This window comes from Drosophila yakuba, unplaced genomic scaffold, assembly GCF_016746365.2.
Source record: "Drosophila yakuba strain Tai18E2 unplaced genomic scaffold, Prin_Dyak_Tai18E2_2.1 Segkk2_quiver_pilon_scaf, whole genome shotgun sequence".
Classification (NCBI taxonomy): Eukaryota; Metazoa; Arthropoda; class Insecta; order Diptera; family Drosophilidae; genus Drosophila; species Drosophila yakuba.
In genome coordinates this window covers 1,776,470-1,848,558 of record NW_025048801.1, presented here as the reverse complement: position 1 = coordinate 1,848,558, position 72,089 = coordinate 1,776,470, and the positions used below count along the sequence as shown (strand labels likewise).

General features: G+C 41.8%; 2 protein-coding genes, 1 long non-coding RNA gene and 2 pseudogenes across 8 annotated transcripts; 1 reads left to right on the top strand and 4 right to left on the bottom strand.

Annotated features, from left to right (window-relative positions):
* Window positions 1-14,150: 14,150 nt before the first annotated feature.
* Window positions 14,151-15,875, bottom strand: LOC6539088 (annotated as a pseudogene).
* Window positions 15,876-28,316: 12,441 nt separating this feature from the next.
* Window positions 28,317-29,849, bottom strand: LOC26536267 (annotated as a pseudogene).
* A 2,442-nt stretch (window positions 29,850-32,291) lies between these two features.
* Window positions 32,292-34,864, bottom strand: LOC26536105. 3 transcript variants are annotated; one of them, XR_001453746.2, is made up of 3 exons: window positions 32,935-33,459; window positions 32,596-32,865; window positions 32,292-32,467 (listed from the first exon to the last, which is right to left on the bottom strand). It is a non-coding gene; the product is annotated as an uncharacterized LOC26536105 (long non-coding RNA). The 3 variants fall into 3 exon arrangements; XR_001453747.3 differs by having other exon boundaries at window positions 32,618-32,865; window positions 32,935-33,452; XR_001453745.3 differs by lacking the exon at window positions 32,292-32,467 and having other exon boundaries at window positions 32,518-32,865; window positions 32,935-34,864.
* Window positions 34,865-34,940: 76 nt separating this feature from the next.
* LOC6539087 (sarcolemmal membrane-associated protein) lies at window positions 34,941-40,676 on the top strand. Of its 4 annotated transcripts, none has more exons than XM_015189837.3 (4): window positions 34,941-35,062; window positions 35,834-37,149; window positions 38,970-39,566; window positions 39,626-40,676. In XM_015189837.3, exons 2-4 carry the CDS (start codon window positions 35,854-35,856, stop codon window positions 40,460-40,462), a joined length of 2,730 nt encoding a protein of 909 aa, XP_015045323.1. In that variant the 5' UTR covers window positions 34,941-35,062; window positions 35,834-35,853; the 3' UTR covers window positions 40,463-40,676. The 4 variants fall into 4 exon arrangements, with proteins under 4 accessions (XP_015045323.1, XP_002085974.2, XP_039233230.1 ...); XM_002085938.4 differs by having other exon boundaries at window positions 35,002-35,087; XM_039377296.1 differs by lacking the exon at window positions 34,941-35,062 and adding an exon at window positions 35,064-35,137.
* Window positions 40,677-60,933: 20,257 nt separating this feature from the next.
* LOC122319637 lies at window positions 60,934-62,347 on the bottom strand. Its single transcript, XM_043207238.1, has one exon. The coding sequence runs from the start codon at window positions 62,080-62,082 to the stop codon at window positions 61,186-61,188; it is 897 nt and encodes a 298-aa protein (XP_043063173.1). The 5' UTR covers window positions 62,083-62,347; the 3' UTR covers window positions 60,934-61,185.
* Between the last annotated feature and the right edge of the window lie 9,742 nt (window positions 62,348-72,089).

The following is a 72,089-nucleotide window of genomic DNA, read 5'->3' as shown; positions in this document are numbered from 1 at the left end:
TTTGGCAAATCGATAGAAATTTAGAAGACCAATCCAAAAATAAAAAAATATCAAATTATTTTATAAAAGTGTGGGCGTGGCAGTTTTGAGCGGTTTGTGGGCGTTAGTGTGGGCGTGGCAACATGAATCGACAAACTTGCGCTGCTTCTATGTCTCTGTAGTCTGTATGCTTAATCTCAACTTTTTAGCTTTTGTACTTCCTAAGACCTCGACGTTCATACGGACGGACGAACAGACGGACGGACAGACGGACATGGCCAGATCGACTCGGTTAATGATCCTGATCTAGAATATATATACTTTATATGGTCGGGAACGCTTCCTTCTACCTGTTACATACTTTTCAAAAAATCTAGTATACCCTTTTACTCTACGAGTAACGGGTATAATTATAGACTAAATATTGGGACTCGAGATGAACCATAATCAAGCTCTCGTAAATTTTAATCGGTACTGGAACGATCCTATAAAGTACTGAAGCATGCCTACCAAACAAAGGTATTTTTGCATTGATAAATAATTTCCTATCAACAAAAATTCCTCTAGCTGTTAGTAAGGTATTGATTCCGGACTGTATTTTTTCACAGTCATCTATTATATTACGTAATTGCTTGGCAATTATGAAGAAATTGGTTGATTCCTTGTAAACATAATATGCAGTAGAAAAGCAGTCATATTTTCAATTCTTTTATTCATGCCTCTAAAGTTGGTATTAATTTCATCTGTCGTGCTTTTCAGAATATTAGCTGTAGAATCGACAATTGACGTTTGATTTTTGCTGAACTCGGTAGGACTCTGCCGATTGCTTACAAGATTCCTCATATTTTCTTCCATTTGTAATCTATCATCCTCATCCATTATCCCAAACAAAATGTGGTAAAGAGATCCCATAAAACCAAACGGTGCTCTTCTAGTTCTCGTTTTACCTTCTCGTTTTACCAAGATCTTGTTATTTTCCTCCAAGTTTGCGATCTGTCTTTCAGTGTTATGTGAAATTAAGAGACGCTGATCTTCAAAACTATACAGTTTTTCGCAAACTACTTTCACTTTTGGAATTAACAGCTTCCCTTTTTTTAACATTTCGAAATGAACGTCCATATTATGGTATATTACTAAGTTCCAAGAGGAGGCCACAATCTCAACGTGGCCCATTGGATCTAAGAAAATTGCCAAGTTTTTATTTATATTCTCTATTGAATATTTCGGATTGTCAGTATTAGGCAATGCATTAGAAAATTGACAACACAGTATAAATAACAGCATTGCTAGGACAAACCCAATTTCGGACGTTCCTGAAGTCGCTCTACTTTGCATTTCTGGCTCAGGGTTAGCCTCATTTTTGTCCACAGACTTTATACTAAAGGACAAATTTTTGTAATTGGCCTTGTAATAGATTTTTCTTGCATTTTATCTTTTCTTATTTTGGTGGTCTTAAAATCAAAAAATGGCCGGGTGTTAAAACCTCTTGTTGGTCCATTTCATTAACTACAGTATATAATGGTCCTGAGTTGAAGCATGCTGTTTAGCTTTTTCAATAGCTGTTGCGAATAATAAATAGCCGAAGAAAGTTTTGTCTTTTTTCCGATACTGTATATTTTGTTAATTATGCTGCCAGCTAGGGCCGACCAAGAGCTTTCACGAATTCACAAGTTGAGTCTTTGCCGAAAAACCAAGAAGTGACAATTGGCGGGACAGACAGCCGAATGCTGCCCCCAAGCTTAATGTAGGTAGATAACAAAGAGAAGAAGGAATGAGCGCCGTTCAGATAAATTGGTGCGAGAACAGCGGTTTGCACTATGGGCATCGCAACTGCTACTAGGCTTACAATATTAAGAGTATAAGATTAGTCTACTGCACAGTTTTGGCGGCTGCATGACCCAACATCCTCGCCCCGTTGGAAGCTTGTTCACTGCCCGCCTTATTACTCAAGACGCGGTCCTCAATTCTGCAACTCGAGCGACGTCGTCTCTGCCAGGAATCAACTGCATGACTTTTGCCAAAGGCCATCTCATGGGGGGCAGATTCTCGCCCTTAACAAGAACGACGTTGTCCACGTCTACGTCACGCTTTGGGGTGCGCCACTTGGAGCGCTTACATCTGGCTCGTCAAACGACAAAGGCGGACCACTATTAAGAAAATGCGCCGGAGTGAGGACGCCCAGATCGGCAGAGTTCTCTGAAATGGGAACCACAGCACGATAGAAATGATGCTTGGCCGTTTTCACAGCCGCTTCCTAAAGTCCACCGAAATGGGGCGACCGTGGAGGGATGAACCGCCAGTCAATCGTCTCCGAAAGGCAAAAATTCTGAACGGAGCCTTGATGTTCGCTGCTGAGAAATAACCTTCCAGAAGTTAATTCTTGGCGCCGACAAAATTCTGAAGGCGACCGCCTACTCTAAGAAGTCCAAATTGGTCCCGGAACGGCGAATGCGAGGATATGGGACTAGACGAGGAAACTCTTCCCAGCGCTTTTAGGGACTGCATGTCCTCCCATAACTGCGCGCGCTTCACCAAACGCAGCATCATCTGAGTACCCTCTTGAATGTGTGCGACCCAGGATGAGGAATTCCATTACAAAATTTGTAAATGTCTCCAAACACTCGTTGCAGTGAGGGGTAAGAATTTGCAAATTTGAAGATAGCAATTACATCCACGTACGGTGACTTTACGATAAACACACTTCGACGAAGTTCAATCACCGGTTTGTCAGGACAAACAGCTGTTGGCCAATCTCTTTCAGGCTCCGTAAGATAGGCGGGTCCATGCGCCCAGAGTGACGACTCGCTAAGCTCAGACGGGAGGGATCCTCTGGATAAGATGTCAGCCGGATTTAACGCTGTTGGAACATAACGCCAGGCCGTGGCATCTGTCAGCTCATCTTGGATCCAGGAAAGTGCCACCGTCGAGTCGCACCTACAATAGTAGCGTCCTTTAAATACTTTCAAGCCAACTATTTCCCTCATGATTCCCAAGCGAAACCTAAAGTTTTGGTGAAATCGCTACCATCTTCAAGCTTAACGAACGACTCCTTGTCCTCGGCGGGCACACCCTCCAGCACAAGCGGAATGTTAGAGCACCATTTCCTTAGGTTGAGCTTGCCCTTCGCAAGAATGCCAGCCGTCTGCTGCATTATGTTGATAGCTTCGTTTACGGCGCCGGAGCCGGAGATAAGATTATACACGTAAAAATCGATTGATAACTGCTGCATAGCCCTTACGGACAAAAAGGGGGCTGGTTTGGTGCAGTAAGTAACTGTGTCGAGTTTGTATAATTGGAGGTCATCGATCGGGGAGTCCCTCCACACAATGCACTGCAAATAGCTATCTACTTGCGTGACCCTTACACATCGGTACATTTTACATACATTTTACATTCTCCTGTAACGGCAACTGGGTGTGAGCGAAATCGAATTAGGATGTGAAATAGCTTGGGCTGGATGACCGGGCCAGCTATTAACACACCGTTAAGAGAGTAACCAGTGGAAGTGGCAGCCGATCCGTCAAAGACAACGCGAAGCTTGGTGGTAAAACTATCCTCCTTCATGACGCAGTGATGTGGCAAAAAGTATCGGCACGAGCTGACCTCGGAAGCAGGCACAGGCGACATATGTCCCAGATGACGATATTCCTTCATAAACGCCGCATATTTAACCCTCAAGCTAGGGTGCTTTGTAAGCTTCCTTTCCAGCGACAAGAATCTCGGCATAGCATGAGGATAGGAATTTCCTAAAAAATCCAAATGGAGTTTTAGCGGCAACCGTACCGAGTAATCGCCAGCTGGCAATCGGGTGTAATCCCGGTTCAAAGTTCGATGTGGCCCGTTATTTGCCTTTGAGCCTGCTGACTCTCCAAACTCTCTTCTCAGTAAGTCCGGAGTCTCCACCCTCTATCTCTCCATTTCCCGAGTCTCCAAACTCTCTTCCTCTAGAGTCTCCAAACTCTCTTTCTCCAGCCCAGAGTCTCCAAACTCTCTTTCTCCGGGCTTCGCACTGCCGTTACTACGCTTTGCCTTGTTGCGTAACTGGCAACGGCAGGCCCTCCTCATGCGATCACCATCCGCATTTGTGCGGAGTTTCAACTCCTCACATCTCCCCCTTTCTTCGGGAAAATGTAGAATCCTGCCTTGCAGTTACCGCGGAACACTCCTGAGATCTCGTTGACGCTTCCAGCTCCATCTCGAGTTCCAGCGCGCCGATCTCCTTCCAGTACGTTCCTCGTTCCATTTTTTTCAAATTTGCCGCCCATTCGAACTTCCGTGACGCTATTTCGTCCACCACTCTTCTTCCCGCCTTCCGCGTTTTCGTCTTCTCGCCATCTGGTCACACTACTAGCCGTCGATCGATTGTTTCCGATAACTTTTGTTGGCGCAGCGTTGCTGGATACGTAATCTGCACCCGTTGACTCTCGCCCTGGCCTGACGCTAGAACGGTTTCCGAGCCTAGTCCGTTCTCAGGTGCTGTCACTCTCAACTTCCCATCGTTTGTGCCTTGCTCTTCCCTGGTGGTGGTTGTCGCGGCAATACTCTGGTTCGCTCGCGGTCCGCAGCCGTTGACTCTCGCCTTGGCCTGACGCTGTAATGGTTGTCGGACTCCCAGTCTGGATCCGTTGACTCTCGCCTCGGCCTGACGCTAGAACGGCCGCCGAACCCAGTCCGTTCTTAGGTGTTGTCGTTCTCCTGCATGCCTTCCTTGCTTCCTTCCGATGGATCCGACTCCACGTTCTTGTCACCATTCTCCTCCTGATCCTGCTGTTTTAGGTCGCTGACATGTACCGTGCGTTCCTTTTTAATCTTCCGGTGGCGAATCTTACATATCACTGGCGATATGAAATCCACAATAAGGTACGGTCCATCAAACCTCGGAGCTAGTTTGGCCGCAAACCCTTCAGCCGCTTTAGACAAATGGTGCTCCTTGGCCCACACCACTTCACCAACCCTTGGCTTCCACTGCCTTCTCCGCAGGTTGTAATGCCTTGCTTGGTCCTGGGACACCCTCTCTAGGTTCCTCCGCACAATCTCGAAGACCTCTCTCATCTTCTCAGCGTTTCCTTCCGGTGACTTTGGTTGCCTTCCCGTACCTAGCGTTTCTCTATCATAAAGTGCGTTCGGTAGTCTTGGTTCGCGGCTTTGTGTCAAAAATGCCGGTGAGTAGCCCGTGGAATCTCACACACTGGAATTCACAGCCAGCATGATTTCGGGCCATCTTTTATCCCAATTCCTCTGGTTCTGTCCGGCAAACTGCGCTATCATTGTCTTCACAGTGCGGTTGGCTCTCTCCGTCGGACTCTCCTGTGGGGTAAACGGTGCCGTAAATTGCTGCTTTATTCCCATGTCGTTGAGGAACTTCTTAAAAGCCCGGCTAGTGAACTGCACGCCGTTGTCCGTAATCACCACCTTCGGTACTCCAAATCGTGAGACTATGCGTTCCCTGAACGCTTTCTGCAACGTTTCCGCCGTGGCTGTTTGCAAAGGCACCAACTCCGTCCACTTCGAAAACCTGTCGATCAGTACCAACAACATACTGTTTCCGTGTTTCGACCTCGGTAGTGGTCCGACGAAATCGGCGCACACTGTCGCCCAGGGTTTCTCCGGGATCTGTGTTAACATCTTTCCCGCCGCCTGCTGCTGATTCGGTTTGAACCTGGCGCAGTCCTCGCACTTCCGAACGTAGGCCCGTGCGTCTCTCTGCATTCCTGGCCAGTAGTACCGGACTGCAAGCCGTGCAATCGTATTCCGACTGCCTACATGACCAGCTGCTGGGGAGTCGTGGTTTTTGCGCAAGACTGTTTCTCTCAGCTGCCGCGGAACACATAGCTTCCAGGTCCCTACATCTTCGTTCCCTGCTCTATGCGGAATCTGCCTGTAAGGGGTGCTTCCCTCCCACACGTAGTCTGGAAACTTTTGAGGCTGTGCTTTTAGTTCTTCTTGCATTTCCTTGATCCAGCTGCACTCTGATTCGGCCCCCTTGTCCTGCGTTCTTCTCAGCACATCGGGTTCTGCTGAGACCGACTCTGGCACTGGCTGCCTCGACAACGCGTCCGCTACCACGTTCAATTGGCCTTTCCTGTATGCTACCTCGAAGTCGTACTGCTGCAGCTCCAACGCCCATCTACCAATTCTTCCCGAAGTGCTTTCTATGCTGTTCAGCCACTTCAGCGCCATGTGATCCGTCATTACCTTAAAGTGGTAGCCCGCAAGGTACGGCTTTAGCTTCAGAATGGCCCACACAATTGCCAAGCACTCCTTTTCTGTTGTCGAGTAGTTCTTCTCGGCTCCGTTTAGGGTCCGGCTGGAGTATGAAATGACTCTTTCGCCCTCTACTGTGTCCTGTGTGAGGATTGCGCCAATCCCGTAGTCACTGCCGTCCGTTTGCAAGATGAACGTTTTCCCGAAGTCGGGGCACGCCAAGACTGGGTCGGTAACCAATCTGGCTTTTACCTCTTTGAATGCTTGCTGGTGGTCCAATGACCATGTCCACTTGTACCCTTGCGGAGGAGGTCGTTGAGTGGCCTTACAATGCACGCGAAGTCAGGCACGAAACGTCGGTACCACGATGCGACTCCAAGGTATTGCCTCAGTTCTCGGACCGATGACGGTGGTTCTAGCTGGGCTATGGCTGCTACCTTTTCTGGGTCCGTGCCTATCCCTTGACTTGTGACGCGGTGCCCTAGGTACAGAAGTTCTTGTTTGAAGAACTGGCCTTTCTCCGGGTTATCTTCAGGTTCGCTTTCTTCAAGCGGCGGAATACCTCCCTGAGGTTTCTCTTGTGTTCCTCTAGGGTTCGGCCAATCACGATGATGTCGTCTTGATACGCAAATGCATGTGGCGACATTTCTGGTCCAATCACCTGATCCAGGGCCCATTGAATAGTGGCCGACGCGGAGTGTAACCCATCACTTTCCATTGGAAAAGCCCTTTCCCTGGGACCGTGAAGGCCGTGAATCCCCGGATTGACTCTTCCAGCGGTATTTGCCAATACCCATCCTTTAGGTCCAGACTGCTTGTGAAGCGCGCCTCCCTTAGTTGGTCGAGGATGTAGTTAATCCGTGACATCGGGTAGACATCCTTTATGGATTTCGCGTTTATCTGCCTGAAGTCCACGCATAGTCTCCATTTTCCCGTTTTCTTCTTTACCATGACTATGGGTGAGCTGTACGGGCTCCTTGAATGCTCTATCATCCCCCTCTCCAGCAGTTCGTCCACCTTCGCGTTGATCTCCCCTTGAATCTTTGGATTCTTGGGGTAGTATCTCTGCTTAATTGGTTTATCATCCATCATGGTTATCGTGTGCTCGGCTATACTCAATGTTCCGGTCATGGCGTGAAACTCCGCGAGCTCTGTTTTCAGGAATTCGTTCATGTCGTCCTCTTCGCCGTCCTTTTGGACTACTGCGACCGACAACTTTTCCTCGAGCCACCCGTTGCGTCTGCCTCTGGCCGGTATTCGGATTTCATGCCCGGTGCACTTGATCTCGGCCCCGACTTGCGTGAGAAAATTTCAACCCCAGCATCAAAGCATCCACTATACCTGGTAATATAAGCAGGCTCATGACGAGTCGCCTGTTGCCGAACTCCACTTCTATTTCGAGCTTTGCGTTGATTTCGCCGCACCTTCCATCTGGCAACCTAACCTGCCGTCTTATCCTTATAATCGCTCCACGAGCAGCCAGCTTGTCCGCCAGCTCTTCACTTATGAAGCTTGCTGTTGCCGCGGTGTCGATCGTGGCCTTGTACGTTTCCCCACCGATCGTTACCGCTGCGGACAACTGCTGCTCCTCCTCGATTAATTTTCCAGTTAGTTTGGAGAGGTGGCACCCGGCGACCCCTGCTCGCCTCTCTGCGGCTGCGATTGCTGCCCATATCCCGCTTTCTGGCAGCATTTCGTACTTCGGACTCCTATTTTTCCGCACATCCTATTTTTACCACATCGTGTCCACCGCACCTGCGACACGCTTCTTGTGGATTGGCCACATGGGTTGGGTGTTGACCCGAGTTGCCCGCAAGTGTCGTTCCAGAGTGTCTCTGGGTGGTGACTGGCGGCCTCCATAAGGTTGTGTTGTGCCCCCCGACTGACCCGGTTATATCGTGCCCACTGCTCCTAGGACTGCGTGCCTAGCTCTCCAAAGTCCTCAGACCTTCTACACGTGACTTGTGTAGGAGCAGGGGCTTTGTTGCGGCTGTACTTGTGCTCTTCCGCAAAGGCTTCCCGTTCCCTGTGCAGTTCCTCGTACTCATCTGCCAGGATCATGAGGGCCTCTAGGTCGTCCATGTGGTAGGATCTCAACGCTATTCGGAGGTCTGGCGTGCAGTTCTCCTTTATGAGCTCCAGCGTTTCCTTCTTCCCATACCCAAGGGGTCTTATCAGGGTCTGCATCTCGACGATATTGTCCTTGAATGCCTCCCTAAAGCCTTGCTTCCTTTGCCTTACCTTGTCCCCGAGCTTCGTGAAGTATCCCCTGGGCAGGAAGTACGTCTGGAAGTCCTCCAGGGCTTGTTGGCTATGTACCATTTCAAAGCCTTTCCCTGCATTAATTCCGGCATGGCTCGGGGAATCATGTTCAGGTCCAAACCGTACGTGTTTGCAGACCACTCCACCTGCTCTCGAATTGGCTTTTCTTCTCCGTCAAAACGAAACGACCATTCTCTGACTTGCTTCGCCACCTTTGCGTAGTCCGGCTGGCTGGGCCTGGGTCTTTCTATACTTGGCCTTCTTTCCCTGCTCGTCTCCCTCCGCTGACCTTCCCCCTGCATCTCCTCCATGCTCAGACTTGCGATGAGGTCTTCGCCCTCGGGGTTTGTCACGTTCACGCTTGGACCTGGTCTATCTGAATATGCCGCCCTCAATTCTGTCCAGACTGCTGTGAGCTGTGGGTCGTTTTCCGTCTCCGCGTAGTACTCCGCTAGGGCCTTTCACATGTCTTCTGTCCTTCCTGACAGCGATATGCGCAACCTCTGTGCGACGTATGCGAAGTCTTCCTTCTTAAGACGGTAGATCCAACTTCTACCCATACTGCTTAATTTGTGTTTACTGCCGGGATAATCACGTTATTTGGGCGCCAGATGTAACGAACTGATTTTGGTTTGTCTGCTCGCTACGGAATACGTGCGGCTAGCTCAGTAAAGTTTGTGCGTTCGTCCCACCAAATTTATAGAATAACGTGATCACCCGGTTACCAGTAATAACACTCGCAGTTTCGTTCTTGGATTTTTATTTGTGCTTGGACTTACAAAAAATCTGATTATCCGGCCTTGGTACTGGATGGATTGTTCACCGGCCTCGATCCGCTGTCTCGCCGCTCCTGTCGTCCTGAGTGTGGCGGACCTTCGTTGTTGGGCGCTCGTCGCTTGGGCTTGTTGTCTCACGCAGACTCACGGCAGCTAACGGCTGTGTTCCCCAAGGCAAACGCCTGTGGAACAGCAACACGTCAACCCCACGTGCGATCCGAACAGGCGCCGGTATCACGCCTGTTCGGATCGCACGGACACACCTAGGCGATCGCCTGGTTCAAGTTCGCGGTCTCCTACAGAGTTCTCCGGGTCTACACCACAATCCCTGCCACTTATCCTGTGCCCTCCTTGGTTTGGGTTCACCTGTTGGGCGCTTCTGGGCTACTCGTGCTTCGTCGTACTGGACCTCAGCTACCTGCGTCTCAATTCGGAGACCTTCTCGTCCCGAACGTCTTGACGTAGCGATCTTGCTCCTTGTTGACTACCACGGCTGTAGATCCTCTGCTGACTTCGTTCTCACGTTGTTAATTCGTACACTTGTTCTCCTCGACTGACTGTCTCGCTTCCAGCGTTCGGCCTGTTTATATAGCCCTCCTCTAACGGTTCACCCATCTGGTCTCCAGTCTCCGGATCCAAAGTCCACGATTTTTTGTCCCGTTATTTGCCTTTGAGCCTGCTGACTCTCAAAACTCTCTTCTCAGTAAGTCCGGAGTCTCCATCCTCTCTCTTTCCATTTCCCGAGTCTCCAAACTCTCTTCCTCTAGAGTAGATAGATAGTTTCCAGCGCCGAATCCCTCAAACATGACCGCAGATGCTGAAATTTCTCAATTTTGGAGAGGTCCGGATGGCTGTCGAATATGCTCGTGAACACGGAGTAAAAATCCGCCCAGTTTGTGTAATCTCAGCTAAACGTTGGCAGCTGCACAGGCGGCAACGCCATCGGCCGCGGCCGCGGCTGCGTCTGATGACCACTACACGGGTTGGGCACAATACCTGCCGCAAGCGTTGAGTGCGGCGCGAAATGCACATTGCGTTTGGCTATTTCCGCGCTCACACTAGCCTTGAATTCTACTTTGCAGCTCATCAATTTGCTCCAGCCTCACTGTAAGAGTTGATTCGTCGGATCCGCTTAGCGTCTCATTAGACAGCGACGTTTGTAGCCTCTGCAACCTGCTGAACAGCGCATTGGCTTTGCGCCTTAAAAAGGTCACCCTGTTTTGGTCACTTTCAGCGGGCATAGGAACAAATCGCTTTTAATTCGGTTCAGCGGGAAGATGAGCACAAAATAAATGCCGAAAATGCAAGCGGAGTCAATGCACGTAACGGGGCGGGCTGCACTTCATATATGTAGCAATGTATGTATGTATACTCGTATAATGCTAGCTCGCTTAAACACAGCCAATATCACCGAAATCACCGCTCACTTGTCCAACCGATTGCTTTTTAATAAATTTATCAAAAAACGGGACATGTGAATTTATTAATTAATGCAAATTAACACTATCAAGTCGGGGTCACCAAATGCTTAGCTATTGAGCTTTTTCAATAGCTGTTGCGAGAAATAAATAGCCGAAGAATGTTTTGTCTTTTTTCCGATACAGTTTATTTTGTTAATTGCTGGAAGCTAGGGTCGACCAAGAGCTATAACGAGTCTTTGCCGAAAAACGAAGAAGTGACAATTGGCGGGACAGACAGCCGAATGCAGCGCCCAAGCTTATTGTAGCTATATAACAAAAAAAAGATGGAATGAACGCCGCACAGATAAATTGGTGCGAGAACAGCGGTTTGCACTATGGGCATCGCAACTGCTACTACTGACTACTTTGGCTTACAATATTAAGATTTTTCCTTAAGATTTTCCTCGTCTGGCAATAAATCTTCTGAGTGCTGCTAAAAATGCGTCAGAAGTTAGATCGCTAACCATTTATAAGTGTTTGGCTTTGGCGGCCATGCAAACAATTACGGTAACGTATACTTTAAATGTTTTTTTTTTCCACGATTCTTTAAACATTTAAAAAAATAGGGACCTGCGTAATCTATTCCCGTATTAATAAATGGTAATGCCACTGTAACTCTATATTTTCGCAAACTACCAATTATTTGCTGAGTTGTATTTTCTTTATACCTTGCACACTTTACGCATTCTCTTAAATACTTTCTTCGGATATAATTTCGTATAAGGTTTATCCCTCCATGCAGCTGGCAAAAATCCTCCATCTAAAATCTCCGCGAGGGCGGCGGCTGGGCAATGAGCACTGCATTATCCCGAACAAAGAAGAGGAGGAAATCCTCCTCCGCTCGCCGAAACCAGGCACCAGCTCCCTGCGCAGGGACGGGCCGAAGCGTTCAAGCGAGGGGATGAAGGCAAAGGCGCAATATAAAGCTGCCCTTTGCTTCCTGAGTCGACTCAAGGAAAAAGCCACCCTATCCCTACAGGAGAAGGAAAAGCTAACCTGGGCCGAGCGAAGTGTCGCAAAGGGTAGGCTGCACTTCGCGAACCTCCCCAACATGGCATCAACGGGTGGATTCGCCAACAAGGTGGAGGAGTCGCTTGCCATCAAGAGTCAACGCTCAACCGAGAGCGCCAATAAGGACGCACCGGGGAGCAAGCGGCGACGCGGGCCGAAGGAGACAGGCCCTCCCCCCTAGAATGCGAAGAAGCGCAAAAGAGGCTGAAAGGCAGTGAGGCGACCAAACGACACTTGATTGTGGCACTCATCGACAGAAGCGATGAAGCCGGCAAGATGACCGAGCCGTGGTGGAAGTTGGTGCATGCACGACTCTTTGAGTCTGTTTGCACGGATGGAGGAAGCTCCTGAGCTATGATATCCTATATCGAAGGTACGGGAAGATGGCGTGGGGCATGGGGAGCGTATACCTGCACCTCAAAAAACGCCATCCCGGGGATAAGGATGCTCACACCCTGAAGGCAGGCGAGGTGGAGAAGGACCTAGGTCTGGAAAGCATCGCGGAAGCCGCCAAGGGACTATCGCTAGGCGAGACGGATGATGAAGACGGAGACCTGACGTTGACAGTCAACCCGTCGAATGGAGATGACCTCAGTACCCATGCCACTGAGGGTGCTGCAGCTCAATCTTCATAAAAGCAAGGTCGCGTCGGCGGAACTCCTCATCGCCCTGGAGCAAGGGTCCGCCGACATAGCTTTGGTTGCCTCGGGCAATGCCGTCGCCGGACTAAAGTCCTCCAACAGAGCCGCCGTACTTGTGCGGAAGGGCTCATTACAGCACGGATGACCTGACTGTTGTGATGCTGGAGAGCGAGAGGAATCGCCTTTTGGTAGCTTCCTGCTACATGGCACATGACAGAACGGCCCCACCGGAGGAACTCAGGAGCATGGTGGAAGCCAGCCCAAACGACCAACAACTGATCATGGGTGCAGACGCCAACGCGCATCACTGCGTATGAAGTAGCCCCAACATCAACGACAGAGGTGAGTCACTCCTAAAATATTTACTATCAACCAACCTATGCATAGCTAACGCGGGGGAAGAGCACACCTTTGTAGGCCCCACCTCCTCGAACGTGCAAGACCGTAAGCGGACAATGTACTATGGTTTCAGAATGGAGAGTCCTTGAGAGACCATCCTTTTCAGAGCATAAGTACATACAATTCCTATACGAATTTAACAACTCTTCCAAACCATCCTCTTTTAGAAACCCCCGGGGAAAGTTGAAGAAGATAATCTCGACACGACTCGCGACTGGTCCGGACCTAGTAAAATCCGCTGAAGACATAGAAAAGTCCTTTTCAGGAAATTTTTAGATGCGCAACGCGCAGCATGCCCGCCATCTAGAGCCAGGAAGAGGACCAGGCCACCGTGGTGGAATGGTAATCTTTCGCTTCTACGCAATAACCTCCGAGAATTTTACCTAATCGCCAAAGACGCGAATAATGATATAATCAACGGGGAATACAAGATCATACTCAGGGATTACAAGAAGGAAATACGCAGGGCAAAAATAAGCTCGTGGAGAAACTTCTGCTCCAAAATCGAGACGGCCACAGAAACGGCTAGACTCAGGAAGCTGCTATCGAAGCAGCCAACCATACAGAGTCAGCTCAAACGCGAGGACGGACAGTGGACTGAGGGCAGCGAAGAGGCCCTAGCAGCACTATTACATGCTTACTTCCCAGGATGTACCGAGTTATCCGATACCAACAAGCACCAGGACCTCGTAACTGGAGAAGAGCATCTCCCAACAGATTTAATATCCTCTAGACTCCTATAGACTCCTTTGCGGGAATAAAAGCTCCGGGACTAGATGGAATATTTCCAGCCATGGCTACACGCTATATTCTCAGCGTGCCTAGGCACGGGCTATATCCCTATCCAATGGAGGACCTCTAGGATTGTCTTCCTGCCAAAAGCAGGGAAGTGCAGCCATATGAGCCCCAAGAATTACAGGCCGATTAGTCTCACCTCTTTCTTACTCAAGACGCTAGAAAAGCTGCTGAACGTATACATCAGAAATGATGCAGGACGACTACTGTCATCCAACCAGCATGCTTACAAGAAAGGTAAATCAGTGGAGACGGCTCTACACTCATTAGTAGCCACCATTGAGAAAGCCCTGCATAACGAAAAAAATGTTTTTATTTACTTGATAGTTTCGCTAAGCACTTCTCTTTAATAGCTATAATTAAAATACAAAAATGTGTAGACAACAAAAAAATATGTTTACATAAAGTGAATATCGGGGCAATTCAATGTAACTTATTTCTCGGCTAAATTTCGTACAAAAATTGTATTCTCTGAGTAATTTAGCTCAACATATTTGGATTGATTGCAAAATAGGCTTTGCAATCATAATTCTTACGCTTACAAACTAAACATGCTAAAATTTTAAATAGTGTAGGCAAATCAATGGCTACGGAACAAAGTAAAAGTGGGAAAGGCATGATAATATGAATTCAGTTTTGGTTTCTTGCTTTTAGAGTAATACTATTATAGAACAGAGAAAAGGGGGTGGGGGTTTTGCGAGGAGTGCAGCTAGTTTGGGGCCAGATAATACCTAAGTCCTTTTATAGCCTCATACTAATTGTATTAAAATCAATAGGAAACTATTAAAGTGCACTTAGTAATGTTTCAGTTTGAATGCTGCTAGAATCGTTCAGAGCAGTTATAAAAGTGCTTCTGAATGGCTATCAACTAGCTTACTTTCTATATTATATAATCGCAGGTGTACTAAAACGGCAAATTGAAAAACATACACACTAAGCAACAGACAAAATGTACAAAATGTGGGCGCAGTTTTACATCTAACAATAGTTAGATTTTATCTAGGAAGCGGAGCCTCTCTCCTATGTTGTAAAGTATCTATTCTCCAACTTGTTCCGTACTACTGTAGGCTTTTACAATATCCTTGATGGCTGCCTGGGTGCCGAAGACGAGGGCACCAATGCCGCACAACGTGATCAATACGTTTTTCCACAGGATCCAGTTGTATTTACCAAAACCTTCCTCCCAATGGACAATCAGCTCAATGGCCACCGGGAAGATCAATCCTAGAATGGAGAAGCAGAAGGCACCGATAAGACCCATAAATGGGCCAATGGTAGGAACAGCCACGGCCAGAACAACGGCAGCGGTAACCAGCACCGTGCACAGCACATAATTGACCAATGTTGGGCGCTTCTTGCACTTGTCCTTAATGCCATCCCACAGGATCTCCAGGCACACAAAGAACTGCAGTCCAAATGTGCAGTATACGGCCAGCGAAATGAGCACCTTCACAGCCTGGGCTGCGTAGTCCTTGATAGGCAAATTCAGGGCGATACTCTCCCCGGTGGCGTTAGCGTAACGCAAATATCCAAGGAATCCCAGCAGCATATAAATAAGGGTCACGCCGGACATGCCCTTGCTGAGCACACCGCAGATTCCGAGGATGCTCCGTGGCGTCTTCATGTTGTCTTCCAGTGGCATAACCACACCGATGGCCTCCATCGCAAAGATGGTGATCGAGAAGAACTGCGGCAATGTGCTCAAAACGACGGACTCGCGTTCTTCCACTGATGGCAGATCCTGGACCAGATAGTAGAACGTAATGCCCAATCCCAGGCCCATGAAAACATTGGCCACCATCGAGACGGGCGCCAGCTACTTAAGATTTGGCACCCAGGCAATCAGGATCAAGGGCACCAGCAATACGCATATAAGCATTCGCAACGACACCGGTGATCCCGTCCAGTAGCCAATCAACTGCTGAAAGTTCGATGCGACAATTTCCGTCTACACCGAGCAGGTGCCAAAGTACGTCAGGAACAGACCAAACAGGATGGAGAACTTGGCCACCGGCGCGAAGCCACGGCACCATTTGGGTCCTTTTAGGAACGCAGATTCGGCAATTTCGGCAAAGGTCATCTTGGTACGGCGAGTTCTGTAGTACAGCTTGTGTCCGCATTTTACCAACACGTAACGCGAAGGGATCGAAGTCATTTCCAGACAAGGCCTGCTCGGTATCCGACTTGCAGGGTTGGATTTTGTAGATGACTTTTTCCTCGCCGGTCAGGAATTGCTCCATTTCCTGGGGCGCATGCTTCGACCCGCTATCCACAATGTTAACCATTATGAAAGCCGCTTCTTTTTTCCCTTAGTGTACAATTTTTTTTTTTTTTTTTTCTCGGAGTGTTTGTGGATATATCCGGAGCATTCAACAACGTTACCGCCTAGAAGCGCCCAATACGCCCCCCGCTATCAGTTTGTGGATAAAAAATCTTCTAAGCTGTAGACGGGTACAATCCGATTGGGGCACCGCCTTCATGGTGAAAGGAGCACACAGGGGCACGCCGCAAGGCGGGGTCCTGTCGCCTCTCTTGTGGAATCTGGTGGTTGATGACCTGATGAAGAGATTCGAAGGGAAGACCCCAAAGATAACAGCCTATGCTGACGACATAAGCATAATTATCACGGGAGTCTGTCCATCGACATTCAGCTCGATTATGGAATCAACGCTCAGGGAGATATGTGAGTGGGCGAAGAGGGTAGGACTCACCACAGAAGCATCAAAAACTACTCTTAGTCAACCCTAAGTTTTTCGTTTCTTTTTACCTATTTCTCCAAATTCATATAACACGCTATAGCTTGTTTTTTCGAATCTCCTAAGGTGAACTCCTTGAATGGAATTGACACAATGTATCGCCCATCTGAGTCTTTATTTGTAGTTTTAATGAATTTATTTTCACATATTTCGGACTCGATATCATTTTTGTTTTCCTCTTTAACTACCCAAAAGCGATCTTAATCTTTTATTTCGATCGTTGTTGCTACAAAAATCCTTTGGATTTTTTACATTCAGAAACAATCCACCCGAAATTAGTTTTCTGCCCAAGGAGCCCATCTATTCATTTAACTCCATTTTGCAAAATGTGAGTGTATAAGTAGGCTCTTTCGGTTTTTTGTGTGGCTCTCATATAATTGTAGAGCCTCTTTATTAAATTTTTTTAATATTACTTGTGCAAAGATTATATCCACCTCATCGGAAATTTGTGCCTATAGTTTGATCATGTGAATTGACTCATTTATAGAGCCTAAACACATTCTTAATTGCCTAGCTGAGTTGACATTCACATTGTCAAGCTCAAGGAGGCGATTCAGTTGCTCTGAAAAAATTTGTCTTTTATTTTCATACAGCTTGGGTAATAACACCAAGCGGTAACATAATTCTCCCCAGAGCCCAGTAACAGATGAGAAACCACGTTTCTGGCTTCTCTCTTCACTGAGATCTTGGGATAATTAAATTTTAAGGTTGGACTTAAATCCTCCCTTAAATGAATAAGTTCAGTAAACAACTCAAAAAATAGGTCCCAATCTTTGGAATCTCCATAGAATGTGGGAACCTGCATTTTCGGTAGAGTTGGCAAGTCATAAATTTTTTGATTTCCAACATCTACCTTTAATGGCACACTACACTTCCTTGAAATTTAATATTCACATCATTCTTCATAGTTGAAATATCGAATTCGATTTCTTCGAATCTCGAATCATAATTCCTATCCGTGACATCAATCTGGTAAAATCTGGTAAAAATCAATTTTCTTCATCCTAATTTCAAATGTTTTGAACTTATCCTCCTGAATCGCGTTAAGCGTTTCCTCTAAATAACCCTCTAATTGTTCGTGCCTTTTCAAAACTAGAAACTTCTGTTTTGGTTCAAATTGGTTTAGGAAGGCAAAACTGAGGCTTGGAAAATTTAGTAATTATCTACTGGCTTCGGTAATTTCAATTTGCCGTTTTATTCATTCGTTTCAGCGGACAACATTTTTATTTTGTTTTTGTAATTTAAACATCTGGTTTACGATTTTTTTTTTGGATACAGCTAAATGTGGTTCTTATATGTATAAATTTTCTTTATGTATATATATGTATGTATGAATGTGTATATTTTTATACCCGTTACTCGTAGAGTAAAAGGGTATACTAGATTCGTTGAAAAGTATGTAACAGGCAGAAGGAAGCGTTTCCGACCATATAAAGTATATATATTCTTGATCAGGATCAGTAGCCGAGTCGATCTGGCCATGTCCGTCTGTCCGTCCGTCTGTCCGTCTGTCCGTCCGTATGAACGTCGAGATCTCAGGAACTACAAAAGCTAGAAAGTTGAGATGAAGTATACAGACTCCAGGGACATAGACGCAGCGCAAGTTTGTCGATTCAGGTTGCCACGCCCACTCTAACGCCCACAAACCGCCCAAAACTGCCACGCCCACATTTTTGAAAAATGTTTTAATATTTTTTCATTTTTGTATTGGTCTTGTAAATTTCTATAGATTTGCAAAAACACTTTTTGCCACGCCCACTCTAACGCCCACAAACCGCCCAAAGCTGCCACGCCCACACTTTTGAAAAATGTTTTGATATTTTTTCATTTTTGTATTAGTCTTATAAATTTCTATCTATTTGCCAAAAAACTTTTGGCCACGCCCTTTCTAACGCCCACAAACCGCCAAAAACTGTCCTTCGCACTTACACTAGCTGAGTAACGGGTATCAGATAGTCGGGGAACTCGACTATAGCGTTCTCTCTTGTTCTATATTTATATATATGTATATGTGTGTGTGTATATAAACCAAAAAAAAATCTTGAGTTGACTTAGCTGCCGTCGTTTTCACTGCTGCTGTCGTTGCTGCTGCTGCTGTTGTAGTTGCTGCTGCCGTTGCTTCTGTTGTTGCTGCTGCGTTTTGTGGTGCGTTTCTTCCTTCTCTAACTGAAAATGATTTTTTTTTGCACTTGCACTGGAGGTGTTTTGATTTTAGGACGTTTGATTTTTTTATATGGTCACTTAGATGTAGTTCTTCGATGTTTATGGCCTCGAATACGCCCAATATAAACAATTTGTTTATTGTTTTTAATGTCGATTTCTCGACCACAATTTTGTAGTTGGACAATTTTGTTTTTAAACAATAAGGACTCTTTTTCTATCCTTTTGCTTTTTTATTTATACTCTGTTCCTTACCTTTGGTAGGGGCAAACAAGAGTAAATTATTTTGCTTCCTTTAGCTGCAATTGTAGTTTTGCGTTGCTTTAAGGTGTTGGCCTTTTTTCTGAGTCCCTTACCTCTGGTAAGGGGAAACTGCAGAATTGACTGAAGGCTCGATTGACCAAAATGAGTGTGCTTGGTTTTGTAAAACGGTGGTCAAAAGAATTTGATGATCCCTACATGACCAAAACCTTATTCATATCTCTATATGGATTACCTGTGTGGAGTCCACAATACGAAATTTACTTGGACCGCATTGAATTGGTTCAAAAGAACTTCTTACTTTTTGCCTTACGGCGCCGTAATTGGGATGCAAACCTTAGATTATCTCCTTATTACAGTAGACTAATGTTAGCTAACGTACCCTCCCCAGCTAACCGTAGAACGCTGCTTGGAACAGTCTTTATTTTCAATCTTATTTGTGGTGAAGTTAATAGTCCCGACTTGGTTAGTCGGCTGAACTTCACTGTTCCAAGCAGATTCACTAGAAATTACGCACCCTTAATTTTAAATCTATATAGATCTTGTAGTGGCCAGTGTACCAGAAAATAAGCAGAGAAAAAAATTAAACCAAAATTATTATCATCGGTACAAATCTAGACGAGACCACTTTTCGGCCTACTAGGGTTAATTGAAAGCTCACAACAACTCTCAAAGACAGAAGCTGTAAGTTCTAGTTGTCCCTTTCGCACCTTAGTCGTCGCTATCATAGCCTGGAAAGGTCCCGTTAAAGCTCGCTAGGCTCGCGCCTTTGACAAAAGGTACAGCGAACACGCGATCATTCTGATTTTCTACTCCGAGACGACAGACGTAACTTGTAAAAAGAACAGACAATAAAAAAAAAAAAAACCCAAGTGCAGTCTTAAAATTATCAAGTGGCCAACTAAGTGTATTAAAAGTTATAAAAACTTATACGAACACGGCTAAGAATAAGACAGTGAAACCAAGTTTCGAGTGCGTACAGAAGTGCGTAAAGAGCACGGAAATCGCAGCTCTTTGATTGCTGATTTTTACGGAGTGCATAGTGTAGTTTCCAGGCAGAATAAAGGTATTGTCGGCTAGCACTATAGCACGCCCACGTACCTCCAAGACTCGCGGTGTACATGCACATACACACGTGCAGGCATAAGTACAGGCGCTACGGCTACACACATATGCATACCTATGTGCATTTAGGCATAGGCGCTGCCGACAGGAACCGCAAGCTGCGAAAAGTTCTTATCTGTGGATCGCACGTAAACGGCGCGAAGGCCTGATCTGCGAATGAGGGACGAAAGAGAGACAAGGAAGATGAAGCCAGAACATGTGAAGTAAGCAGATAAAGAAGACAGAGAAGTAGAGAAGAGAAAATCGCCGTGAGTACGAATATGTCGCTGATATAGGGTGCCCCATGCACTGACCAAGGAACCAGAGAGAGAGAAAAGAATAAAGTGAAATAAAACGAAGTGAAGTTGCTGCTGCCTACGGGCGGAGCCGTATAAATTAATAAGAATTTGAATTAATCTATTATTTGATAAATATTAGTTTAAACTTAATACTAGACATGCGTTAGAAATATTAATTAACATATATACATATTAAAATTAGGTTAAGAAGAAGTTATTAGAAGTAGGAACTGAAATTGAAAATGAAAGTGAAATAGAAAATGAAACTGAAATTGAAATAGAACATGAAATTGAAATAGAAATTGAAACAAAGAATGGATGATAAAATTGAACAGTAATTGAAGCTGAAGACTGAAAGAAATTGAAGAAGAATAATTGAACAACGATGGAGATTGAAACCGATTGAAGAAAACTATTGAAATGAAGTTTAATTTTGATTGATGATGATTAATTACAATTGATTAAAAATATGATTCTTACTCTAGCAATTAAATAATAAGTTACTCTTTTCTACATACATACACCTACCCATATATACATTCAAACCTACCCATACTTGATTAACCCTTAATTTACAACCATGTAGCAGTTCATTGGGCCCAACGATCTTCTTGGCGACAACAATGTGGTAATAAACAAATAAATAAATTTAGGTGATTAAAAACTAAAATAGTATGGTAACTTGGTAAAATTTCTAGAGTAAAGGTCGGAATTTTTAGGAAGAATAAAATGATACATATTTAAAACACTCTTTTGAACAAAAGGCAAACCTAAAACAATAAACTAAGAAATATAAATAAATCATGTAAATACTAAGAGACAAATACAATCAATAGATTTAGAACTATGCTTAGTGAACGAATTAACGTTAATATAAATATCTGTGGTTATGTTTGAGCTATATAGGATTTGATAAAAATGATTTTGTAAATAAATAATAATTTGTCCTACTACATAATGCCAATGAAATATCAAGATTAATGCGATGAATTAATTTAATCTAGGGGAAATGTACACCAGGTTCCACACATTTCCAAAGGTAGGGAGGGTATAGAGGAACGAGTGATCACTAACATCTCGATCACTCCCAACACAACGCGGTCACCTAGCTCTCTGCTATTGCTTAGTCTGTTTCATGGGGAATTCGCTAAATTCACTTTATTTTTTGTTGTTGTTGTTTCTTTGCTATTTGAATTAGAGTAGTTTCTGTCAAGTGCACTTATTTTTTTTGTACGGATGGAGGGCACAGGAGATTATAGGGATAGGAAAACCCCGACCCCAATACCGGCGAGCTGAGCGCAGAGCGCAGCATAGTGCACGAACCCCGATTCCCTCTCCAGCCGAGGCTTTATACTATATCCCAAGCCAGTTTACCAAAATCCATTACAAAAATGGCGCCCAACGTGGGGCCACACACACACACACACACACACACACACACACACACACCGAAGCTCCACGTATTAGCTCTGTTAATAACTCTCTTCAAGAGTACAGTTTTTGTGGTTACGAGATTAGAATCGGTAGGCAGCTTGTGGAATAGGAGTTTTTGCTTAAAATAAACATGGTGAGAACTACCCGAAAAGACTATACGAAGTTATTAGATTTTTCGGTTAGTTTAAGTATCTGAGGGATGGAATGAACAATCGCAATTCGACAATTTGGATTGATTGACCTCTCCAGATCGGGACAACTAACAAGTTTTCATATGATTTATTGTATTATACCTGGAACATACGGTCTAAGAGATAATCCTTGAGATTCGACTAGTATAACGCAATAAACCACCGTAATCTATATAATTTTGAGTAGCGATAGGAATGAGTTGGTGTATCTTGATATGGAAGATTGTCTAATTATTTGAAAATTAGAAATATGATATTTGGAAATATAAGCACCCCACAGGTTCGTAAGTGTTCAGGAAAAGTTTAGACAGCTAGTGGTAACCTTTGTCCTGTAAAAGAAATTTTAACATGCACCTTGACATTTCGAAACATTACCGAAAACATAGAATTTTTCATTATACCCGACTTAACACAAGAAGTTTATCTGGGAATAGATTTCTTTAGAAAATTTAAACTTGGGGATAAGCTTGAGGAAAGCACCTGGAGCTAGATTGTGGTCCTACAGATGAAGATATGGAATCACCAAAGTTACACAACCTTTCCAGTAGCGAACAACAAAAGCTAAAAGCCGTAATTGACATTTTTCCCTCTTATGAAAGAGAAGGCTTGGGGCGAACGAACCTCATTTCTCATTCGATTGACGTCGGCGACGCTAAGGCTGTTAAGCAAAGGCACTGGCCGATCTCACCTGCTCGGGAGAAAGTTATGTTCACCGAAATTGATAATATGTTAGCTCTTGATATAATAGAACCTTCTAGCAGTCCTTGGAGCAGTAATTGCGTTATTGTGCAAAAGGGAAGCAAGGTTAGGTTATGTTTAGACTCCCGCGAAGTCAATAAACATACCAGGAAGGACGCGTACCCATTACCTCAAATTGACGGGATACTGAGTCGCTTACCTCCTGCACGCTTTATAACCGGTCTCGACATGAAACATGCTTTTTGGCAAATAATGTTAGATGAGAAGTCGCGTCAGTATACAGCATTGACTGTTCCTAACCGTCCTCTTTACCAATTCAAGGTCATGCCCTTTGGTCTTACTAATGCACCGGTTAATGGATCATGTCATACCAGCCCATCTTCGAAACCGAGTTTTTGAATATCTTGATGACTTATTAGTCCTATCAGATGACTTTGATTCGCACTTGGTTCTTTTGCAAGAAGTAGCACTCTGTTTACGAAAGGCCAACATAACGAATAATGTAGAAAAATCTAAGTTCTGCATGAGAGAAATAAAATACCTTGGATTTTTAATTTCTGACGGACAGATCAAGACCGATCCATCAAAAATTCAGGCTATCAATGAGTTTCCGCTCCCAACAACAGTGAAACAAATCCGTCGGTTCTTAGGTTTATCCGGATGGTATCGTAGATTTGTAGATAATTATGCAACAGTATGTTATCCCCTGACAGAAATGATTAAGAAGAATAAAACCGCATTAGTCTGGGATATCGCTGCTAAGAATGCCTTTGAGGAATTGAAACATAGATTAACAACCGCTCCCATCCTGGTAACACCAAATTTCTCGAAGCCATTCGTTTTGTTGTGTGATGCTAGTTCATTTGGTTTGGGTTGCGTCCTCGCCCAAAGAAATGAGGAAGGATTTGAAATGCCAATCGGATACATGTCATGCAAGTTATCCAAAGCACAAAGGAACTATTCCGTAACCGAACTGGAATGTTTGGCTGTTATTAAGGGAATAAAGAAGTTCCGTGCGTACATCGAGGGTCAAGACTTCTTGGTAGTTACGGACCATGCAGCACTTTAGTGGCTCATGCGTCAAAAAGATTTGTCAGGAAGACTTGCCCGATGGGCTATTCAATTGCAAGGTATTGATTTTCGCATAGAACACCGCAAGGGTTCTCAAAATGTCATTGCTGACACCCTTTCAAGACAGAACGAGTCAGTAGAGGAATTCGAAGAATTAGGTCCGATTATCGATTTGGAATCGGAAGAGTTTCGCTCGTTTGAGTATTTAGACCTGATTGATCGCATTCGTGCAAACCAAGAAAAACTCCCTGATCTTAAAGTGACTGACGGATATGTCTACAAAAGAACTGAAGCTGTTACTAACGAAACGGAGTCAGACGATAGTTTGTGGAAACTTTGGGTACCTTCAAAGTTAACCCAAAGTGTTCTTCAGGTTCTTCTCATGATCCTCCAAGCGCATCACATTGTGGCACAGGAAAAATGATTGAAAAGCTTAAAAGATATCTGTTTTGGCCTAAAATGCTTATACAAATTCGAGAGTATGTAAAAGCCTGTTCGGCCTGTAAGCAAACTAAGAGTCCGAACATAGTTCTTCGTCCTCCGATGGGAAAACCTAGGCAAACAGAGAGACCATTCCAACGACTGTATATGGATTTGTTAGGTCCATACCCTCGTTCGAAATCAGGTAATATAGGATTGTTGGTCATAGTGGATCAATTTACTAAGTTCCATTTCCTCTCTCCCTTAAAGAAATTTACATCTGCCAAGATATGTGAATACTTGGAAAATTCAATTTTGTTTACATTCGGAGTACCAGTCGATATTAACTGACAATGGATCTCAATTTCGGCCAGGATTCCTTGAATCGTTTCTAACCCGATACTCAATTAAGCATATATGCACGGCTGTTTACTCTCCGCAAATTAACGCAAGCGAGAGATTAAATCGTTAGATTTTAGCGGCAATTCGTGCTTATGTGGGAACAGATCATACAACCTGGGATCAGAATTTGAATGAGATAAATGGAGCTCTTCGATCTTGTTTACACACCACGACAGGATATTCACCATACTTTCTGACGTTCGGTCAAAACATGATCTTGAATGGCAAGGACTACGAACTGCTCAGAAAACTTAATTTGATTTCAGACGATGCTAGAATAATGTATCCAAATGCATTACAAATGGCCAGATACACAGCACAGCTGAACACTGCCAAATCGCACGAAGCCAACGCTAAAATATATAACTTGAGAAGTAGAAATATACATTTAAAGTTGGAGATCAAGTTTATGTTCGAAACTTTTCGCAAAGCAACGCTAGCAAGAAATTCAGCCATAAACTAGCTAAAGTGTTCGTAACAGCAACAATAGCTAGAAAACTCAGTCCAGCATATTATGAGTTATCTGGTGAAAATGGAAAGAAAATGGGCGTATACCACGCAAAAGACTTACAAACAAGGTAGTACACTCTCCTTTTTCAGATTACGATTCCCGTCGAAACTTAGGAACATAATCTGTGGCCAGTGTACCAGAAAATAAGCAGAGAAAAAAATGAAACCAAAATTATTATCATCGGTACAATTCTAGACGAGACCACTTTTCGGCCTACTAGGGTTAATTGAAAGCTCACAACAACTCTCAAAGACAGAAGCTGTAAGTTCTATTTGTCCCTTTCGCACCTTAGTCGTCGCTCTCATAGCCTGGAAAGGTCCCGTTAAAGCTCGCTAGAATGGCGCCTTTGACAAAAGGTACAGCGAACACGCGATCATTCTGATTTTCTACTCCGAGACGACAGACGTAACTTGTGAAAAGAACAGACAATAAAAGTTAAAAAAAAAAAAAAAAAAAACCCACGTGCAGTCTTAAAATTATCAAGTGGCCAACTAAGTGTATTAAAAGTTATAAAAACTTATACGAACACGGCTAAGAATAAGACAGTGAAACCAAGTTTCGAGTGCGTACAGAAGTGCGTAAAGAGCACTGAAATCGCAGCTCTTTGATTGCTGATTTTTACGAAGTGCATAGTGTAGTTTCCAGGCAGAATAAAGGTATTGTCGGCTAGCACTATAGCACGCCCACGTACCTTCAAGACACGCGGTGTACATGCACATACACACGTGCAGGCATAAGTACAGGCGCTGCGGCTACACACATATGCATACCTATGTGCATTTAGGCATAGGCGCTGCCGACAGGAACCGCAAGCTCCCAAAAGTTCTTATCTGTGGATCGCACGTAAACGGCGCGAAGGCCTGATCTGCGAATGAGGGACGAAAGAGAGACAAGGAAGATGAAGCCAGAACATGTGGAGTAAGCAGATAAAGAAGACAGAGAAGTAGAGAAGAGAAAATCGCCGTGAGTACGAATATGTCGCTGATATAGGGTGCCCCATGCACTGACCAAGGAACCAGAGAGAGAGAAAAGAATAAAGTGAAATAAAACGAAGTGAAGTTGCTGCTGCCTACGGGCATAGCCGTATAAATTAATAAGAATTTGAATTAATCTATTATTTGATAAATATTAGTTTAAACTTAATACTAGACATGCGTTAGAAATATTAATTAACATATATACATATTAAAATTAGGTTAAGAAGAAGTTATTAGAAGTAGGAACTGAAATTGAAAATGAAAGTGAAATAGAAAATGAAACTGAAATTTAAATAGAACATGAAATTGAAATAGAAATTAAAACAAAGAATGGATGATAAAATTGAACAGTAATTGAAGCTGAAGACTGAAAGAAATTGAAGAAGAATAATTGAACAACGATGGAGATTGAAACCGATTGAAGAAAACTATTGAAATGAAGTTTAATTTTGATTGATGATGATTAATTACAATTGATTAAAAATATGATTCTTACTCTAGCAATTAAATAATAAGTTACTCTTTTCTACATACATACACCTACCCATATATACATTCAAACCTACCCATACTTGATTAACCCTTAATTTACAACCATGTAGCAGTTCATTGGGCCCAACGATCTTCTTGGCGACAACAATGTGGTAATAAACAAATAAATAAATTTAGGTGATTAAAAACTAAAATAGTATGGTAACTTGGTAAAATTTCTAGAGTAAAGGTCGGAATTTTTAGGAAGAATAAAATGATACATATTTAAAACACTCTTTTGAACAAAAGGCATCTAAAAATAAAACCTAAAACAATAAACTAAGAAATATAAATAAATCATGTAAATACTAAGAGACAAATACAATCATGCTCTCTGCTATTGCTTACTCCGTTTTATGGGGAATTCGCTAAATTCACATTTTTTTTTTTTGTTGTTGTTGTTTCTTTGCTATTTGAATTAGAGTAGTTTCTGTCAAGTGCACTTATTTTTTTGTACGGATGGAGGGCACAGGAGATTATAGGGATAGGAAAACCCCAACCCCAATACCGGCGAGCTGAGCGCAGAGCGCAGCATAGTGCACGAACCCCGATTCCCTCTCCAGCCGAGGCTTTATACTATATCCCAAGCCAGTTCACCAAAATCTATTACAATCTAACTATGAGTTGCTAGATCCCAACAGAGTATTATGTTCTGACTATAATATATTATATCCTAATATCTCTTATTCTGACTCTCTGCCGTCTATCTTGCCGGCCCACGATACCCCTCGGTCGGTTGGGAAGTGTGGTCGTAGGACAACAAAAAATAAGATAACAAGACATACACTGGAAGAATCAAGGACGAGCATAAGAAATACTCTCAAAGAAAAACTACAATCCTACAGAGGTCTCAAGAGGGGCGGCTGAACAATTCGTCAATGAAAAACACACTCGCCTTCTACCAAACATAACATGAAAGCCGGCCAAGCAAATAAACAAAGACTAAGTGAACCGGCACATACATACTAGACTCGTTGAAAAGTATGTAACAGGCAGAAAGAAGAGTTTCCGACCATATAAACTATATATATTCTTGATCAGGATCAAAAGCCGAGTCGATCTGGCTATGTCCGTCCGTATGAACGTCAAGATCTCAGGAACTATAAAAGCAAGTTCGGATTCTGAATCCAGGCGCTACTGACATAGACATAGTTTGTCGATTCATACTGCTACGCCCACAAACCGCCCATAACAGCCACGCCCACACTTTTGATAAATGTTTTAACATTTTTTCACATTTTTGTTCGTCTTGTAAATTTCACCCTATATACCAAAAATCTTTTTGCCACGCCCACTCTAACGCTCACAAACCGCCTAAAACGGTTAGTGTTGAAATTTCTCGTCGCACTTTCACTAGCTGAGTAACGGGTATCAGATAGTCGGGGAACTCGACTATAGCGTTCTCTCTTGTTTTTTATGTGGATATCAACAAAGACAAAACAACAGCAGCGACTTTCCCAAACAAGTGCACAATTCATGTAATCTGAGAATCGGAAACCAGCCAAAGCGTGCCACCAAAAACATTCATACAAAAAAAAATTCATTCATACAAAATATATATACACATATATTTTATATATATACAAAATATATATACACATATATATATGTTTGTATGAATTTTTTGTGTGAATGCATTTATATTTATATATATATATACATAGGTCTAGATAGACAACCTTTACTTTGTGTATATTTTTTTTTTTCGTGTATATTACGTTACTATTCAGTTTACAAATTATTGGTGCACGAATATATGCGTATGTATAATTCCATCAGTATATATAGCCACACCCAGGATCCAACGCGTCGAGATCTCGTCGCTAGTGGGGTAAGTTTGACGTTTATTTTTATACGATTAGTAAATATACGATTATTTACTGGTGAAGTCGCAAGGACTTACAAGTATGCATTTTCAAAGAATCCGTGTTATAGGGATTTAAGTCTATAGAATGTGTTACTTATTAGGCATATACAAGGTAATTTGTTTTATAATGTTATACAAAAGCTATCAACTAGGATGTTAATACAAAGTGTTTTTTTACTGTCATGTAATAAATTTTCATGAAACTGCGAGAGGTTCCTCCAGCCACCCGGAACACCAGGACTCCCGTAAGTATGGTGACCAAGTAGTTTATCAGCAGGGTAGTCGTATAAAGCTCATTGGCATTAAGCAGAGTAGGGAGACAAAGTATGGTGACCAAGTAGTTTATCAGCAGGGTAGTCGTATAAAGCTTATTGGCATATAGTTGTTTGTGTCGAATGCTTTGAAGCAGGATAATCGACACAGCCTCGCAGCCGACGTGACTAAGAACAGTTCAGTTCCGCCCTTCAAGCCAATGGTGCCGGGACCACTCATATCAGCCAGCCCATTGACCAGTGCAAACATCCCAGATATAACGGCGAATCCCAAGCCGGAGACATAAGCCATGATGTGCTTGTTGTCCGTCACTCTCGTGTCCTCCGCCACGGCTTGCAATCCCTGCTCCATGCAGGATCCGGTAGATAATGTAGCGGAAGCCCTCCTGAAAGCACAGGAAAGCCAGGAATTTCTTCAGCGGAATTAAGGGAAGAGATCAGCAGCGAAAGCAGCCAGAAGAATGCTGCCGCAATCAGAATGATGATCCGCACAGGGTCATTGGCGATGGTCAAGACAAACAAGGCGAAGGGCAGTCTGAAGATGAACTCTTCATCGGCGAGTATCCGCCTTGTTTTTGATATGCAAAGACAAGAGCCCTCAGAGCGACGTTTGTAGTCGTGAATAGTCAATCATTTTTGTTGACGTGCGCACCGTTGAAAATTTAAAGAATTACAAATTTACCTATACGGAGGATTCAAAATAAAATGATCACCACACACTCAGCTCTACTTCCTGCGTGTTTAGCTTAATTTCTGAAACGGAAATCTCAAAAGGAATGTAAAGAACTTAACCGAGTTTAATTTAAAAAGAAAACGTTAAAGTCAAACATATTTTTAATTTTTTATATAAAAAAATAATTTTTTAAGATGTAGAATGCCTATAAGCGCCTTGTTCTTTGTAAGTAAAGTTCTGTGTAAGATAAAGCAGGGTATCAACAAACAGATGTGCTTTAAAAATATAATAAAAACAGAAAAAAAGTGAATTTCAGTTTGACGATTTTTTTCTGGAACTTAGGATCAATAAATCAACGTGCTGAAATCAATTTAAATCTGGATCTGCGAGCTTAAGGTTTTGGCACAAGCTGCAAACGTCGATTTTAACGCAGGGTTGATGTTCAGTTATATGGAAGCAATAACATCAGTGAAGGAAGTAACTTATTCAGAAGTACGAGAACGCATTCTTAAGTTAAATAATGGTGTCAGTCTCCAAACAAGAATCACCGCTTTTATCTGTTTTAGTTGAAGCTGATTACAAATCGGTAAGTTATCAGGTGCAGTTGGGAGCCCTAATCGAGAACAGCACGGCAAGGAAAAAATGTTCCTTAGCGGTTTCTTACAAACACGGTTGCCGTTGTTGGGAGTACCATATCTTTACCTAAATCGATCAATAAGTGCTAAAGACGTGCCAGGTAATACTAAGGAATTCTATTCCTTGAATAAATGAATCTGAGGCAAGCTTTTCAGTAAGCTGTGACCTTTCGTGTGTCAAAGATGAAGCTATTTTTCCAAGTGAAGCAGAGTGTGTTACCAAAGACATTAGAATAACAAGATGCGTTACGCCATACGATTTTTTTGCGCACGATTTTTTCGTGGTGGCTTTTCAAGTGGCTCCAGGCTCTCTCGAAATTTTGTTCAAAAGCCAGTGAGCGGAGAGCTCTAGAGCCAGCAGCTCTCTTGTACACATACAGCGACAGCTGACCACTGTATTGGTGCACACGTATGCACATGCATTGTAAAAATGACAAAATATGCCCTTCATTTTAGAAGTTCTTAGACTTTAAATCTATATTATTTTTTATAAATTGCCACCACTTAAAAACTCTAGTTTTGCATTGCCTTAACATAACAATTATTTAAATTCAACATAGAAATAATAATAGCACAATCTATGTACCTAATAATGCATAATAATTTTCAAATATGATTTTATATTAGAATAGTTTTCATTAGAGTATTCAGCGTGCGACGTGTGAAAAATATACGACGTCAATAATTCTTCGGTGCTTATGTCCGCACTTCGTGCATCAATGAAATCAATTTTGCAATAAAGAGTTTCCATATTTTTATTTATTTTATAATTAATATTTTAGTTTATGAATTATTTTTATGAAATATTTTAAATGTAATTTCTTTTTTTTTTTGAAAATTCTTTGTTTTAAATTACAGTAGTTTTAATAATTTACTTTATATACATTTTAATTATTTACTATAGTTATTTCGTCAAATTACTAGTATAAAAATTACCAATTTTCAGTATTTAAAATGCAAATAAGATTCACTTAAATTATTTTTTATATTTTATTTTGATATTTTTAAAAAAGGGCGCAATTATGGATGGTAAGAAATACTCTACGAGTAACGGGTATAAAAAACTTCTTTCAAACCATAAGAGTTACGAATCGAAATTGACCAAAACATTAATCAAATTTGTTTCTTAGATCAAAATTGATTTCGGCCCTAAAATCGTCATAGCATAAGCACGCACACATGCACACGATCTCCTTTATTGTTTTTACTCATACAAGCAAGACAATTCTCGTTTTAGATTTTAACGCTCACGATTCTAGGCGAGCGAAAAGAGAGCAATTTTAGTCGTCACCAAAAAAGTGGCTGCATAGTGCAAAACCAATGTATGGCCGTTACGCATCTTGTTATTATAATGTCTTTGGTGTTACCTAGATCCGCAGGCACGGCGATTGCCGTCTCAATTGATGACCACTCTTAAAGCAATTATACAATGTGTGCGTCTTTTTGCTTCTTGGTTTGCTTAGTTCAGGTTCTTAAAACTCTGACAATAATGAATTCATTGTCATTGTTATATGTAGTGATTTTAGGATGAATGTATTATATTTTAGATAAGATTCGATGCGCATATGCATATGTTACGAAAGCGAATGACTAAGAGACTTAATTACAAGAAAAAGAAAGAGCGAAAGGGGCTAACTTTCATGCTTCCGCAGCTTCTCTGCATATTTACATTATGAAACGACATAAATGCACGGCTGAGGCACGATAGAGCATAAAGTCTAACGAAGAGTTTTTAACCCGACCATCTACTCAAATAGACCAACTTGGTCAAGTAAGGTACTATTGTTTTATTGAACGGAGATTTCATGAGCGAAACTCTTCGACGAAGATTCAGTATTGTTTCAGATGCTTGTGTCAATGCAAAAGCTGGGCTTCGGTTATATCGGCGGCAATAACAGCAGATAAAGATACTTTGCGAATCGGAATGTTATAAGATGTAGTTGGAAGACCGAGTCGAGAAGAGCATGCCAGGGATTATAATAATTGTAGAGAAGATAATTCTGTTTTTGAAATTTACATGTTTACAATTAACAAATCCACGATTTCCTGGCGCCACACACTTAAAGGACATCGACAAAGTCCTATACCCGGGCTACATTTTAATCGGCGGCGCTGGCTTAACATTGTCGGCGCTCCTGGCGCAGGTTTCATTCAGACCTTCTGGGAAAACGTGTCCGACCCAAAGTTCCTCACGGTTTTAATTATTAATGTGAATCATAATCGGTAAAACCAAAAAAAAACCAAAAATCCGAGCAATAGCTTACGAATATAAACATCAACAAGAGCAACTGAAAGAAGAGCGATATACTCAGCTTCGATTGCACTGAAATCCTATCCCATAGAATTTCCGGTCGCTGTTGTATCCATCCCAGTTGGCATCTACATAACTTTAGACCAGTTCTGCCAACTCTTCTGGGCAATAAACTGCTAAAATAACCTTCAAAAGCTGCTAGAAACGGCTAGATCAAATTCAAAATTAGCAAGAAAAAAAGCCATTTTGGTTTTGATAAATTTTTGTTTAATATATTTCTATTTGAAAATTGAAAGGGAATTACCCAGTTCAATGAAGTCCATATTTTCCTCAGCAGTGTACGAGTTATTTGTTCCAATAATATTTCAGTACTTTAAAGGCATTTCAAAATTGTGACAACATTTTTTAGACCGTCGCAATCCATATCTGTGAATATAAATTAATTAATGTTTAATAAAAAGTCAAAGTTGTTAATATTGTGTTAAAAAATATTAAGTGTGTCAATGTTTATTGAGCCAGAAAGGCTTCGATTTTACAATGTACATCTGACTAACGTTAAAAACGAAAGATGCTAACGCTTTAAATCGGTGATTGCCTCCCGAATCCACATAATTGTTTGCCTCTGCCCAAAATTTTACAGTGGAAGCCGTATTTTCCCATTTTAACAGATGTATGTTGTTATATTGTAGAACGACCTGTTCAATCTCAGAGACAGGCAGTTTGAAATGCTCTAGAATATTAATAACAAAGCTCTTTCTAACATTTAAATGATCTAAACAGAAAAAATGTCGATTTGCTGAAGAACTTTGAAGTTTTCGGGTAATCTGAAAAAAAAATTTATAAAATAAAAGAAGTGTTAGCCTAATTAATTATATGCATAGAAAATTGCTTACCTCTGTTTAAGCTCATATATAAGTGAAATGATAAACTCCGTGCACCTAAATCGAATCTCTATTTTCACCTTGACTTTGTCGCCATCAAATTTTGTGGCGCACAATATATCGAAGTGATCGATGGGTAAAATAGCAGAATGGGATGCAATATACAAACATAAGGCTGCTTCTTTGCTTCGTTTTAGGAAGCACATTTGATGTAAACACAATTTTATTTTTTTGAGTAAAGCAACTCGTTGCCGCCTTATGCTTCTTGGTTTTTGCATGTCCCTGCAAATCGTACAGCTTTGAAACTATACTGGATTTGCAATATCTGCAATAACACTTATTATCGTTATTGGGATCAATTGACATCCAATCCTTGAAGAACGGATCACAAAGCCAAGTGTCTCGACGTTTTTGTTTATACTGTACTCCTGGCATTTTAGTAGAATTTTTTGCTGCGTCCTTAGCCTTCGCATATATAGTGAAATTCTTGTTAGTGATGGAAAATATACAAAAACGTGGCAATGCTGCATCGGTTTTATGCACGATGTATTGCAGCAACTATCGATTAATGCGATGCCACGTTTAACGTTAAGGGAGTGCTGCCAGAATTATAAATTATGCTATAAGAGGCCAGTTGCTAGATTTTCCGCCAGCAGCTAGCTAACAATTTTTCCTGCATTTGACAGTTGAAAAAGGCCATATCTGGACGGCAAAAGGCTAAGTTGCTTTAAACACTGTATCCAGCTCGATTATAATTGAAATGAAATTTTATTTTGTAGTTTTAATGTATAAATATAAAATATCTTATATTATATCGCTTTCATATGCTATTATATTGGAGATCTTGATAGCAACCTCATCAAAGAGATCCTAAACAGCCTTGAATCCCTATAGTTCTACGCTGTGAATGAAATACTATTATTCACTTATAGACCCTTTTTTGTTAACGCTAGTATTTATTTTATGAACAAGCTTTTTCCAGATTTGTCTTAATTTTTGTTACATATGACATAAGTGTTGACTAACAAACAACTTTCTTTACTTATAGAGACTATAACATCGAACTTACAGGAATTTAATAATTGCGAATGTTAAAAACTATGATATTAAAGTAAAAAACATCAGCAGGAACTACCTTCAGACACATAAAAAATATCATTATTTTTTATTGTTTAAATCGATTGCCTCAGAATATCGTGTCAAAAGCTAATTGTCGAAATTGTGGAAGAGATGCTTCCGGAAGTTACTGTCACCGAGCCAATCTTTTCATGACAGAAAACTTTATATAACATTTTCTTGAAACCACGTTTTCACAATAGTTCACAAAAAAAACTACTAAGTCGATTCATCAGTACCTTAGGAATCACTCTAAATAAATAAAATATAAAGGTATTTCCCCCTTAAATAGAAGCGATGATGGCCTGTAGCACAAATACAAATACTCCATGTACCCCTTTTTGATAAGCTTGTACCACTTTTTTTGACGTTTAATCGGAGAATGCGATGCTTAGTGTCATAAAATAAAAAACATATACACAACAAACCATTTTTTAAAAGTATGGGCGTGACATTTGGCACATCGAACTAAATTTGCGTACAGATAATAAAATTAAAGATAAATAAAATTTTCGAAGGCGTGGGACAGTTTCAGGAGGTTTGTGGGCTAGTCTGAAACAATCGTGAACAGCGTAGGCGTCCTAAAAATCTGTAAGCTCAATCTCAACATTCTAGCTTTTAGACAAATCTGCTAACAAATCTTTTTTACCATATATGTGTTATTATGCATATACCTATCAGACATTGTCATAAAAATTTTAAACTATTAAATCTCATTGATTCTCTGATAATTTTAAAATATTATTTGTTTGCTTCTACTGGAAATGAAAATTCAAAGAAACCCTTTTTTCACTGCAAGTCTCTAATCTGGTATATGAAGATAAATATTTTTACAAATGTTCTTCAGAATTAATACCGTTTGCTCTTTTTTTCACCGTTCCGTTTTCGTCGCCAGTTGATTGTCGCTATTTTGATGGATATTTTATAAGTTTTTTAAAACGATTGTTGATTGTATTAAAATACTACAATAACTGTGATAGAAGGGAGATTTAAGTTGGAACAATTAAATCAGGAAAATTCCAAGGTAGGGCATCGGAAGTAGTTAAAAGGTAAAAGCATTTCGCAAACTTTATTTATTGCGAATTTTATGTTCTTCGACGTAAGTGTTCCTCCCCGTAACAGTTAAGTTTTTTAATATATGTAAACATTTAAAACGTTCCAAATATTTTAAAATTTCGATCGATTCCAGAGGGTTCTTAAAAGTCTTTTCGCGTAAGGATTTTATATTTTAATTGTTTTAAAATAGACTAGTTCCCAAGTTCATTGGATATAATTAAACTAAAGATTTTTTGTAACTGCTATACGCCAAGCTGAGATAAACTAACGGCATAGCCCTTTTTTTCTTGTAATTTTGAGCATAAGATTTGTTGTTGAAAGTATCTACAAACATATGTATATATCTTTTGCGACCTCATACTTCCTGTGTACATTTCAGTAGATAAGTATGAATGTTTATTTATTATGGTTTCCCATTTTCGCATTCTGCTAAAATTAAATATTTTTTTAAGGCTGAGGAAGACGTCTAATATGCCATTGTCCAGTAGGGCCATTGCCCTACTGATTTAGTTTTTTAGTCAAAAATAAATTACATCTAACGGTATGCTATCTCAGCTTCTAACAATTTTGACTAGGAACGGACAATTTATATATTTACATTTCATTAAAGCAGGCCTTTGAAATTTACATTTTTGGGCATTGTCCAAAATTTTTGATTCAAGTCGAATTTTTTCATATAGTAACTACTCGGATATTACTAATAGCTTGTTAATACGCTTTTGTTCTCGTATAATCGAAGGTTGATTTGGATGTACAGTAATGGTCTTGGTGTGCAATGAGTGGTTAAAAAACAATATAGATGAAGACCAGACTCCAAGCCCAGCCCAGACATCAGCATCGGGAGCCGTCGGATCAACAGCATTAAACAGAACAGTCACAGCCGACGCGGCCACAGAAATACCTCAGACGACCAGGTATTTACCTGGAGAAGGACAAGAACCGAATGTAAAGCAAAAGAAATCGCATTACGCTTTAAATATGGAAACTGAAAAAAAAGTGGAGCAGGACCAATTTTTTCATATAATGGAAATAAGCGATCATATGGCTGATAGTAATAACGATACTTCTATGGAGAACCAGGAAAATAACAATATGGAAGTATGTGATTCCAACACAGTATGTATTGACCGACGTACGGCTGAAGTTTCCCAGCATGCTATAAATATGGCCATGAACTCTGTCCTGAATGCAAATAACACCGGGGTTGGCGTTCGAGTAACTACTGCCTGCAGTCTATTCAGCCCACTAGGGGTACTAAACAATAGTCCTTTACAAAAGGAGGTGGCAACGGAATGCGGAACTTTACAGGTCGCTTCCGTGCCCACAACTTCTACCGTAGATCTAGACATAGGATCGGAATCTGTCCCAACGGCATGTATGGGTGCTGCAAAAATCGTACTACATTGCGAATCTAAGTCGCATAAGTTTGAGACAAGATCTATATTCTTGCAGCCGAACCAGGATTGCAAGGTAGGTCGCCTTATAGCTAAAAGCAAGGCAGGTGAGGGTAACGCTATTTTTGACTGCAAAGTATTGTCTAGAAACCATGCCATTCTGTGGTATACTCCAGACGGTAAGTTCTGGGTCAAAGACACAAAATCTAGCAACGGTACCTTTATAAACGACAACAAGTTGGGCAGTGATCCAGCGGAACTACATTATGGCGATATCGTCAAATTCGGCGTTGAGGTAATTGAGAACTCACGTCAGGAGGTGCACGGCTGTATCCTAGCCCGTGTCGCCCTGTTTCTACCCAACGGGCAAGAGGCCATTTCGGTTGAGGCAGAGCAAATGCTTTTGACCGTGACTAATCGAATCAGCTTTGATGAAGTGCAGCGCCTTAACGCGTTTCTCCAAGAGGCTGCACAAAGAGAAAAGTCTCTGAAAGCTAAATTAAGCAGCTTGCAAGGCGTCCTTGATACTACGAGAAAAAATTCTTCAATGTGTTGGCAAAGCATGATTACTGAAGACCAATTGCTGCACAAAATAAATCTTCTGGAAAAGAAAATACAAATGATGGAAAAGAACATACCAGAAAATGCACTTCGAAACGAGGTAGGTAAATCTGTCGAGAAAATCGCTGATGGGGCGATCAAAAAGATTAATACAAACTTTTGATCCAACCTTAATTTTTTATAGTCTTTAGTATTTTAAATTAATTAATTTAATATTTTAAAATATTGTGGGCGTTATTGTACTTTTTTAAGTGAAATAACGCCCGCGGGCGTTATTGCAGCCACCCATATTTTAACAGTAAAGGTTTTTGTGTTTAATATTTTTTCAATACTGTTTTAATCCGCCAAAGCTTAAAAACATTAGAATAGGGGCTAGTTTTGTTAGTTATAATGGTTTTTGTGTTTGTTATAATATTTGTTTTTAATATTGTTTTTATCCGCCATTTTTAGAAACATTAGTATTTGTGTTAGTTTTGTGGTCCTTATATAAAAAAAAAAATAAACATTTGGACGGCCCTGTTTGGAATCATAAAAGTTAGTTAAATAATTTGTTATACCTATTTGTAAACACTACATTGACATTAGAAAATTTGCTAAGGGGTGATTTCTTTAAAAATCGCTGAAATGTCAAACAATAAAATTAAATACGGTTGAGATTTAATTTGTTTATAACAAAAAACAAGAGAGAACGCTATAGTGGGGTTCCCCGACTATCTGATACTAGTTACTAAGCTAGTGGAAGTGCAAAGGAGAGTTTTTGGCGGTCTGTGGGCGTGGCAAAAAGTTTTTTGGAAAATCGATAGAAATTTAAAAAAATAATACAAAAATGAAAAAATATCAAAACATTTTTTAAAAGCGTGGGCGCGGCAGCTTTGGGCGGTTTGTGGGCGTGGCAAAATGAGATACAAGACTAATGCAAAAATGAAAAAATATCAAAACCTTTTTTAAAAGTGTGGGCGGTTTGTGGGTGTGGCAACATGAATCAACAAATTTGCGCTGCGTCTATACATATACATATCTAGCTTTTAATGTTTCTGAGATCTCGCCGTTCATACGGACAGGCGGACATGGCCAGATCGACTCGGCTATTGATCCTGATCAAGAATATATATACTTTGTATGGTCGGAAACGCTTCCTTCTGCCTGTTACATACTATTTAACAAATCAAGCATACTGGTATTAAAAATAAAATGTTATATTTTGAACGGAGTATCGTATTAGGATAATAGTGCAATAGTTCGGTGCACATTTCTAGATACAATAGAAAACTCTTACGTAGCATAAGTGATTTTAAGAAAAATCTTGATCTTTCGATTCATATATAATTGGTTTTAATCAGACTGTCGTACATTTGATTCATACAATATCTCTTAATAAAAGTCTCTGTTCACATCAAAATTAAATAACATTTACTTATTCGTTGCTTTTGAATCGGACTATTAATTTGAAAGCTTAGGCAATTATCTAACCGCCACTACGTTAACTCGTGTCCATTATCTTAATTAGTCGCTCCTATGCTTTCACATCTTCATCTCGTTTGCATATGCAAAATTAGTAAGAAACAATTTACAACTTGACGTGCGGGAATGTAATTAAGACGATGATCCATGCTTTTTGCTTCTTACTTTAGAACTAAGCTGACAAAAGGTACTTAAAACAAGCAACATGTTATTGCTCACAAATGTATCCCTTTACCTTAGAAAGAGAAAAATATTATACGTACATACATATATACCTTATAAAAGGCTTTAAAAACGCGACGACCTTCTTCCCAGATTTATGGTCAGCGATGGTCCATACTATTTTAGAGTGTAGTTCCTTTGAATCTTCATAATTTAGAAAGTTGATCTAAAATTTTTTTTTATGAATTCTGGAAAAAATGGTTTATTTTGTAATATTTTTCTCTTTGGTTTTAATAGATTGTAAAACTTCTTGAGGACAAAACAACGTATCAGTTAACTGCTAAAGAGGCCCTGCGAAAGGTCTATCAGGAACGCTGCGATGCTATGCAAATGCTCTCTAAGATGGAGATGGCCTACGCCACTTCTGATAACGAATGTGGCATACTTCGCGCTCAAGTTATAACACTAAAGGAAACATTGAATGACTTTAATTCCCGGTTAGAGGAACTTCAGCAGGAGTACATGGAATTCAAGAAGGAGTCAGTACGCCAAGAACAAGAGTCTATGGAACAAAAATCTCGCAGTTTGGAGTTGCTAAATATGAAGCTATCGACTCAAGAGCGCGAGCTTAAGGAGCTTCGTGTACAGGCGTCGCGAGACCATCAAGTTATATCCGAGCATGATACTGAAAAGTTTAAGGAACAAATTGACTTAAAACATCTAGATACAATAAATCTTAACGATGATCATGACCACGATCATGCTGTAGGTGAGGAGGCGCTAAATGAAAAAGATTATAATGAAAGTTCAGACGATGATATTTTGTCTGTGTCTCAAGATAAAGATGTGTTAGATATTGAACAGCAAACAGCAGATTCTGTATTGCAAGAAAAGGTAATGTTTATAGCAGTCATCATGATATTATATATTAACATATTACTATTTAATTCTAGAAGGTAAAACTATGTAATCCCGATTTACAGCAGGTCAGCTTTAAATCGAGCGTTTTAAAATTGCTAAAGAACTCAGATCTTGGTAAGGGCGAAGAAGGCTCTTCAGTTCTTAAAGCTATTTTTAATTGTGACGATGAAGGCATTGAATGTAAAGTTAAGGAGGATATGAAAAAGGCTTTAGTTGCAACAGAGTTCGTTAGCAGAAATACATCTGAAATCGTGCATCACTTTACAAATTATTCTGCAAGTCCACAACTTTTAGAAGATTCGACTGCAGAGATTTCATCAGCCCTTCATTTGGAAAGTAAGAAAGAGTTTGTAGACAATAAGGAAAATCTTGATATTCCAAATGCATTATCAACTGAACAGACTATTGATATGTTACAAGATGAATGCTATACTTACAAGAAGAAAATAGCCCATTCAACAAATGAAATACACTTCCTGCAAGCGCAGATTGAGCTATTAAAGAAGCAGCTTGAAAAAGACGTACCTCATAATTTTAAAACAAGTTTGCAGAATCTCAGTGAGGAAAGTAGTTTACCGCGTGAGACTTTAAAACTAATTGATAATCGAGATAGCCGAGAAGATGTTTGGGACCAGGATATAGAAACCATTAATAACCCCAAAGAAGAAATGGAAGAAGAATTAATTGTTTACAAGGAACTTCTTGAAAATTCGGAACTTAAAAACATGCAGCTTCGTAAAGAGATCTCGGAGCTGCACTCTAAGCAAAAACACATGCCGTTTTTTAAACAAGGGTTACTAAGCCGCTTTCTACCTCTTGGCTGTATTGCCATCGGTCTGCTCATATATTTTCTTTCCAGTCGAATTTAAGCGCCATTCTTATAGCTAATGAGGAAAACTTGCATATTAAAAGCTATTACTTTAAACAATTATTATACATTGGGACGGCAGTAGCTAATGCTTGCGTTATCGTCAAACTTAATTACATATTTATTTTCCTTTGTTTTCAAAATCACTTCAAGCTCAAAATTAAAGTAATAATATTAAAATAATAAACCAGAGACAACATTATTATCCAAAGTAATTTACTGCTTTAAGCGCTGCGTATAACGTGCCGTCTTGATTTCAACAATTATGATGCTGAAACGGTACATTAGCATAACATTTACTATTTTGTTTTTTATATATTTATGCTTGTAAACCAGTTTTCGAATTTCGGATTTGGCAACAACAACGGATATTTGCTTTTATTTGGGAAGGGAACACTCAACATCTCCCGATTCGTATTCAAACAGAGTAGCACCAATTTCATGTCGCCAAATTGGAAACGAAATCTTCAAGGATTAAGGATGTGTTTTGATCCAAAAAAAATAATATTTTCGTATGCTCACCTTAATCAAAATCATAAGACATAGAAAATGAAATTCGGTAGGTCACAAACAATGAATTGTATATTTGGGTGTACCACATAGTAGTTATACGCCATTCACTACCAAATAAAACATTATGAATCTTAGAAGTCTGGAAAAGGCTTTATCTCTGTGTAAAAGACACCATATTAGTCGGTCGGTTGTCGGAAGACATAGCCAGTGTATAGCTCTTTTTATTTATATATACATAAATACTGAATATATCCTTTGTTCTATAAATATCATTTCAATGCATCACGTAACGAGCGAAATTATATAAAAAATCGTGCAATAAGTGGTGAAATATATATAGTTTTCGGATAAGCAGTGCCGTGTGTAATCATTCTAATTGAAAACCATGGCTCGCAAATAACTCTCAATCGTCTTTCGTTTTGCGGTCTGCACTCTAACACAACCGTAAAAGACAATGCGCGTGTGCTCTCGCTCTGAACAAAACTTTTAGTTTCTCTTCGTTTTGGTTTTCGGTTAAGTGTTCACAGTTGTGTGGTTCTTGTTGTGCTCACTCAACAACAACTCAGAGAGAGCGATCCAACTGAACACTCGCCCAATGAGGGTCAGCAGAAGAGCGAAAAAACGAAAGACTCATCGTAAACGGTTTTTTTTTGTATTCAGTGCCTTTTAAACAAAGCTTAGCAACAATTTTAAAATATATATTAGATGTAAACATTAGATTTCTTACTTATTCATTAATCGAAGAGACGATTGATTCTTCACTGGTTTCATAAAAAATTGTTCTCTTGTCATATTTTGTTGAATTTTGTCGTCGTCAATCTCGAATTCATTAAATACTTCCGCATGTTTTGCAATTTAATGCTCTTTTAAATTGGTTGCGTGAGAGCCTGCTAACTTCACACCGCAAACATCGCACTTAGGCCGACGATAGTGTGCGCGCGAGAAGCTATGAGCAAAGCGAGAATATGGTAGAGAGAGAACTTTGCGAGAAACGAGCTACACTGACGAGCAAAACTGTAACACGAGTTGTATATTCTAACTTCAACGGTCAGTATCTTCTCTCCTATTTTATGTACGATAATAATCTTAGTCTTGTTTTGTTGCTACTATATTTGACCGTGCTTCACGGTTTGCTTCACGTTACTTGGTGACTGGACTGTGGGATCTCTAGTCCAATACCAAGAGCGTCCATCTGACTCGAAATTTGGTTTTTCAGGTTATATGGTCAGATGAAACCAAAATTAATCGTTTCTCAGAATCCTAGACTGTGCTCGCTGTATGATGTCGATGTTGCTTCTCGATGCATTGCCACATAGCTCGGAGCCATAGGTCCATATGGGTTTAAGAACGGAGTTATACAAAAGGACTTTGTACACAAGGCTTGGGGGAGACCGAACGTTTATAAGCCAGTGTAGATCCTTTGCTCTTAGTCTCAGGTGCGTCGTCTTGGCCTCTATGTGTTTCCGCCAGGTGAGCCGCTTGTCCAGATGAATACCTAAGTATGTTACGTCATCGGCTTGTGGGATGCGCGTGTGGTTCATAACCAAGGGCGGGCAGCTTTGTTTGTTAAGGGTAAACGTAACTTGTTTGCATTTTTGTTCGTTTACTCGTATGCGCCAATTTGCAAGCCAATTCTCTACACATGTTAAATAGCGTGCTAGTTGCATCGTAGCTTTTACTGGGCATCTGAATCGACTCAGTATTGCAGTGTCATCAGCGAATGTGGATATCGTTAGCTGGTAGTTTGTTGGGATGTCCGCCGTGTATAGGGTGTATAGTATTGGACCTAATACACTTCCTTGGGGCACTCCAGCTTCTATAGTACAATCGCTTGAAGTGCTTGAACTACATCTAACCGCGAACACTCTTTTGTATAAGTAAGACTTTAGAAGCTTATGTAAGTTTTGAGGCAGCAGTTTGGTTATATTAAACATAAGTCTATCCAACCATACTCTATCGAATGCTTGTGCAACGTCTAAGAATAAAGCTGTACAATATTCCCGATGCTCAAAAGCAGTGCGAATTTCCGTTGTGATGCGGTTAACCTGCTTCCATGTTTTGCCCGAAAACCAAATTGGTGCGATGGGAGTGTGACGTGTGTTTTAAGGTGGGGACTGATTCGTAGCAGCAGTACTTTTTCAAATAACTTCGAGAGACAAGTAAGTAGGCTTATTGGCCTGTATGATGATGGCTGTGTTTTGTCTTTCCCAGGCTTAGGGATCATAACTATAACTGATTTCTTTCACTTTTGAGGAAAGTATCCAATTTTGGTAATAGCGTTGAAGAGTAGGCAGATTTGTAGAACTGCACACATTGGAAGCTCGATGATCATTTTTGGTGTTATTAAATCGAAGCCAGGCGATTTTCCAGTCTTCAGTTGCCCTCTAATGACTTTCGTTTTGCTGCTGCAACTAGTGTTGATTCTAGGCTACCAGCAAACTGATCGATGTCTTGCTCGGTTTCCAATGAGTCGGTATTTAAGTCGGTATGTGAACAAACATATTTTTTGTACTTCTCCCAGTTGGTCCTGTTGCTTGTGAGTCTATACGGCCGCTCGATGTGTTGCAGTTGGTACAAAAGATTAAAGAGCACCGGGCAGTGATCAGATGAAAGTTCTGAAAGTGCCTCAGCTGTAATCATTGATTGGGATATCCTTTTGAGTGAGATCCCCAGTACATGTGCTTGGCATTCCAATCACCAGCTGCAACAAACCTTTCACCGAGCGAGTCGAAGAGTGTTGTGAATTTGTCCTCTGATATTGTGAAGCGGGGTGGGGAATAGACAGCAGCCAGAGTGAGAGCACCGTTATAGCATTGGAGGCTTATAGAGGTAGATTGTAGGCAGTCTTCTTGCCAATTACTAACAAAGTGGTGTTTAATTCGCGATCGTATTAGTATGCCAGTGCCTCCATGGGCCTTGCCATCCGGGTGATTCGTAAAGTAAAATTTGTATCCTGGTATTTGAAAATTGTACTTTTCAGTAAGGTGAGTCTCTGAGAGTAGCATAACATCAATGTTTCTGTCGGCTTAGAACTGAGCAAGTTCTAGCTTGTGCCGCGAAACGCCATTAGCGTTCCAGGTTGATATTATTGGGGGAGTCATTATACTGTTTTAGAAGAAACGAGCATTTGAATAAGCATGTTTTGGTACCTTATAAGCTCTTGCATAGTTGTTTGCATGAAGGCCATGAAGTCTTTCATGCGTGCTTCTGTTAAAAAAAAAAAACCAACGCCACTCCCTTAAGTGCAAAAAAAAACAAGAGAGAACGCTATAGTCGAGTTCCCCGACTATCTGATACCCGTTACTCAGCTAGTGTAAGTGCGAAGGACAGTTTTTGGCGGTTTGTGGGCGTTAGAGTGGGCGTGGCAAAAAGTTTTTTGGCGAAAAGATAGAAATTTACAAGACTAATTCAAAAATGAAAAAATATCAAACTATTTTTCAAAAGTGTGGGCGTGGCAGCTTTGGGCGGTTTGTGGGCGTAAGAGTGGGCGTGGCAAAAAGATTTTTTGCAAGTCGATAGAAATTTACCATACCAATACAAAAATGAAAAAATATCAAAACATTTTTCAAAAGTGTGGGCGTCGCAGTTTTAGGCGGTCTGTGGGCGTTAGAGTGGGCGTGGCAACATGAATCGACAAACTTGCGCTGCGTCTATGTCTCTGGAGTCTGTGTGCTTAGTCTCAACTTTCTAGCTTTTGTAGTTCCTGAGATCTCGATGTTCATACGGACAGACAGACGGACAGACGGACGGACAGACGGACATGGCCAAATCGACTCGGCTATTGATCCTGATCAAGAATATATATACTTTATATGGTCGGAAACGCTTCCTTCTGCCTGTTACATACTTTTCAACGAATCTAGTATACCCTTTTACTCTACGAGTAACGGGTATAATAAAATAGGAGAATTCCATAATTTATATAATGATTTACGAAACCACCCAGATAAGTTCTTTAACTATCGGCGGATGTCTATTTCGACTTTTGATTATATATTAAATAAAATTAGTAGTCGTTTGAAGAAGAATTCGCCAAATTTAAAAAAAAAAAAATTAAAACTAAACGGTAATTAAAGCACAGAATACACCAAAACAATCGTACGTTCTGAGCGATCTGAAGCGATAAAGCAGGTTGATTTACAAGATATACACTCATACAAATGCATAAGGCTTTTATTTTAATTGCTTGTTGCAAAACATTAAGCGAATAATCAGAGCAAAAGGGAAACTGATTGTAGTCTTAAAGGAAACTCAAATTTCTAGGCTCTGGCGTTCTTAAAGGATTAATTAATATGATGCGGTATTTGTCCGCGTTTATATCAACGGCCCGTATCATTTGTTCAAATCATCGGCATCAGCTTTATGTACTTCATTCATATAGATTCTAGACAACGCTTCTGAAAGTGATTAAGTGATCCTCTGCCGGTTTTTATATTAAAGAAGAATTCCTGTAATTTAAGACTCCATCATTCTAACCTCCCGGACCAATTATGTTGACCCAGAAGTCATGCACTAGCTCCTATATCTACAAATTCTTGGATGTCTTCGTCAACTTTAGTTTTGGCAAGAAACGGTTTTCACTTTGTTCGCGACTATTTTGTTTTCTGAATCCTCTGAGCCCTTAAAGAAATGTTTTCGGTTAATTTGAAATTCACATAATTATCATAAGTCATATTTATATTGTGATGTGTTTAGTTTACTGATCCTGAATGATTTATATAGACTATTCTTTAAGGGTTTTTGCCGAGCGCGTTGTTTATAGAAATGCTCCCATTGTTCTAAATTCTTACGCGGGAAGATTTGTTTTGGGCTTAATGGAACTTATGGTAATGGCGAGGTTCCGATCGGCCCGGTTGCCTCGGTCATGGATCTACCAAAGCGAGTTATCATATTCCAGCAACGCCAGCTCGGTCAGTAAAATCAACAACTAAGCAAGACTCACTTTGTTGTGTCACCGCCGACGTTGACAAACGGAAGCTGATGGGCAATTAAGAATCGTCCACATCAGCAATTTGTTAACTTGGTACTCGTAGTACCCAAGGACCTCAGGAATGCGGAGGATCCACATACTGTAAATGGCACAGCCGGACAAGAAGTAATGGATAACAAGAGAGAACGCTATAGTCGAGTTCCCCGACTATCTGATACCCGTTACTTAGCTAGTGAATGTGCGTAGAAGGTCTTCAACACTCACAGTTTTTGGCGGTTTGTGGGCGTTAGAGTGGGCGTGGCAAAAAGTTTTTTGGCAAATCGATAGAAATTTACAAGACTAATACAAAAATGAAAAAATATCAAAACATTTTTCAAAAGTGTGGGCGTGGCAGCTTTTTTCGGTTTGTGGGCGTTAGAGTGGGCGTGGCAAAAAGTTTTTTGGCAAATCGATAGAAATTTACAACACCAATACAAAAATTAAAAAATATTATAACGTTTTTCAAAAGTGTGGGCGTGGCAGTTTTGGGCGGTTTGTGGGCGTTAGAGTGGGCGTGACAGCATGATTCGGTAAATTTGCGCTGCGTCTATGTCCCTGGAGTCTGTATGCCTAATCTCAACTTTCTAGCTTTTGTAGTTCCTGAGATCTCGACGTTCATACGGACAGACAGACGGACGGACAGACGGACATGGCCAAATCGACTCGGCTATTGATCCTGATCAAGAATATATATACTTTATATGGTCGGAAACGCTTTTTTTTATACTCCTTACGGTAGGAAAATTAAAATCTTCTAAAGATGCCACTTACCGTCCGTAGATGATGGCATGCACGATTCATAATCCGATTCAAAAACCTTTGTGTGCTTTTTAGTCCTTTACACGCTAGCCGGAACTGACAGTCCAGTTATGAATTCGATGAGCAGGATGTAAAGCCAGATTGCAACACCATTATGCGCCCCTCCTTCCACCTAAGCCGGTTACGCTGAGGTAGTACTCTTCTCACGCCACCACACAGAACACGTGTTTTGTTTTAGCCTCCAGCTCTGTTGGCCATCTCGTCGGCTCGGACTCGTTTCATCATATTGGAGATGATTCTTTTTCCCAGCTTCCATTCATCACTGTTCGTTAATATAGCCGTGATCAAGCACATGCTCTGCTGTTTCCTCCCCATCGGCGCAGTACAGGCTGACTCTACCACGAGCTAAGGTCAGAAAAGATCCCAGTCAGCCATCCTAAGCTTTTGGCAGCAACAGACAGCTGACCAATAATGTCTCTAGAAGATCGTCTTCAGCGTTTAGGGAGATTTTTAGGCCTCGACGTTCGGAGTACATCAGCCGCAGAGCCGTAATGAGGTGATCCATTTCTAATCGGAAATCCCATGTCGCCGATCTTCAGGGGCCAGCCATCAGTTTTGCGAATAAAGCAATTTTAGCGCATTCGGTTTTTTATATCATGATCGCTAAAAGATTTTGTGAAACTGTGATATGACTCTGATCAGATCCCATTTTGTTGCGCTAAATCTTTAAAAGTTGTTTTATGCAATGCATTTTAGCTAGACGAAGAAAGTGTCCAATTTAATTATCTAACCCATAACCATTTGTTGAATTTAAAAAAGTCTACCGCGTTTAAAGAAACTGCCACAGTTTGATAAATTGATTGACCAATCCTTTCTTTGACCCGGTCGAATTTCGCATTAAAATTATTCGCTGCATTATAACATTTCTTATAACAACTTTTTGGCCAACCTTAAAAGAACGGATCCTTGCTCCGAGATTGTAAGATTGTTATTCAAATGTTTGGCAATGTTGGAGCGAATTCATTGAAATTCGTCAGTCCTCTATGAAGAATGCCATATTTCGAAAGAAAGTCCAAGAGATCACAGCTTTTAAATTGAGTTTCGTTATCACTCACAACTGTTTCGGAAATAGCATGAGAATATTTCATCCCGCAATATATTGATGATCACTTTAGTGTTGAACTTTTTCACAGCTTTTAAAAAAGTAAATTTGGAAAAGTGATCCAGATTTGGATCGTGGAAATGGGCCGATAAAATCAAGTTAATGTCTTTGGAAAGTCTGGCACTTCTCGCAATTTCCAGTGTAATCACGAACCATTTTTGGCCATTAGAAACGTCGTCTTATACGCTCTAAACATTTAGACATCCTACAATGAGCAGATGTGGGTTGATCATGAGCCGAACTTATTGCGCTTTGACGCAAAGACTTAGGTACAAGCAATTTCCAGCAATCGTCTGGTAAAATGTCAGTACAATTGTGGAATGTTGCACGATGATAAATATAATCATCAATGACTTGGAATTATCAGGAAATCAGGTAATTTAAGAGACACGAATTTATCTCTGAGAGCGGAATTCTCTTCCAATTGAATGGCACTGGAAGATAGATCAATTTCGGGACAGACTTTTTTTTTCGCGCGAGTCCCACGGCCACACCTTCCGCCCAACCGTCCGAGTGGCGCTGGCGTGTATCGTACGGCTTGAATCGCGGGAGGATAGACGTGGACATAAGAACATAATACTCTGTAGGGATCATGCAACTCATAATTAGATCTACAATGATTTAAAATTAACGGTACGTAATTTCTAGTAAATCTGCTTGGAACAGTGAATTTTAGCCGACTAACCAAGTCGGACTATCAACTTCACCACGAATAAGGATAAAAATAAAGACTGTTCCAAGCATCGTTCTACGGTTAGCTAAGGAGGGTAAGTTAATTAACCCTCAGTCTACTTGAATAAGGAGGTAATCTAAGGTTTGCATCCCAAATAAGGTGCCTTAAGGCAAAAAGTAAGAAGTTCTTTCGAACCGATTTAATTCGGTCCGAGTAAACTTCATATTGTAGACTCCAAACAGGTGATCCATACTCGAGGATCGGACGGACCACAGATGTAAATAAGGTTTTGCTCATGTAAGGATCATCAAATTCCTTTGACCACCGTTTTATAAAACCAAGTATTCTGTTCAAAGAGCACCCACTTAGAGTGCAAGTTGCGCGCATTAAGTTGGCACGACAAAAGGTCATAACTTTACACTTAGAGCCATTTAAGTTTAATACGTTATCACTGCACCAGGTTTGAAAGCTATCTAGATCGGATTGTAAGTCCAAATGGCGAGAAATGTCCTTATACTGGAGACATAATTTTACATTATCAGTGTACATAAGTACACGCGAATGCTTTATTATTAAGGAGCGGACCTAGGTGGCTCCCTTGTGGGACACCGGATGTGACTCGGAGAATACAAGAAAGAGGATTTTTAAAGAGGACCCGTTGCGTCCTGCCATTCGGATAACTTAGAATCCAATTTAGAAGATCAACAGGGAAACCTAATAAATCAAGTTTTTTTAATAAAAGTGAATGATTAACAGAGTCAAATGCTTTACTAATTTGTATACATGATATCTGTTTGAAGATTATTTTTAAAGCTCTGAACTACGAAGGAGGTTAGCTTCAGAAGGTTAGTAGTTGTTGATCTGCGTATTTGCGACATGGTGATATAATAGACCTACAAAGGTGCTGCAAATAAGAAGTGATAACGGTTTCAAAAAAATTAGCGATAGCAGACAATTTGGAGATTCGTCTGACAAAGAAGATAAGTTTAAAATTTCAGTAGAGGTTTTCACAAGGCTTCCGCACAGAATCTAAGGACACAGCCAGGAATTCCGTCGGGACCTGGCGAATAAACAGGCTTAACTTTTAGAGTGGGACAGATTAGACTTTGATACCGTGTAAGAGCAAGGCCGTTCGGAATGAGGTAACGTAGAATATGTGGTTTGAAAAAACTTGGCAAATAGATCGGCTATTGCCTGATCAGATGTTACCGTAGTATTTTTAAAAAATAGTGAGGAAGGGTAGCTGGTTGTTTTCCGCTTAGTGTTAACGAAATTTTAAAACGGTTTGGGATCCTGTGCGCACTGGAACTTACAACGGTTTAAATAATTCTTATAACACTGAGCATTAAGCACGGTAAAGTTTACTCGAGCACTTACATATTAAGAAAATATAGACTAAGAACCGGTATTTTTAAATTTTGTATAAAGGATTTAACATTTCTTAGATGTGTCAACCCTTTATTAAACCAAGGAGGTTTGTTAGAGATAGACGGATAATACATCGGAACACAAGAGTTAAAAAATGATTTAATTGCATTATAAAATATTTTTATGGCATCGGCCATTATTTTGCAAGAATAAAGATCGAACCAATTAAAGCCAGATATAAAAAGATTTAGCCTCCGAAAGTTTGCCCTACAAAAACAATGAATTCGTTTGGTTGACTTATCTGGCCTCTTTTTTATTACGGTACCTGTGTCGATTGTCACCTCGAAAGTTGGATGGTATGGATCTTCTGGTTGACTAAGAGGTGTTACTCTAGTCAGAAACACACTTTCAGGACTTGTAACAAAACATAGATCCAATAAACGACCAAGAAAATTTTGAATATAATTAACTTGCGACAACGATATGTCGAGCACGCCGTCAATAAAGTCATGATGTGCTGTAGGCAGAAGAATGTTCGACTATTCTTCTGCGGACCACTTAGTGCCTGGTATATTAAAGTCAGCTAGAAGAACTAGTTGATCCCTATCGGACAGTCTGTTTTAAACGGATTGGATAGCGGACAAATGGTTTAATTACTCAGGAAATATTCAGGCGGAATGTAAGAGCTCGTAATATAAAGATAGCTATCAGAAAATGACTAAGAATTCTAAGTTACGGAACTCGTCAAAGAGTATCTCTTCTGACGTGAGGGTAGACTTAACAGCAATTAGGAATCCACCTCATGCCTGTATACTGTGTACATACCTGGGAAAACTTCAGAGTTAAGTATATCCGGTTTTAACCGAACAAACACAATAATATGGGATGCAAAGGATCTGAATATAAATTAGTTAGCTTACTACACAAGCCTCTTACATTTTGATAACAGATAGAGAGACTAGAGTTTAGTTTTTTGAAGATAAAGAAGTAGAATTAGAGGGGGATGGCGCAGTGATTTGGTCACGTGAGGGAAGTTTTATACCCACGGGCCCTTTTTTTCTATTTTTAATCTTCGCTTCAAACTCTTTCACAACCAAAATATCCGGCCAAAAATAACCAGAATATATGGTTGAGAAAAGCTCATTAGGGACAGCTATCTTGAAAGATGAGATGTCTCTAGCGTAAGAAAAGTGAAATTTTTCCACTTTTATGTTGTGGGCTTCTGTTTTGTCTGGTATATAAGAAAATACATCAGATGATGTTTGATCAGGGGAAACCGAGAAACGAAAGATTGTTTCATTAGTGAAACTACCGAGAGGGGTTTTGGGACTGCAGGTTGTATTTCTGAAGTGCCAACTTGTGCCGGTAGTCCGGACTCAATATTCCTTTGTGGTGGTAAACTATTCGGGACGGGTGGAATCACCGGTTGAGAAACCAGTGCGGACAAAACGGAATCTGTAGCAATCCCAGGCTGGACTCCCTCCACAACGGATTGATCGGATTGCTCCGAATCTTTTTTAGCTGTCGATCTAAGCAACATTTGAGGGTTTGCTGAGATCGTCAACTGATCAGCTGTGGACTTCAAGGTCTATTGCAGCAATATCATCAATCTTCTCGAACGATCGAGACAGAGCATCCGCAACCACATTTTCGGTTCCCTTGCGATGTTCGTTTTCGAAGGAATATCCTTAAAGTTTTATAGTCCATCTTGCCAATCTACCGCTTAGATCTGATTGGTTCATTAGCCATTTAATATTGTAAGCCGAAGTAGTCAGTGGTAGCAGTTGCGATGCCCATAGTGCAAACCGCTGTTCTCGCACGCGTTTATCTGTACGGCGCTCATTCCTTGTTCTCTTTGTTATCTACCTACGTTAAGCTTGGGCGCTGCATTTCGGCTGTCTGTCCCGCCAATTGTCACTTCTTCGTTTTTCGGCAAAGACTCAACTTGTGCATTCGATATAGCTCTTTGTCGGCCCTAGCTGCCGTTAACAATTCGCAAAATAAACAGTATCGGAAAATAAACAAACTTTTTTCAATTTATTATTATTAGCAACAGCTATTGAAAAAGCTCAATAGCTAAACATTGGTGACCCCGACGTGATCGTGTTAGTTTGCATGCAATAATTAATGCACTTATCCCGTTTATAAATAAATATTAATACATTAAATCGCAATCGGTTGGACAAGTGAGTGGTGATTTCGGTGATAGTGGCTGTGTTTAAGCGAGCTAGCATTACATATATCGTTACGTGTATTGACTCCGCTTGCATTTTCCGCATTTATTTTGTGCTCATCTTCCCGCTGAACCGAATTGAAAGCGATTTGTTGCTATGCCCGCTGAAAGTGACAAAAACAGGGTGACCTTTTTAAAGCGCAAAGCCAATGCGCTGTTCAGCAGGTTGCAGAGGCTACAAAACGTCGCTGTCTAATGAGACGCTAAGCGGATACGACGAACCCACTCTTACGGTGAGGCTGGAGCAGATTGGTGAGCTGCAGAACTGGAGGAATTGGATTTCGACGAAATTGGCAGTGAAATGAGCGAGAGTTTCGATGAATTCATCGTTGAATTCAAGGCTAGTGGCGCGCGGAAATAGCCAAACGCAATGTGCATTTCGCGCCGCACTCAACGCTTGCGGAAGGTGTTGTGCCCCACCAGTGTAGTGGTCATCAAACGCAGCCGCGGCCGAGGCCGATGCCGTTGCCCCCTGTGCAGCTGCCAACGTTTGGCGGAGACTACGCAAACTGGGCGGATTTTTACTCCGTGTTCACGAGCATAATCGACAGCCATCCGGACCTCTCCAACATTGAGAAATTTCAACATCTGCGGTTATGTTTGAGGGATTCATCGCTGGAAACTATCCGATCATTGGAGATCTCAAACAGCAATTACGAAGCGGCTTTAGAGTTGCTTCAAAAAAGGTTTGATAATCGGCGTCTCGTTTTTCAGGCGCACATCACCGAGATTCTGGGTTTAAAGGTAGTACGGAATTGTTCAGTGGCATCGCTTTGGGAATTGTCGGACAATTTTAACGCTCACATTCGTGCGTTGAAGGGTTTGGGCACCACTGAGCAAATCGCTTGCTGCATCATAGTGCAAGTGCTGCTGCAAAAGCTGGATGCGGCGAGCCAAGCTAAGTGGGAGGAGCGCTTGGAGGATCCGGTCTTTGCTAACCTTATTGCGTCGTGGGAATCGATGGCTGCATTCCTGGAGCAGCGATGTAGGACTTTGGAGGCCGTGGATTGCGCCATGGCAACCTATGCGCCAGGCGTTCAGGTGGGCAGAAATCGTTCGACGCTAGTTGCTACCACCCAAAATTTTGCCATAGTGCAGAGCATGCCATATATTATTGCCCGCAATTTAGAGACTTAGCGCCAGTAGATCGTCTGCGCGAGGCAAAGAGACTAGCACTTTGCCTAAAGGCAGGACATCAGCTACGGCAATGCAGCTCGAGCCGCTGCCGCACCTGTGGAATCAGGCATCATACGCTGCTCCATCTAGATGGTCCGCCTTCCTCCTCCCACACTGAGCCTTCTGCCCTGCTTTCGACTTCTTCTACTCTAATTGCCCAGGATCTCGGTAGTGACCGTGTGCTGCTAGCCACTGCAACCGTTCTAGTGCAGAATCGATCGGGATTGTTCGTTCCCTGCAGGGCCTTGTTAGATTCTGGCTCTCAACTGCACTTGGTCACCTCTCGTTTTGCAAATCAACTGCAACTTAAGAGGTCGAGGTCGTCCGGCTCCGTCACTGGAATCGGGGATTCCAATTTCGCGACTGATGGATTCTCGGTAGGAATTGCGACCGCATCACTTCGGATTTCTCAACGAGCATAACAGCAGTTATCGCTCCCAATATCACGGATCGCCAGCCAAGTTTTAACGTGGACATTGGGGACTGGAAGATTCCAGAAAACCTGCAGCTCGCCGACCCGGAAATTCATAAAGCTCAGCGTGTTGACCTGTTTATAGGAGCTAGCTTGTTTTATGAGCTGCTGTGCGTAGGTCAGATAAAGTTGTTGCCAGGACTGCCACTGCTTCAAAAAACTCGTCTGGGCAGGGTTGTGTCTGGAGGCTGCGCGCGCCCTTGCGGTAGCGCCTTAATAGCTTCACGCGTTCCTTCTTCAGCCAGCGAGGAAAACAGCATTTGTGTTGAACTTAATTCACTTCTGCAGCGCTTTTGGGAGGTAGAAAATTGTCCCGGCCCAATAGTTCAAGCCACTAAGAAGGAGCTAGATTGCGAGGCCCACTTTGTTAAAAATTACACCCGACTGCCAGCTGGCGATTACTCGGTACAGTTGCCGCTAAAACTTCATTTGGACTCTTTAGGAGATTCCTATCCTCAGGCTTTGCGGAGACTCTTGTCGCTGGAAAGGAAGCTTACAAAGAAACCCGGCTTGAGGGTTGAATATGCGGCGTTCATGAAGGAATATCGTGATCTGGGACATATGTCGCCTGTGCCTGCCTCCGAGGTCAGCTCGTGCCGATATTTTTTACCACATCACTGCGCTTCGCGTTGTCTTTGACGGATCAGCCACTTCCACTGGTTACTTGCTTAACGATGTGTTAATGGCCGGCCCGGTCATCCAGCCCAAGCTATTTCACATCCTAATTCGATTTCGCTCACACCCAGTTGCTGTTACAGGAGACATATGTAAAATGTACCGATGTGTAAGGGTCTCGCAAGAAGATAGCTATTTGCAGTGCATTGTATGGAGGGACTACCCGATCGATGACCTTCAAGTATACAAACTCGACACAGTTACCTACGGCACCAAACCAGCCTCCTTCTTGTCCGTAAGGGCTATGCAGCAGTTGTCAATCGATGAGCAGGCACCGTTTCCCATTGGATCAGAAATCCTTCGGCGCGATTTTTACGTGGATGATCTTATCTCCGGCTCAGGCACGGTAAAGGATGCTATCAGCATAATGCAGCAGACGGCTGGCATTCTTGCGAAGGGCAAGCTCAAGCTAAGGAAATGGTGCTCTAACATTCCGCTTGTGCTGGAGGGTGTGCCCGCCGAGGACAAGGACTCATTCATGAAGTTGGTAGCAATTTCATCAAATCTTTAGGTCTCGCTTGGGATCCCGCCTCCGACCAGCTTTTGTTTTCGTTCTCTGCCTTTCAGTCGCCATTGAGACCCTGCAGGCAGTTCTTATTTCCGTTGTAATACGATTCACCTGTTCAATGGTCCCGTGGCTTTTGCGGAATCCAAATTGATGGGCTGGGATTATGTTGTGGTATCTCAGATGTAGATAAAGTCGGATCAGCAGGCATTTTTCGAATAGTTTCGAAATGCATGAGAGTAGACTTATTGGTCTGTAAGATGAAGGGACTGTGTGGTTCTTACCAGGCTTTGGAATCATTATGATAATCGACCTCTTCCATCGTTGTGGAACGTAACCAAATTTGGTGATGGCATTAAAGAGCTTGGTTATGTAGCGAACCGCAGAGTATGGCAGCTGGATGATCATTTTCGGTGTTATAAGGTCGCAGCCGGCGGATTTTTTCGGGCTGAGATTGTCTTTGATAATTTTAGTTACTTCTTTAGGACGAAACACAATTGGGGTGTGTTGCTGGTGGCAGTTTACGGGTGAGGACGTTAGAGCGAATGTGCTAGTAGCCTGGTTTGGCGTGAACACATTTTGTAGGTGAGCGGCAAATGTGGTGGCTCTGTCTGCATCACTACGGTCCCAGCCGCCTGCGGAATTCCTTATCGGCAAAACGGTTTCAGTCGGTGGGAGAAGAGTTGAGTGGGCTCGCCACAGTGACTTTTGTTTTGTGCCTGTTGGGGTGAGTTGCTCTATGTATCGGCGCTGATCGTCTTCCTCCTCTTGTTCCAGAGCGTTGGCCAGTTTCCGTGTGGCTACTTTTAGCTTTTGTTTTGCTGTTGGGGATCTGGAAGATTGCCATTCTCTGCGTAAGCGTCGTTTTATGTGGACGAGTTGCTCGATATGTACGTTGGTCTTTTTTGAATTAATTATAGTATTTGTTATTTTGAGTGTTGCAGTAAGAGCTGCTGCAGTAAGGATGGATTGCAATGCACATGTGCAGCTCTCTATATCAGATTGTATCAGTTTTGGGCTTGGCTCAATGTGTGAACTTATATATTTTTTATACCTGAGCCAGTTTGTTTTGTGAGAAGTCAATCTGTATGGTGGCTTCACGTTTTCTGCGTACCGGCGGAGGTGAATTAGTACAGGCGAGTGATCAGATGACAGATCCGGCAGACATTCATCTTTAACCAAACTGCGGGAAATAACTGCGAAGTCGATTTGGTCAGGCAGCTTATTGAGGTCTGATGGACAGTATGTAGGACTCCCGGGGGAAACATGGTCAAGTTTATTAGTGGCTTTTATAATGGTCTTATAAAGCTGTTTTCTTTTTGGGTTCACATGTCGCGATCCCCAGTGTTAGGGGGTTAGTATACGGCCGCTAGAGTGAGGAGAGTGTTGTCCTCCAGCTGAATTTTGCTAGATGTGGCCTGAAGATGATTTTTTACAAATTCTTTGTAAAAGTGGTGCTTCATACGGTTCCTTATGAGTATGGCGGTGCCACCGTGTGCTTTTCCGTCGGGATGATTTGTACCATAGAAATGGTAGTCTCTTATTTGAAAATTGTATTTGCTTGTGAGATGAGTTTCCGAAAGAAGCATTACGTCGATGTGCTTCTAATGTAGGAAGCACATCCATTGGCGTTCCACGTAGCTATGCGTAAGGTAGCCATTATTTATTTGATTGTTGGGCTACAAGCATTTGTATCAAAAGGTTTTGATTACGCATCATGTCTTAAATGGTGGCCTTCATAAATGTTATAAATTCCATCATGCTCTCTTGTAGGGCTTGCATCGTAGCTTCAGTTTTTGTTTCCTGCTGCGCAGCTTGGTTATGGTTTTGCTGCGTGTCTAATTTTGGGTGCACTTTATGTGGGGTTCGAGAATTTTGGGTTGGAAGCGTCATACCGGATTTTAAAACGTTTGCAAATGTTATCTTGTTAGTGTTGGATGTAGGCCAGGGAGCGAAACTTGCTGCTTTCGAGAAAAGTACTTCAGGATTTGTTTCTGATGGTGTCAGCTTAGCTGTTCCTTGGTGTGTCCGCGCGGTGTTCATTCTTTTGTGATGACGGATTTTCATCTCTTTGTAGATTGGACAGCCTCTGTAGTTTGCTGTGTGATTGCCCCCACAGTTATTGCATTTTTTCTCGCATCCATTTTGTTTGGTAGTTTGACAGTGTTTGGAGTCGTGGAGATCTCCACAGACTACGCACACCGGGCGAAGTGTACACTCGTGTGGCCATACTCTTGGCAGTTTGTACATTGTACAGGAGCGTTACGTTTGTGCGGCTCTTCTACTGTGATCCTACGGTGCAGAAGGAGCTGGAGTTTGTAAATTGGGTGAACCTCGCTTTTTCTAGGAGGCTTGTTTTCTGGTTCAAGCTCAATCTTAAAGAGTGGTTGGGGCTGCCTGTTTCTGTTTTAGATATTGAACACCCTTTTGGCGTAAAATCCCTTTTCCTTTAGCGCCTCAGTTATCTCTTCGGGCGTAACATCAGACTCAATGCCCTTCAGTACTACTTGCAGGCCCTTGCTGCTTTTAAGCTGGTAGGTGTAGAAGCCTATTTTTTGTTCGGTAAGATAGTTTGTGACTTTTCTGTAGTTGTCCTCCGTTTTCGTTTGAAGTTTGATTTCATTGATAGTACCTCTTACGAAGGGAATTATATGAAAGCTTTCTTTTCCAATCATGCCAATCAAAGCATTTACAAAACCGCTTGTGCTCTTCTCGCGGATGTATATTGGTGGAGGCTTTGTTTTCTTCGGTTCGATATCAACGGATCCCAGCGGCACGTCCTCAGCGGTATCTGCCAGCAAGGCAAATCTGTTGGTATTTCCGGGGGCTACATTGTTGATCAAGGTAGAATTGTCGCGTGTATTTTTCGGCTTGTTTTCCAAATCTGAATTTTCCGGGCTGAGCTTTCGCTTTATTGTAATGTAGCGGTCCATTCCAGTCTGCCAGGTCGACCCAGCTTTTTTGTTTACGTTTTCTTTTTGTTTTGCTGGTAGTGCAGCAGAACCGTTTATTACTTGCGGTTTTGCTTTCGCTGACTCAGTCAGAGCGTGAGCGGGTGCAGCCGATGACGAGATAGAGCGGGCTGTCGGTATATCTCCAGCTGTTGTTGTTGGAGGTAGCGAGGCTTCTGTCGGAGCTAAGAGAGCGGGAGAGCAAGAGCGCGCTCTTTCTTGATTTGTTGGTAGAAGATTTGATTTGTTGGTTGTCGGTGAGACGTAGGAGAAATACGCGTTGTTGCGTTGAACTGAGAGCCGGCGTTCGTCTTGCTCACGCTGACGCTGAGAGCGAGTGTCGTTCTGACTCATAGTTTTATTATTTACGATAACAAATCACTATATATATTTAAGCGATCTTGCATCGCATAGAGCGTCTCTTTCGCTTTCGGATTATTTATTTAGTTTATTTTATTAGGCGTTCACTTCACTCAAAACAACTGATTTTGTGCGGAGCTCGATAATTACACGTCTTCACGCGTCGCCGATCGAACTGTAACTGGCTGCATACTCGAAGAAGTTTTCTTGCAAGGGGATTTGGATGTGAGTCTAGTTTTTCCTTGTATTTTACTTTTTTCTCTGTTATTGTCTCAATGACAAGTTTTATTTCTAGGTCTTTGTGTATATTCTCGTTCCGAAGATACCATGGAGCTCCAGTAATGATTCTCAGAATCCTAGACTGTGCTCGCTGTATGATGTCGATGTTGCTTCTCGATGCATTGCCACATAGCTCGGAGCCATAGGTCCATATGGGTTTAAGAACGGAGTTATACAAAAGGACTTTGTACACAAGGCTTGGGGGAGACCGAACGTTTATAAGCCAGTGTAGATCCTTTGCTCTTAGTCTCAGGTGCGTCGTCTTGGCCTCTATGTGTTTCCGCCAGGTGAGCCGCTTGTCCAGATGAATACCTAAGTATGTTACGTCATCGGCTTGTGGGATGCGCGTGTGGTTCATAACCAAGGGCGGGCAGCTTTGTTTGTTAAGGGTAAACGTAACTTGTTTGCATTTTTGTTCGTTTACTCGTATGCGCCAATTTGCAAGCCAATTCTCTACACATGTTAAATAGCGTGCTAGTTGCATCGTAGCTTTTACTGGGCATCTGAATCGACTCAGTATTGCAGTGTCATCAGCGAATGTGGATATCGTTAGCTGGTAGTTTGTTGGGATGTCCGCCGTGTATAGGGTGTATAGTATTGGACCTAATACACTTCCTTGGGGCACTCCAGCTTCTATAGTACAATCGCTTGAAGTGCTTGAACTACATCTAACCGCGAACACTCTTTTGTATAAGTAAGACTTTAGAAGCTTATGTAAGTTTTGAGGCAGCAGTTTGGTTATTTTAAACATAAGTCTATCCAACCATACTCTATCGAATGCTTGTGCAACGTCTAAGAATAATGCTGTACAATATTCCCGATGCTCAAAAGCAGTGCGAATTTCCGTTGTGATGCGGTTAACCTGCTTCCATGTTTTGCCCGAAAACCAAATTGGTGCGATGGGAGTGTGACGTGTGTTTTAAGGTGGGGACTGATTCGTAGCAGCAGTACTTTTTCAAATAACTTCGAGAGACAAGTAAGTAGGCTTATTGGCCTGTATGATGATGGCTGTGTTTTGTCTTTCCCAGGCTTAGGGATCATAACTATATCTGATTTCTTCCACTTTTGAGAAAAGTATCCAATTTTGGTAATAGCTTTGAAGAGTAGGCAGATTTGTAGAACTGCACACATTGGAAGCTCGATGATCATTTTCGGTGTTATTAAATCGAAGCCAGGCGATTTTCCAGTCTTCAGTTGCTCTCTAATGACTTTCGTTATTTCGCTTGGCCGGAATTCTATGGAATCTTGTGGTGCTAAGTCAGATGCAGTTAAGGGTGGGAGAGTAAATGAGTTAGTGGCTGGATTTGGTTGGAATACTGCAGCATATCACTGTTATTATTATTCGGACCAGCTGATGGACATACGAGGTAATACCGCACGCGTTGCTTCCGGCCTTGCTCAGATTCGGGACGATGGGTGGGTTTTTCTAAGTGTATTACTCGCAGTGCTGGCGTCGTATGGAAAAAGAATTATTAAATTTCGCGTGCTTCGGGAATTATAGGAAAAGGGCACTCAGATCCGAAAAGAACCAAAAAAAAACAAAAGGAAACATTGGGGGGGGGGGGGGGGGGGGGGGTTAGTATACGGCCGCTAGAGTGAGGAGAGTGTTGTCCTCCAGCTGAATTTTGCTAGATGTGGCCTGAAGATGATTTTTTACAAATTCTTTGTAAAAGTGGTGCTTCATACGGTTCCTTATGAGTATGGCGGTGCCACCGTGTGCTTTTCCGTCGGGATGATTTGTACCATAGAAATGGTAGTCTCTTATTTGAAAATTGTATTTGCTTGTGAGATGAGTTTCCGAAAGAAGCATTACGTCGATGTGCTTCTAATGTAGGAAGCACATCCATTGGCGTTCCACGTAGCTATGCGTAAGGTAGCCATTATTTATTTGATTGTTGGGCTACAAGCATTTGTATCAAAAGGTTTTGATTACGCATCATGTCTTAAATGGTGGCCTTCATAAATGTTATAAATTCCATCATGCTCTCTTGTAGGGCTTGCATCGTAGCTTCAGTTTTTGTTTCCTGCTGCGCAGCTTGGTTATGGTTTTGCTGCGTGTCTAATTTTGGGTGCACTTTATGTGGGGTTCGAGAATTTTGGGTTGGAAGCGTCATACCGGATTTTAAAACGTTTGCAAATGTTATCTTGTTAGTGTTGGATGTAGGCCAGGGAGCGAAACTTGCTGCTTTCGAGAAAAGTACTTCAGGATTTGTTTCTGATGGTGTCAGCTTAGCTGTTCCTTGGTGTGTCCGCGCGGTGTTCATTCTTTTGTGATGACGGATTTTCATCTCTTTGTAGATTGGACAGCCTCTGTAGTTTGCTGTGTGATTGCCCCCACAGTTATTGCATTTTTTCTCGCATCCATTTTGTTTGGTAGTTTGACAGTGTTTGGAGTCGTGGAGATCTCCACAGACTACGCACACCGGGCGAAGTGTACACTCGTGTGGCCATACTCTTGGCAGTTTGTACATTGTACAGGAGCGTTACGTTTGTGCGGCTCTTCTACTGTGATCCTACGGTGCAGAAGGAGCTGGAGTTTGTAAATTGGGTGAACCTCGCTTTTTCTAGGAGGCTTGTTTTCTGGTTCAAGCTCAATCTTAAAGAGTGGTTGGGGCTGCCTGTTTCTGTTTTAGATATTGAACACCCTTTTGGCGTAAAATCCCTTTTCCTTTAGCGCCTCAGTTATCTCTTCGGGCGTAACATCAGACTCAATGCCCTTCAGTACTACTTGCAGGCCCTTGCTGCTTTTAAGCTGGTAGGTGTAGAAGCCTATTTTTTGTTCGGTAAGATAGTTTGTGACTTTTCTGTAGTTGTCCTCCGTTTTCGTTTGAAGTTTGATTTCATTGATAGTACCTCTTACGAAGGGAATTATATGAAAGCTTTCTTTTCCAATCATGCCAATCAAAGCATTTACAAAACCGCTTGTGCTCTTCTCGCGGATGTATATTGGTGGAGGCTTTGTTTTCTTCGGTTCGATATCAACGGATCCCAGCGGCACGTCCTCAGCGGTATCTGCCAGCAAGGCAAATCTGTTGGTATTTCCGGGGGCTACATTGTTGATCAAGGTAGAATTGTCGCGTGTATTTTTCGGCTTGTTTTCCAAATCTGAATTTTCCGGGCTGAGCTTTCGCTTTATTGTAATGTAGCGGTCCATTCCAGTCTGCCAGGTCGACCCAGCTTTTTTGTTTACGTTTTCTTTTTGTTTTGCTGGTAGTGCAGCAGAACCGTTTATTACTTGCGGTTTTGCTTTCGCTGACTCAGTCAGAGCGTGAGCGGGTGCAGCCGATGACGAGATAGAGCGGGCTGTCGGTATATCTCCAGCTGTTGTTGTTGGAGGTAGCGAGGCTTCTGTCGGAGCTAAGAGAGCGGGAGAGCAAGAGCGCGCTCTTTCTTGATTTGTTGGTAGAAGATTTGATTTGTTGGTTGTCGGTGAGACGTAGGAGAAATACGCGTTGTTGCGTTGAACTGAGAGCCGGCGTTCGTCTTGCTCACGCTGACGCTGAGAGCGAGTGTCGTTCTGACTCATAGTTTTATTATTTACGATAACAAATCACTATATATATTTAAGCGATCTTGCATCGCATAGAGCGTCTCTTTCGCTTTCGGATTATTTATTTAGTTTATTTTATTAGGCGTTCACTTCACTCAAAACAACTGATTTTGTGCGGAGCTCGATAATTACACGTCTTCACGCGTCGCCGATCGAACTGTAACTGGCTGCATACTCGAAGAAGTTTTCTTGCAAGGGGATTTGGATGTGAGTCTAGTTTTTCCTTGTATTTTACTTTTCTCTCTGTTATTGTCTCAATGACAAGTTTTATTTCTAGGTCTTTGTGTATATTCTCGTTCCGAAGATACCATGGAGCTCCAGTAATGATTCTCAGAATCCTAGACTGTGCTCGCTGTATGATGTCGATGTTGCTTCTCGATGCATTGCCACATAGCTCGGAGCCATAGGTCCATATGGGTTTAAGAACGGAGTTATACAAAAGGACTTTGTACACAAGGCTTGGGGGAGACCGAACGTTTATAAGCCAGTGTAGATCCTTTGCTCTTAGTCTCAGGTGCGTCGTCTTGGCCTCTATGTGTTTCCGCCAGGTGAGCCGCTTGTCCAGATGAATACCTAAGTATGTTACGTCATCGGCTTGTGGGATGCGCGTGTGGTTCATAACCAAGGGCGGGCAGCTTTGTTTGTTAAGGGTAAACGTAACTTGTTTGCATTTTTGTTCGTTTACTCGTATGCGCCAATTTGCAAGCCAATTCTCTACACATGTTAAATAGCGTGCTAGTTGCATCGTAGCTTTTACTGGGCATCTGAATCGACTCAGTATTGCAGTGTCATCAGCGAATGTGGATATCGTTAGCTGGTAGTTTGTTGGGATGTCCGCCGTGTATAGGGTGTATAGTATTGGACCTAATACACTTCCTTGGGGCACTCCAGCTTCTATAGTACAATCGCTTGAAGTGCTTGAACTACATCTAACCGCGAACACTCTTTTGTATAAGTAAGACTTTAGAAGCTTATGTAAGTTTTGAGGCAGCAGTTTGGTTATTTTAAACATAAGTCTATCCAACCATACTCTATCGAATGCTTGTGCAACGTCTAAGAATAATGCTGTACAATATTCCCGATGCTCAAAAGCAGTGCGAATTTCCGTTGTGATGCGGTTAACCTGCTTCCATGTTTTGCCCGAAAACCAAATTGGTGCGATGGGAGTGTGACGTGTGTTTTAAGGTGGGGACTGATTCGTAGCAGCAGTACTTTTTCAAATAACTTCGAGAGACAAGTAAGTAGGCTTATTGGCCTGTATGATGATGGCTGTGTTTTGTCTTTCCCAGGCTTAGGGATCATAACTATATCTGATTTCTTCCACTTTTGAGAAAAGTATCCAATTTTGGTAATAGCTTTGAAGAGTAGGCAGATTTGTAGAACTGCACACATTGGAAGCTCGATGATCATTTTCGGTGTTATTAAATCGAAGCCAGGCGATTTTCCAGTCTTCAGTTGCTCTCTAATGACTTTCGTTATTTCGCTTGGCCGGAATTCTATGGAATCTTGTGGTGCTAAGTCAGATGCAGTTAAGGGTGGGAGAGTAAATGAGTTAGTGGCTGGATTTGGTTGGAATACTGCAGCATATCACTGTTATTATTATTCGGACCAGCTGATGGACATACGAGGTAATACCGCACGCGTTGCTTCCGGCCTTGCTCAGATTCGGGACGATGGGTGGGTTTTTCTAAGTGTATTACTCGCAGTGCTGGCGTCGTATGGAAAAAGAATTATTAAATTTCGCGTGCTTCGGGAATTATAGGAAAAGGGCACTCAGATCCGAAAAGAACCAAAAAAAAACAAAAGGAAACATTGGGGCGATAGACAGAAAAGAATTTATGAAACAAGGCGACTTGAAAAGTTGTTGCTATGGCTGATTTTATTGCAACTGGTATTAGCCCACCCAACCTTGACCATTTTAGTCCGTACAAGAAAAAATAAATAATTTTAAATGGTCCCTATTTTCAAGTTCACGTTTTAACACCCTATCATTTGTAGGTTCAGCATGACCCCCACGGCAGAAAATTTAGCAAATCATTTCAACTTCAAAACATTTTATTCATAAGACTAATTTTTTAATTTAATTTTTCCATTTAACATTGGCCTAAATCATAACTTCTAACATGAGCTTATTTATTATTTTTTTTTCCTTTATGTGAGAGATATGAGAATGGTGCTGTGGGTAGATAATATGTATATGTATGTAAAGTAGAGTTGGCTATCGATAGCTATCAACGTGCCCACTAAGGGATAGCATTACGATAGTTTTTAAGGAAGTAACATCACTAGCGTCGAGAAAATATAGCGAGTGCAAGGCATACGAAGAGCAGAAAATTACCATAAGATCGTAAAAAGTTAGAGTCCAGTTGTCAAGTTGAAAGTAGTCGTCGAGGGATCAAGTCCGAGCATATAAGTTGGTGTGTCGGAGGGTCAAGTCGTCGAGTCGTTGAGTCTTCAAGTTGCAGCCATCGCCAGCAGAGCCGAGGAGGCGCCATCTCAGTTAATTGTCATCCCGCAAGCTTTTGTTACACATCCAGCATAATTCTATTAATAAACTGGCTTTAATGCCTTACATTTGGGGGCTCGTCCCGGTCTAAAGCCTTACATTTGAGGCCCGATCCGGTCAAATCAGTTGGATACATAAGCTATTTGCAATCCGTGGTGAAATTCAAAGCGTCAGTACGTCATCAGAAGAGAGCGTGTACTTAAGCATGAGCGACGACGAGCGAGAGCAAGAGAGAACGCATGCTTTAACACGATCGCAAACGCGCAACGGAAGGTAAGTTGGAAAAGGAGAAAATCAAAAGAAAAACAGAAGTGAACTGGAAATACAAACTCAGGAAGAGATGAATAACGAGAGTCTTCAACAAATAATTCAGCTTCTAACGCTGAAAATTCAAGCAGACGAAGCCACTGACAGGGAGCGGAATAGAACCACAATTTCAGCTGAAAATTTTGCGAATGTGGTTCCGGACTATGACGGAGAGACTATTCCTGTGGAGAAGTGGTTCAATAACTTTGAGCAAAATGCCGAGGCATATGGCCTGAGCGAACAACAGAAATACGTACAAGCACGTGGAAAGATTTCAAAGTTGGCAAAACTGTTCTTGGATTCGGAAGTTGTTAATACGTTTGAGCAGCTGAAAAACGTATTAATAGGAGAGTTTAGGCGTACAATGAGAAGTGCCGATTTACATGCCCAACTGGGAGATCGAAAGAAAAAGAAAGATGAGAGCTTCCAAGAGTATATTTTGATAATGAAAAATATAGCAGCACAAGGAACGATTGATGAAGAGTCTCTTATTGGATACATTGTGGACGGGTTAGATATACCAAGTGAATTCAAATTTAACCTGTACAGCTGTAAAGAATTTCACGAACTGAAAGAGAAATTCGAGATATATCAACGCAAGTGCATGTCCAATCAAGCCAAGTCGTACAGTGGTGGCAAGAAAAACATATCCAGTGCCAGTCACCGAAATACTCGTTGCTTTAATTGCGGGTCAGCGGAGCACCTAAGGAAGGATTGCAAGATGGATACCAAGTGCTTTAAATGTGAAGGCGTAGGACATATTGCAAGAGAATGTCCACAAATATCCAGATCTGTGCAGGTGGTTCAGTCTTCAAAACGACATAAGGCGATTAACGTGAACGGAATTGAAATAAATTGTCTGGTGGACACTGGAGCGGATGTGTCAATCGTTTGCAACTCAGTTTATAGGAAACTGACCGACGTGAAATTGGAAAAATGTTTCACTGTACTGCGAGGCCTAGGAAATGTTAAAACCATGCCGCTGGGTACATTTACGGGAGCTGTGAGCGTCGATGGAGCTGAGGTGGAACAAAAATTTTTTGTGGTTCCGGATAAAAATATTGAAGATGACGCACTGCTTGGTTTTGACTTCGCTTCTAAGTTCCGGGTCACGTTGGACGAAGAGGGATTCACTTTCACCAAGGTGTCAGAGCTAAGTATTTACAATATTGTCGAGACCGAGAATAACATATGCGTTTCCGAACAGTTCAAGCCGATAATTCAGCCGTTGGTCGACAGTTACAAGCCAGCTGAATCTCCTATCGAGTGCCCTGTTCAGATGAAGATCGTACCGGACGAACAAATAAAACCATTTCGTCACCAACCAAGCCGATATTCAGCTGTGGAAGCGACCGCCGTTAGAGATCAAGTGGACGATTGGCTTAAGAATGAAGTAGTACGGAAGTCATCGTCAAATTTCGCAAGTCGAGTTGTCATTGTGAAGAAGAAGGACGGAACAAACCGAATTTGTATTGATTTTCGTCAGCTGAACCGGATGGTACTCAGAGACAGTTTCCCTGTACCCTTAATTGATGAAGTGCTAGAAAAGCTGCAATCTGCGAAAGTATTCACTGTCATGGATCTCGAGAACAGCTTCTTACATGTACCGATCGAGGAGTCTAGTCGTCGCTACACTGCGTTTATCACCAAAGACGGTTTATTTGAGTTCTGTAAAGCACCGTTTGGATTTTGCAACTCACCTGCCGTGTTTAACCGTTTTGTCAATGCCATTTTTCAAAACCTGATACAAGAAGATGTCATGCAGATCTACGTCGACGATATAATCATATTCGCTCAAACAAATGAGGAGTGCATAGTCAAGCTAAAGAAAGTCCTGGAGGAGGCAGCTAAATATGGATTGCGCATTAAGTGGAAAAAGTGTTCCTTCTTGGAAAAGAGGATCAGCTTTTTGGGTCACACAGTGGAGGACGGCAAAATCTGGCCAGGAAAGGAAAAAACACAGGCTGTTCAGAAGTTTGCTCGACCCAAAAACATTAAAGATGTCCAATCGTTCTTAGGATTGACAGGATTCTTCCGGAAATTTGTACGAGGGTATGCAGTAATAGCCCGACCGCTAACAAATTTGTTAAAGAAGGACACCGAGTTTATATTCGAAGCCGAGCAAATGAGCGCAATGAACCAGCTGAAGGATATACTGTCGAATGAACCTGTCCTGCAGTTGTATAACAGAGAAGCACCAACCGAACTACATACTGATGCTTCTATGAATGGATTTGGTGGCATATTAATGCAGAGATTCGGAGGCGAACTTCATCCAGTTGCATATTGGAGCAAGAAAACTTCAGCAGCAGATTCAAAGCGCCACAGTTATATTTTAGAAGTTAAAGCTGCGTATCTGTCGGTCAAGAAGTTTCGCCATTACTTACTGGGAGTCGAGTTCAAGTTGCTCACCGATTGCTCAGCGTTTTCTCAGACGGTGAAGAAGAAGGATGTACCCAGGGAAGTAGCTGAATGGATTCTGTATCTTGAAGATTTCACATTCCAAGTTGAGCATCGTGCTGGAGATAAAATGAAACACGTCGACAGTCTGAGTCGCTTTCCGATGGATGTTTTTGTAGTAGCGTCGGGGATCTCAGTTCAAATAAAGGCAGCTCAGCAGAAAGATAACTATATCTCAGCAGTTCTCGAAGTTATCAAGTCGCAGCCCTACAAGGACTTCCAATTAAAGGGAGGATTACTTTTCAAAGTAGTGGATGGTAATGAGGTCATAGTCGTCCCTAAATCAATGGAGAACGAAATAATAAAGGAAGCACATGATATTGGGCATTTTGCCCTGCAGAAAACTATGCATTCCTTGCAGCAACATTTTTGGATCCCGCATATGGAGAAAAAAGTAGGCCAAATCATCAACAACTGCGTGAAATGTATTCTGATAAACAAGAAGGTTGGAAAGAAAGAAGGTCAGCTGTTCTGTATTGACAAGGGAGATAAGCCACTACATACTCTTCATGTTGATCATCTCGGACCGATGGATGCGACTTCTAAGCAGTATAGGTTTATCTTTGCAGCCGTGGATGCATTCACCAAGTTTGTGTGGTTATTCCCAACCAAAAGCACTGGAAGCGACGAGGTCGTGAAGAAGTTGCAGGAATGGTCAGCTGTCTTTGGCCACCCACTTCGTCTCATAAGCGATAGAGGAGTCGCGTTTACGTCAAATCAATTCCAAGAGCATATGACCACAAATGGAATTGAGCATGTGTGGACTACAACAGGAGTTGCCAGAGGAAACGGACAAATTGAACGTGTAAACAGATGCATTATCTCAATGATAGCTAAATTGTCTGCTGAAGATCCATCCAAGTGGTATAAGTTTGTAGCGCAAGTTCAAGGAGCTATAAATTCGCATGTCCACTGCTCCACAAAGAAGACCCCGTTCCAGTTACTATTTGGGGTACAAATGCACAACAAAGTGAGCGATAATGTGTTGTCGTTGCTGGAGGAAGAAATAGCCAATGGTTTCGATCAAGAAAGAAACCAGATGAGAATGGAGGCCCGAAGACAAATTCAAGAAGCCCAAAAAACGTACAAGAGGAACTACGACAAGAACCGAGTCATGGAAAGGCTCTACAAAGAAGGTGACCTGGTTGCTATTAAGCGAACTCAATTTGTGGCTGGTAAAAAATTGGCCAGTTCGTTCATCGGTCCATACACAGTAACCAAGGTGAAGCGAAATGGGCGTTACGATGTTAAGAAGGCAGCATTCGGTGAAGGACCAGCTCTTACTTCTACCAGTGTTGATAACATGAAGCTTTGGAAATATGTAGCGGATAACGAAGATGCTGCGTCGTCTGGGTCAGACTCAGATTATCAGGATGGCCGAATGTAAAGTAGAGTTGGCTATCGATAGCTATCAACGTGCCCACTAAGGGATAGCATTACGATAGTTTTTAAGGAAGTAACATCACTAGCGTCGAGAAAATATAGCGAGTGCAAGGCATACGAAGAGCAGAAAATTACCATAAGATCGTAAAAAGTTAGAGTCCAGTTGTCAAGTTGAAAGTAGTCGTCGAGGGATCAAGTCCGAGCATATAAGTTGGTGTGTCGGAGGGTCAAGTCGTCGAGTCGTTGAGTCTTCAAGTTGCAGCCATCGCCAGCAGAGCCGAGGAGGCGCCATCTCAGTTAATTGTCATCCCGCAAGCTTTTGTTACACATCCAGCATAATTCTATTAATAAACTGGCTTTAATGCCTTACATGTATGTATAGGTATAGATATGTATACATTTAGAATAGGTATAATAAAAAAATATAAAATAGTATATAATAAGTATTAAAAAAAAAATAAATGCGTATAATAAAGATGGGGAAGGCAAAAGTAAGGTTTTACTTGCATGTTTTAATAAAAAAAAAGAATTCGATGGTGACTATATGGCAGCTCAGACGGTGTTAAATTACAAGCATTGAAAAATAATTAGTTGATTGAGAATCGACATGATATTTACTTTACTGAGAGACATCGAGTTGACTTTGCGTCGATTTATACATGCTTTTACAATTTCTTTGTTTTGCTTTTGATTTTAGAACAATTGTTGTGCAGACTTACCTCTCCATATCCAGACGGCGAAAGCGCTTTCGGCGAATCTATAGGGAGGAGTAAAGGGGCTTTTAGATCACTTTTTGTTTTTTTCTTTTTATTATTGATCACTTGATTTCACCTGGGAACGACATAATTTTCCCCTCATTTTTCTCGAAATTTTATTTTAATTATTTTTCATTTTCTTTTGTTACCACGCAATCATCATCGCTTTTATATATGTTTCACTGGACCGATTCGCTTCATTACTTTACTTATATTTTACTTATATTTCAACTATTTTATTATTAACGCACAATTTATATTTTATTCTATGTTATTTTCATATCATATTTATACCCGTTACTCGTAGAGTAAAAGGGTATACTAGATTCGTTGAAAAGTATGTTACAGGCAGAAGGAAGCGTTTCCGACCATATAAAGTATATATATTCTTGATCAGGATCAATAGCCGAGTCGATCTGGCCATGTCCGTCTGTCCGTCCGTCTGTCTGTCCGTCTGTCCGTCTGTCCGTATGAACGTCGAGATCTCAGGAACTACAAAAGCTAGAAAGTTGAGATTAAGTATACAGACTCCAGGGACATAGACGCAGCGCAAGTTTGTCGATTCAGGTTGCCACGCCCACTCTAACGCCCACAAACCGCCCAAAACTGCCACGCCCACATTTTTGAAAAATGTTTTAATATTTTTTCATTTTTGTATTGGTCTTGTAAATTTCTATCGATTTGCTAAAAAACTTTTGGCCACGCCCACTCTAACGCCCACAAACCGCCCAAAGCTGCCACGCCCACACTTTTGAAAAATGTTTTGATATTTTTTCATTTTTGTATTAGTCTTGTAAATTTCTATCTATTTGCCAAAAAACTTTTGGCCACGCCCACTCTAACGCCCACAAACCGCCAAAAACTGTCCTTCGCACTTACACTAGCTGAGTAACGGGTATCAGATAGTCGGGGAACTCGACTATAGCGTTCTCTCTTGTTTTTTTCTGTTTTTTTCCTCTTTTTGTTTCGATTTACTTCACATATTTACACAGAACACCATTCTCTCACATGAACATATTTTCCTCACCAAACTTCAATAATTTCCCACCACAAAAAAACTTATATATACTAAAAAAAAAAAAAATTAAATAAAATAAAAACTATAACCAGCCTATTCTCGATACGGCCATTCCTTGGCAAACAAACTTCACTCTTCAATATTTTCAAAATTTTAACTTATACGCATATATATGCATATATATATACGAGAATATATATATATATATATATATATATATATAAATATATATAGGTTATGCAACCGCCTGCATGCGGGTTGTTCACGGTGTGGGGTTATGTTTTTTTTTCACTTTATATGGCACACAAAAAAAAGGTATTTTTCCACATTTCCTAATTCTTCGTTCCTTATGGGTTTTTCTCTGGATTTTCCGGGCGTAGAGAGCTCTTTTCGTAAGCTACCGAACTCTGGAGTGACTGCGATGCTCTCCATACGAATTTTCGGCAACTACTCAGCACCTGCTGACGAGCCAGGTTTGCCTTCCCCTCTCTCTCTCTTTTCGTTGTCAGCAGCAAGCTTTTTGGTACTGCGGGGTGGGGAAATTTGCGATTATCTAAGTTGAATTGTGGCCTGCAAAAACAATTACCCCTAAAATCCCACCGTTCTGACCTTTAGTTGAGAGCCCTTTTTTTTTATTTACCTTCTCTTCACTTGGTCCTATAAGCTTTGGAGCGGTCTACTGCCCACCGAGATTTGCATGGACTACGGACGAGTTTAAGGATATTTTAGAAGAGTTACAGACGAAATTCATCGTTGCGGGCGATTGGAACGCGTCCCACTGGCTCTGGGGTGCGGGAAGGAGCAACCAAAGAGGCATTGCACTAGCGAATCTCGTATTTAACTCGGAGGTGAACTCGCTAGCAACAGGAGGACCAACAAGATACCCGTATGGCAGTAGAGGCTCCCCAGGGTACATTGATTTTGCACTGACAAAGGGTGTGCTGGGCATTCATGCTAACATAAGTGCGGTTGTTGAGCTTAGCTCCGACCACCTGCCTCTGGTAATTACGCTGGATGCGGGGGCAATATGCTACCCTAAGATGGAGCGGCTTATCACTAGACGTACAAACCTGGAGGTATTCCAATCGCAACTAGAATCCACATTGCCCCTCAACATTACCTTAAGCTCTGGTCAGGATGTTGATGAAGCTATTGAACTGCTCACCAATAATATCAAGTCAGCAGCTCGACTGGCAACTCGCAGCAAATCTCGGCAGCCCGCGGTAGATCGAATCCCAATAACCAGGGAGATCCAGCTGCTCATAGCTGAGAAGAGGCGCTTACGCACTAGGTGGATGAGGTCCCGTCACCCGTTGGACAAGACGAAATGGAATCGAGCGCTGAGTAGGCTCCGATGCGCGCTGGTGCGGCACAAATCCGCATGGTTTGACGAAAGGCTTGTCAATACTGGAGTAGAAAGCGAAGCGACGCATTCGCTGTGGAAGGCCACGCGCGCAATCAAAAGGCGTTGCACGAGGAAGGCGCCTTTAGTCGATAGCAACGGGACATGGTGTCGGACCGACTTGGAACAAGCGGAGGTATTCGCTGCGCACCT

Bases quoted from the DNA above. Each gene is read 5' to 3' on its own strand.
- LOC6539087 (XM_015189837.3), top strand. From the start codon at position 35,854: ATGGTCTTGGTGTGCAATGAGTGGTTAAAAAACAATATAGATGAAGAC. The intron at 37,150-38,969 runs GTAGGTAAATCT...TGGTTTTAATAG, and splicing joins AAAATGCACTTCGAAACGAG to ATTGTAAAACTTCTTGAGGA. The intron at 39,567-39,625 runs GTAATGTTTATA...ATTTAATTCTAG, and splicing joins ATTCTGTATTGCAAGAAAAG to AAGGTAAAACTATGTAATCC.
- LOC122319637 (XM_043207238.1), bottom strand. From the start codon at position 62,082: ATGAGTCAGAACGACACTCGCTCTCAGCGTCAGCGTGAGCAAGACGAA.